Source organism: Peromyscus maniculatus, chromosome 14, assembly GCF_049852395.1.
Source record: "Peromyscus maniculatus bairdii isolate BWxNUB_F1_BW_parent chromosome 14, HU_Pman_BW_mat_3.1, whole genome shotgun sequence".
In the NCBI taxonomy this organism is placed as follows: domain Eukaryota; kingdom Metazoa; phylum Chordata; class Mammalia; order Rodentia; family Cricetidae; genus Peromyscus; species Peromyscus maniculatus.
In genome coordinates this window covers 21260627-21332715 of record NC_134865.1, presented here as the reverse complement: position 1 = coordinate 21332715, position 72089 = coordinate 21260627, and the positions used below count along the sequence as shown (strand labels likewise).

The 72089-nt window shown below is 40.8% G+C and overlaps 2 protein-coding genes across 2 annotated transcripts; one reads left to right on the top strand and one right to left on the bottom strand.

Moving 5' to 3' along the window:
* Positions 1-44046: 44046 nt before the first annotated feature.
* LOC121822341 (uncharacterized) lies at positions 44047-49610 on the bottom strand. The gene is made up of 4 exons (XM_076551641.1): positions 49606-49610; positions 49303-49429; positions 45177-49213; positions 44047-44231 (listed from the first exon to the last, which is right to left on the bottom strand). Exons 1-3 carry the CDS (start codon positions 49608-49610, stop codon positions 48311-48313), a joined length of 1035 nt encoding a protein of 344 aa, XP_076407756.1. The 3' UTR covers positions 44047-44231; positions 45177-48310.
* On the top strand, positions 49146-52223 carry Foxg1 (forkhead box G1). Its single transcript, XM_006975258.4, has one exon. The coding sequence runs from the start codon at positions 49838-49840 to the stop codon at positions 51281-51283; it is 1446 nt and encodes a 481-aa protein (XP_006975320.1). The 5' UTR covers positions 49146-49837; the 3' UTR covers positions 51284-52223.
* The last annotated feature ends 19866 nt before the right edge of the window (positions 52224-72089 follow it).

Here is a 72089-nt window from a genome sequence, read left to right as displayed (position 1 = left end):
TTTCAATCAAGTTCTAGGATGGCATGGTAAACCACCATGCATGGCTTTCAATCTTCATGACAGCATAATATTTATTATCCTGCCAAGTAATAAACTACCCCAAAATTTTGTTTCCTAACAGAAAAATCATTTGTTATATCTCATTATTAATGAAATTGAATTTAAAAAATCAGGTGAGGTCATATGGATTGTACTAATGCTATACATGAATGAAATCCACTGGGCTCCCTAGAGCATGTTCAGGTAGTAGATGACCTATGAAAGTTCCAAGAGGTTGAACCCACGTGTCAGCTGCCTTGGATGAAATATTGGATGAAAGAGCTCAATTGATGCTGAGTTAAGCAGAGCAGCAGTTGTTTGATTCCAATAAAGAATCTCATTCTTCCTTGTCAAACTTGTTAGAAAGTCCCTAAGCAGTCCAAGAGAGTTTTTAAGAAAAACATTTAGAACAGGATAAACAAAACGTGCAGAACTCCAGGTAATACAGCCTCAAAAGACCCAGATACAGGAAAGACCCATTTCTGTTGTAATTTATTGGTTAAGTATAGCAAAGACCAACACATATCCAAAAGGATGAAAAGTAGACTACAATAGAGTATAATTATCTTTAATCCACAGACCTCTATAAGATAAATGTGATTAGAACCATTAGCATTACTATCTATAGATAATAAAATAAAATCCTTCATGCTTAAAAAATTGACAAGACTCCACTGCTAGAAGGTAACTAAGCCAGTATTTAAACACAACAGTTCTAACTAGAATGCCTTAACTTTTAATTACTATTTTTGACATTTTTTGATTATATATCATGTGTGGGAGGCTCTATGTTAATCAACAGCTCCAATATAATTACTAATATTATAAGACTATAAGTTTTTATTATTTAAAATTTTTAAAATATTGTTTGCAAGGAAGACAAATATGACATGTTCTGACATGTTCTCTGCTATGTGTGGATGTTTAAGGAAAACTCAAAGGGAATGTGTAATGTGATTACCAGAAGACAGTAAGCACAAGGAAGAAAGGACAGAGGGAAGCTGGACCAATTAAGAAATGGCTATGGGTTAGAGGCATTAAGTCCTAGTGTTCATCAACACAAAAAAGTGACTATAATTCAGAATAAGTTATTGTGCCTATTACATGTAAACACAGAACAGTAAACAGGTAGAAAACTTCACTGCCCATTTTGGGTGTGTGTGTGTGGGGGGGTCGTTTCGAGACAGGGTTTCTCTTTGTAGCTTTGCGCCTTTCCTGGAACTCACTCCATAGCCCAGGCTGGCTTCAAACTCACAGAGATTCACCTGGCTCTGCCTCCTGAGTGCCAGGAACTGCCCATTTTTTATCAGTACACTGTATTTATGTATCGTAGTTCTACACTGTGCTCCATAAATATGTATAATTATTATGTTAATCACATTCTTTTGATTTAGTGGAGTTGGCCTTACATCCAATCAGAGTGGTTGATTACTACAGTAAAGTTTGTACCATCAGGTCATGCATTCAGGTCACCACATATCTCCAGATTGGTAGTTAGGTTGATGGCTACCTTTGCCCTCAAGTAGTATGCAGAGTACCTTTCAGTACCATGATCACTAGTAGGTAGGAGTGAGTCTTAGTTAGGCACTCTACTTCTCTGTGTTCAGTGAGGTATGTAAGTGTTGTCTTCAGTGATAAAGCCTGACAATTAGTTTGTGAAGAGCAACCAATAGTCGTGGCAATAGCTTGAGATGTCTTGGGGTTTTCATGGAGAATCTTTGAACAATGACTCAATTAGAGTTAACCCATTCCTGACACTGGAGGAATTTTGCTTGGTAATGTAAAATGTAGTAGGAACATGGCCTCCCCCATTATTTGGAGATTTCATTTATATTTTTTATATATGTATATTTTAGGAATCTTCTACAGTAGGTTTCTACATGGTCCTCAGATAACCCTTCGTGTTATTTGTTCTCCTATATTCCCTCCTTACCTCTCTCTTCCAGTTCTCACCACATTTAATACCCCAACTCTAGTCTCTCCATAACTATATGGCCTGATTTTATTTTTTTAAGTATATCTTCCTTGCATGGTATTACAGTACCATTACAGTCTGAACTGCAGGAGAGACAAAGTCTACAGACCTTAATTGAGTGTATACAGGAGACATTTTATTATTGATACCCAGATTATGTCTTATATGTGTCCTGTTATTCCTGAAAGTCCTTATACTTCCTCCTCTAAACTCATATTAGCTATCAGTGAAATAGTTTGACTTCTTGACTCTTCCTATGTTCAAAAAGAAATGAAAATATATATTAAAAAGTCACAGCTAATATAAAGCATAAGAATATAGAGAAGAGATTATCAACAAATTAGATATACCTTCAGAACACAAAATAAAGTAACTCTGAAGTACATAGAGGAAATGCAAAATCACAAAAGAAAAGGGAATGTAAATTTCCAACATGGGAATAATATAAATTCAAAATGAGCAAACACAGAAAGTAGAGAATAGAAAGTTAACAGAAAATAGACTAAATTACTAAGAATTAAATAACATGGGCTGAAAAAATAGCTAAGGGTTAAAAGTACTTATTGCTCTTGCAGAGCACCTGGATTCAGTTCAAAGCACCCAGACGGTGGTTTACAACCATCTGTAAGTTCAGTTCCAGGGGATTCAATGTACTTTCTGCCCTCCATTGGCTCTTGGCACCTATACACTTCATATACATACATGCAGGTAAAACACTAATATTAATTAAGTAAAAATAAATAAATAAAATTTAAAAGATATAACAATTTATAAGGATAAATGACAAGTACATTATATCTAGAAACAAACAAAAATTTCTGAAATTAAAAACAGGTTAGCAAGTAGACTAAAGAGATGAATCAGTGGTTGAGAGCACTGTCTGCTCTTTCAGAGGATCTGGGTTCAATTCCCAGCACCCACATGGCAATTCTCACCTGTCTGTAACTTCCAGCTTCAGGGTTTCAGACATCCTCATACAGATGTACATGCAGGCAAAACACCAATGAGCAAAAACTACAATAAATTATTTTAAGCAAAACAAAATAAAACATTACCACTATTGTATGCTCAGAAAATAGATCATCTTTAAGTTTATAAAGAAGCATTTTGCATTAAAATCATATACTCATCCCAAATATAAAAAGTACATGCACAAACTACACACACACACACACACACACACACACACACACACACACACACTTGCACACACTATGAACAGAATAAAATGCTGCTAATATGATCTATATTTACTGAATGCCCTTTCTTTCTTTGAAAGTTATTTTGCTCTGTTAGAAAAGTAAAAGATGAAACAATGAGAAAAATGGAGTACAGGTATAAAGAAGAGTGGGAAAAGCAGGAAGAGAGATGGAATTTTAAATGGTCAGATCTCCACCCAACCCCATGAAACTGGTCATTGTCCCTATGGCCAGCCCTCCCCCACAACTCCAGAAGACTACATAGGCACAGGTACAACACATACCAGTTGGAAGAAGAGATGAGTAAATGCCAGTGTAAGAACACATTGAACAACAGAAAGGGTAATATGGCACCACCAGAACCCAGTGATCCTACAAAAGCAAGACCTAAACATTCCAAAGGAGCTGAAGCACAAGAAAATGACATTAAAAATAACTTTATGAAGATGATAGAGGTCCTTAAAGAGGAAATGAAAAATTCCCTTGAAGAAATCGAGGAATACACAAACAAAAAATTGGAAGTAATCAACAAATTCCTTAAAGAAAGCCAAAAAAAGTCAAGAAAAAAATCAAATAGGTGAAGAAAATGGTTCAAGACGGAAAAATTGAAATTAAAGCAATAAAGAAAACACAAACCAGGGGAATTTTGGAAATGGAAAATCTGAGTAAGCAAACAAGAATTACAAATGCAAGCTTCACCAACAGAATACAACAGACAGAAGAGAGAAACTCAGGCACTGAAGATATGATAGAGGAAATAAATCCAATGGTCAAAGAAAATGTTAAATCAAATAAATTCCTAACAGAAAACACCCAGGAAATCTGGGACACCATGAAAAGACCGAACCTAAGAATAATAGGGATAGAAGAAGGGGAAGAATTCTAGTTCAAAAGCACAGAAAATATATTCAACACAATTATAGAAGAAAAATTTCCCAACCTAAAGAAGGACAGGCTTATAAAGGTATAAGAAGCTTACAGATAATCAAACAGGCTGTACCAAAAAATGTTCCCCTCACCACATAATAATCAAACCCTTAAACATACAGAAATAAAGAAATAATAGTAAGAGCTACAAAGGGAAAAGTTCAAGTAACATATAAAGGCAGACTTATCAAATTACACCTGACTTCTCAATAGAGACTCTAAAAGTCAGAAGATCCTGGACAGATGCTTTGCACACACTAGGAGACCACAGATGCCAGCCCAGAATACTATACCCAGCAAAACTTTCATTCATCATAGATGAAGAAAATAAGATATTTCATGACAAGACCAGATTTAAACAATACCTGGCCACAAATCCAGCCCTACAGAAAGTACTAGAAGGAAAACTCCAACCCAAAAATGTTAGCTGCACCCACCAAAAAAGAGGCAATAAATAAATCTCACATGAGCAAAACCAAAAAAAGGGACACACACACACACACACACACAAACACACACACACACACACACACACCAAAACTACCAAAACCAAAAACTGACAGGAATCAACAATCACTGGTCATTAATCTCTCTTAATACCTAAGGACTCAATTCACCAATAAAAAGACACAAATTAACAGAATGGATAAAAAAAACAAGATCCATCCTTCTGCTGCATACAAGAAACACACCTCAACTTCAAACACAGACCCTCAGAGTGAGGGTTTGGGAAAAGATTTTCCAATCAAATGGACCTAAGAAACAAGCTGATATAGCTATCCTAATGTCTAACTAATAGACTTCAAACAAAAAAACTTCAAATAGACTTCAAATCAAAAGAGATGGAGGAGGACATTTCATATTCATCACAGGAAAAATACATCAAGATGAAGTCTCCATTCAGAACATCTCTGCCCCAAATATGTGGGCACCCAAATTTGTAAAAGAAACATTACTAAAGGTTGAACCACATCAAACCCCAGACATTAACAGTGGGATACTTCAACACCTCCCTCTCACCCATGGACAAGTCTGCCAGACAGATACTTAAGAGAAAAACAAGGGCACTGACAGATGTGATGACTCAAATGGACTTAATTGACATCTATAGAACATTTCACCCAAACACAAAAGATATACCTTCTTCTCAGCACCTCATGGAACTTTCTCTAAAACTGTCCACATACTTGGTCACAAAGAAAACCTCAAGAGATACAAAGAAAAAAAATGGAATGACTCCTGTGTCTTATCAGATCACCATGGATTAAAGTTAGAGTTCCACAACAATACAAACTACAGAAAACCTTAAAACACGTGGAAACTGAACAACTGTTAACTGAATCACCAATGGGTCAAGAAAGAAATTAAAAACTTCCTAAAATTCAAGGAAAGGAAATCCACATAATACCCAGACTTATGGGATATTATGAAAGCAATGCTAAGAAGAAAAATCACAGCACTAAGTGCCCGCATAAAGAATTTGGAGAAATCTCACACAAGTGACTTAACAGCACACCTGAAAGATCTAGAACAAAAAGAAAGAAACTCACTCAGGAGGAGTAGATGGCGGGAAATAATCAAACTCCTGGCTGAAATCAATAGAACAGAAACAAGAGAATGATACAAAGAATCAATGAAACAAAGAGTTGGTTCCTTGAGAAAATAAACAAGATAGACACACCCTAATCCAAACTAACCAAAAAAGCAGAGAGAGAATATCCAAAGTAACAAAATCAGAAATAAGAAGGGGGACATAACAACAGAAAATGAGAAAATCCAGAGAATCACTAGGTCATACTTCAAAAACCTGTACTCCACAAAATTGGAAAAGGTAAAAGAAATGAACAGTTTTCTGCATAGGTACCACATACAAAAATTAAATCAAGACCAGATTAACAATTTAAATATACCTATTACCCCTAAGGAAATACAAGCAGTCATTAAAAGTCTCCCAAACAAAAAAAAAATGCCCAGGGCCAGATGGTTTTAGTACAAAATTCTACCAGAATTTCAAAGAACAGCTAATACCAATATTCCTTAAAATGTTCCACACAATGCAAACAGAAGAAGCATCGCTACTGGGTTAAGAACCAATGGCAAGACAGGGTATAGGAACTAGAACCTACATCTATTGTTTTACTAAATGGATATAGCATTAAGCTGATCCCTAATAACCCATAGACTAATATATCCCTCAACCTTCATCACAGATGCTTCTATTTACGGTGTATAGTGATTAAAATTATTTTAAGCCATAGTTTATAAGAGACCTCTTGCAAAAAGAGTTTGCCAAATCTGACAACCTGCATAGCTTTCCTCTTTAATTCTTCATTGCTCAGTACACACCTCTAATGTGACATTGACTACATGGTCCAAAAGTAACAGTGTCTTCATCCCTGCCATCAATGTGACATTGACTACATGGTCCAAAAGTAACAGTGTCTTCATCCCTGCCATCAAATTCTGGGTTTCATTGGAGTAGGAGCTAAACTTTAGTCATCAGCTTATACTTACCATCTGATACAGTATTGGTAAAAACACATAATACCATAATGCTTATATAGTATTGATAAAAGTACATAATGCTTAAACATTCTTTTAATAAGTAAACATGAAACCACACTGGCTAATCTATGAAAAGTAATGAGGACACGTCTGAGATACCTACTTCTTTCTTTACTGTATGTATACTTTAGGTACCTAAAAATAGTACAATAAAGTAGAGGTAATATAAAACTGTGTAATTTTTAAATAGTCAGAAATTTATCAAACACTTTAAGGAAATGGAAATGCAATGGGGTATTCAAAATTCTTCACAACTAGAATTTAAAGAAAAATTAAAAATTGTTTCAAATACTAACTGGCTTTAAATTAACAGCCTTCACTTGGTATTATTTCATAGAAATGCTGCAATTACAATTTAGTCTTCATTGGTCAGTAAATGTTTTCTTCCAAAATAATATTTTTATTAATTATTTGAGAATTTCACACAATGCATCCTGATCACACTTGCTTTCCGTTCCTCCTAGGTCCATCCTCCTACTCTTGTGCCCCACCCCACCCCCCAAAAAAAATAAAAGAAAAAGAAAAATGCACCAAGTCTAATTTGTGTTTCCCGTATCCTCACTGGAGCATGAACAAACTCCCAGTGGCCATCCTTAAATGAAAATTGAGTCCTTCCCCACCACCATCCCTGCCAGAAACCATCAACTGTGAAGAGCTATACTTCAACATCTTTATCACAATTTTTAAGGACACTCTTCAATAGCTTCCTGTCTGGACTGTTTCTTTTTTGGGGGGAGGGGTCACAGAAGCCTTTCATGTCTCTCATTCTTGGGTATGAGTCTGCAGTCACTGATATCACTGCAAAAGAAGCTTCCTTGTCCATGCAGCTGATGACAGCACAGATCATGGACTTTCACTGTAGCAGCATGGAACACCGACATCCACACAGCCTCTTGCTGCAGCACAAAACACAGACCTCAACATGGCTTTTGGCAGAAGCATGGACCATGCTAGTCAGCATGGTCTACAGTGACAGCACAGTCCATGAATATCAACATGACCTCTGATGGCAGCACAGACCATGGACATTAGCATGGTTTCCATCAGCAGCATGGATCCTGGACTCACAAACATGTCCTTTGGCAGCAGCATGGGTCATCGACATCAACATGGATTCCATTAGCAGCACAAACTACAGACATCGACATGGCCTATGGTGCCAGTAAGGATGACAGATACTAACATGGCAGCATGGAGGTCTTTCAAGAAGGCTTAATGCAGAAAATGAACCATTCTTCACTTCTGGTATCCTGTTGTTGTCCAAAGTTGGGGTAATCATGCTGCTGGGCAGTGTGAGCTCCAGGCCACTACGCACCTCTGTGCCCAGCTTACATCCCTTAGGAATCAACATGGCCCAACCCTTCTAGGCAACAACATGCTCCTCTGTCCCCTGTGGCTGCACTCCCATACCTGTTACCACCACTGCATCTCTAGTTCAGCCCCTCTCCACCGTGTGTCCTGCCTCACTCATTCTGCCAATCCTCTTCTTTCCAATTCCACGAAACTACTTTGTAAAAGCATCTTCCCACAAGTCCTCCCTTTTTTTAAGTTGTTCCAGAGATATCATATGCTCTGCAGACTCAGCCTTTGCTGCTGTGCCTCCCGTGAAGCCTGTGTGAGTCTCTCAGGCTTCTCAGAGCTGCCTACAGCCCTGTGGGTGTCATTGGCTACCACCACCTTGAATCAAGTTCTGATCAGTAAATGTTAAAGGACAAAGTTAATTAATTGAAATAGTAAAAAAATAATAATAATGACACCTGTATTCATCAGTGCTCTATAGAATGAACACACACACACACACACACACACACACACACACACATGGGTCTTAATTAAAGTAGTTTAGGCATTTCAACAATTTGGTTTATGTCTCAGCAGTCCCATTCTGGTGCTGGAATCACAGGAAATTTCTGGAGAGCCGCTTGTCTTCAGTCTACATTTTAATGCTGAAGAAGTAGTTCTAACATGGGGGAAGGAATGCCTCAACGTGACAGATGAATTTGCCCATGAGAGTGAGGGCAAGCAGGCAAAAAGCAAAAGCTTCCTTCTTCAATGTCCTTTATGTGGGCTGTCACCAGATGGTGTGGCCCAGATTTAGGGTGGATCTTCCTACCTCAAATGATGCAAGCAAGAAAATCCTTCACAGATAACAGGCATGCTCAGCTTCTTGAGTTTTGTGGTTTTTTTGCATATGCATAACACTTTTAATGTCAATTTATATTTTACATATATCAATGTTAAATAAATAAAACAGGCATGGTGATGAGTGTGACACAAATATAGACTAAAGTAGCTTCTTGAGTTTTAATTGATTTCAGATGTAGTTGAGTTGACAAACAGGATTAGCCACACAACACATCTAAAATGCTTAAAATGTACAGGGTGTTGCTGATTTGATATTATCTATGTTGGTTTGCAAAGTAACAGGAAACATAATGCTAAATTTCAGCACACTAAATTGGATGTAAACATTTTAAAAGTAATTACTAAAATGACAACCACAAGTAAGTCTCCATATAGATATGAAACTTCTGACTAATCTATCTAATGGTAACTAATGACATGATGAAAATTCTGTGAAGCAAACACATAGCAACTGTATTAAAACTGTGCCTTCTGAGTTTATCAAAGAGTCTACTAAAACCATTTTTAAAACCTACACATTTTCACTGAAATTTATGGAAAAGTTTTAAACACTTTATCTACTAGATACAGCCTTTTGAGTAAATAAGATTGCCTGGTAAATTTAATCTTGAATACATAAGGAATAATATAATTACACAAGGCAGTATACTTGAAGAATAAATGAGAAATTAAAATCAAGGTAAAAAGCCAATGACAGTTAATGTTCTAATCTTTTCAAAGGTTTGTGTGAATCCCAACAAAAACCAAATTCATAAACAAAATTAGAATCTTACATTTTCTATTTATACACTTCCATCACTTACATTTCATTTGCTCCTGGGAATAAATTTGATTTTGACTGGAAGATGCTTCATACTTCATGGTTTTAAGCTGGGTACTCGTTATCGTCCTCACACTGGCTGCCAAGTCTTGTGCTCCAAAGGATCCTTCTACCTCTGCCTCCAAAGTAAATGGAATCACAAGTACCCAGCACTATATCCAACTGAACCTGAATTTTAGCTAGAAGGTACACACAAAGATGTTAAAAAAGTGAAGCTCAGCATCAAGTAACTTTTTTTTTTCAACTATGCTCATAGAAGCTTTATTTATAATAGCAGAACCTGGAAACAACCTAGATGCCCCTCAGCTGAAGAATGGATAAAGACAATGTGGTGCATTTACACAATGGAGTATTACTCAGTTGTTAAAAACGACATCAGGAAATTTGAAGGCAAATGGATAGAACTAGAAAATATCATCCTGAGTGAGGTAACCCAGACCCAGAAAGACAAATATGGTATGTATTCATTCATAATTGGATATTAACTGTAAAGTAAAGGATAACCATGCTACAATCTACAGACCCAGAGGGGCCAGATAACAAGGCAGGCCCAAGAAGGGGCTGCATGGATCTCCCTGGGAAGGGGAAATAGAGGAGATTTCCTGGGTGGACTGGGGGCAGGTGGGCATGGGAACTTGAGGGATCAGGTTGGGGTTGGGTGGAGGGGGAGAGTGCTGAGAGAGATGACTGGAAAGGGGGTACTTTATGGCATTGGGTAGAAGCCTGATACAAAGGAAACTCCCAAAAGTGTACAAGGATGGCCCCAGCTAAGACTCCTGGCAGCAGTAGATGCATAGCCTGAACTGGCCATCCCCTGTGGTCAGATTGGTGACTAACCCCGTTTTCATCAGAGAGACATCCAGTGACTGATGGAGGCAGATTCAGAGATCCATGGCTAAACATTGGGCAGAGCTCTGGGAGTCCTGCTGAGCAAAGGGAAGAGGGATTGTAGGAGCCAGGGAGTTCAGGGATACCCACAGAAATGGCTAGCCTGGCTGATGGGAACTCAGCATCTGAACCAACAACTAGGGAGCCTGAGTGGGACCAACCTAGGCCTCCTGTATGTATGTGGCAGTTGTGCAGCATGGTCTATTTGTGGGACTCTTAGCAATGGGAGTTGGGGCTGTCCCTGGTGCTCTTGGGAACCTCTTCCTTATGTTGGATTGCCTTGCCCAGCCTGAATACAGGGGGAGGTGCTTGGTCTTACAGCAGCTTGATATGCCATGTTTTGCTGATGCCCATGGGAAGCCTCCCCTTTTCTGAGAGAATATGGAGGAGGGGTGGATTGGGGGGAGTAGAGAGAGGAGAGGCTGTGGTTGGGATGTGAAATAATAAGTAAGTTAAATTAAAAGGAGATGGGTATAGTTTACTTTAGCTTTGAACAAGTTGGCTAAGTAATAAACATTGCTCTGAAAAAAACTTTAAACTTTATTTGTTTCTTTATAAAATTAACATAAAATTCAAACAGAACAAGACTTAACAAAGAATACCATACGTCTTGAGTCTGTTTTTCAGTGTCTGGGTTTTGTTCATTCTTCTGTTTTGTTAGCTGTACATGGCAGGCTTATGTTAACTTAAAATTATTATTATTATTATTATTATTATTACTATTATTTTGCTTTTTCGAGACAGGGTGTCTAGCTGTCATGGAATTCACTTTGTAGACCAGGCTGGCTTTGAACTTATATAGGTCCACCTGCCTCTGTCTTCTGAGTGCTGGGATTAAAGGTGTATACCACTTACTGCCTGGTTAAAATTATATATTTTGTGTTAATGACTTCCTACTATGGGGATGGGGCTTTAGCTTTTGCTACCATCTATTCTGTCCATCTGTGACTGTGCCCGTCACAGTTTTTGTTAAACTGATATTTAGACAAGATACTTTTGATGTGTGGTGCTGGAGACGAAGCCTGTGGTATCATGTATGCTAGGCAAGCACTGGACTCCCAAGTGACATCTCTAGTCCTTATGTTAACATTTAGAAGTCCTTTAAATTTGTTTTGTGTTGTTCTACTTTTTGTCTTAAGTGTATCGCTGGGATTTTGTTGAGAGACTATAGAGGTGTACAGTATGTTTATATGCACAGATTCTTCTTACAGTCTATGAGTTATCATAGAAACATAGACCGGCATTAAAAATTCAGCACTGAAAGATTTTTTGTTGTTAACGATCTAGCCAGGTGTTCTGCCAGCTACTCAGGAGGTGGATGTGGGGGGAATGAGAGAGCCCAGGTGTGTAAGGCCAGCCTGGGCAACATAGCAAGACTCTGTCCTCAAACCCAGTCCAAACCAACCCAAACCCAAATCTATTACCTGTTCATACTTTAAACCATTAAAAATGGTGTTTTTGAAGAGTGATGATAATATAAGTAAAAGTTGTTGGTAGAGACAGCTTAAAAATTAATAGAACAGTAAACCATGGACTTAGTTTGATTCAAGTTGCACTGCAAAAAGAGAAGGAAATTAAGCATGAACATAGTAAGAGAGAATGGAAATGTTGAGGGTGGCTTTCTCTAGACATCCAGATTGAAGAGTAATTTTCTTTTCCTTTCCATGTTTTTCTGTTTCCTAAATAAATCATGTCAGGAGAGTGTTTTTTTGTGATATATATTTTTTATTTTACAATACCATTCAGTTCTACATATCAGCCATGGGTTCCCCTATTCTCCCCCCTCCCACGCCCTCCCCTTACCCCCAGCCCACCCTCCATTCCCACCTCCTCCAGGACAAGTCCTCCCCCGAGGACTGTGATCAACTTGGTAGACTCAGTCCAGGGAGGTCCAGTCCCTTCCTCCCAGACTAAGCCAAGTGTCCCTGCATAAGTTCCTGGTTTCAAACAGCCAACTCATGGAATGAGCACAGGACTTGGTCCCACTGCCTAGATGCCTCCCAAACTGATCAAGCCAATCAACTGTCTCACCTATTCAGAGGGCCTGATCCAGCTGGGAGCCCCTCAGCCTTTGGTTCATAGTTCATGTGTTTCCATTCATTTGGCTATTTTTTTTCAATAATTGAGTAAAACTGAAATTGATTATATGCCACAGTCATCCTAGGGACCTCCATGCTATATATATAGCTCTATGGTTCTATGGGTTGTGGTCTGATTGTTCATTTTATATCTAGAATCCACCAATGAGTGAGTACATACCATAACTGTCTTTCTGGGTTTGGGTTACCTCACTCAGGATGATTTTTTCTAGTTCCATCCATTTGCCTGCAAATTTCATGCTTTCATTGTTTTTCTCTGCTGAGTAGTACTCCATTGTGTATATGCACCACATTTTTTTCATCCATTCTTCCGTTGATGGGCATCTAGGTTGTTTCCAGGTTCTGGCTATTACAAATAGTGCTGCTATGAACATAGCTGAGCATGTATCTTTATGGTATGTATATCAAGTAACTTTTAAGTAATAAAATGAAGTATGATGTTGGGGCCTTCTGATGCTCCAGAAGTTTCCACACTATATGCTGGTCTCTAGGCCTTTTTAGCTACAGAAATTGACATACACTGTTAGGTCTAGATTGGAAGTGACTTATAAATCAGTTAAGTCTGTGATGAGTTGTATCAGAACCAGGCAACTTCTAGTCGGTCAAATTTACCGATCTGAAGAAGGGACTGAGAAGAGTGAACAGAGAAATTAGAGAACCCTCAGGTGAAATCTCCAGCAGCCTCCTGCCAGTATCAAGAAAGCAACGACACAAGCACCAACAGTAATAAAAGACTCTCTCTAATTTGGAAGAGGAACAGCAATGTCAATAGGCTTAAAATGATTCATTTGAATAACTTGATAGAAAAGAGAAAACGAATTTATTTTAAAACCTAGAAAGAGTGTATATCTTTGTGGATTTGTTTTACTTACTCATAATTATACATCTTAGAATCCTTCAAAAAAAACATACAGACGTGAATCATGACTTAATAATGAGGTTGTATTCTGAGATGCATCATGAAGCTATTTCATCATATGGTTGGTATACTTACATGAATCTAGATGTTATGGCCTATTATGCACCTAAGCTATACAGTATTTACTTATTGCTCTTGGGCTGTAAACTTGTATAGCACGTTACTTTACTGATTAACCATCATACAATAGTAGGTGGTTATAAATGTATTTAAATCTGAATATATATATATATATGTGTGTGTGTGTGTGTGTGTGTATATATATATATATATATATATATATATATATATATATATATATATATTGCAGAGTAGAAGTATGGTATGTGTCTTAATTAGGGTTTTTATATTGCTATGAAAAGACCCCATGAGCATGGCAACTCTTATAAAGAAAAACATTTAATTGGCGTGGCTTACTTACAGTTCAGAGGTTTAGTCCATTATCAATATGGTGGGAAGCAAGGCAGCATGTAGGCAGACATGGTTCTGGAGCTGAGAGTCCTTACATTTTGGTCCAAAGACAACAGGAAGTGAACTGTAACACTTGGCATGGCTTGAGCATATATAAGACCTCAAAGCTTGCCTCCATAGTGACACACTTCCTCCAATAAAGCCACAGCTTACAATAGTGCCACTCCCTCTAGGGGTCATTTTCTTTCAAACTATGACAGTATGAAAGACTTCTTTTAGCCCCTAACTCCGGTGGAAGCACCCTGTTCAACCATAGGCCACACAGACCACCAGAACTCTAGTTAGGCTACAAGCCTACAGACACCACACACACACACACACACACACACACACCCTCAGTGCTCTGCCACCTTGACTCTGATTTTCCAATATGTCCTCATCACTGTGTTCTGTTTTCTTCCAGATATCAGTATTTTACATTTGTATACAACATATAGATTTCAAACTAGTAGCTAATATACTTTCCAATTTGATGATTGAGTTATATGTGTGTGTGTAAATGTCTGTAAACGTGAGTGTATACATGTATGTGTGTGAATGTGTATGTATGTGCATGCAGATCTGAGAGTAAGATTTATAGATTGATCATAGTCTGTATTGTTTAGCATCCCTGACACAACACTATAAGTAAACCTATACATTTCACCGTAGAAAAATTTAATCATAATTTTAAAAACCAACTCTTGTAGATTTACCAGTTCTTTATTCCTACTGAAAATTTGACATAGAAGAATATGAAGTCAAAATTTACAAATACTACTTTTTACTTGTTTTCATTGCCTACTTTCAAAGGATGATTTGATTCCCTTTTAATTTGTGTCATTTTGAAATAATATGTTGAGACATTTACTCATAAAATAGCAATTACTGAAATTATTTTCATGGATTTCATGGAGAGATTCAGAAATAGATAGTCCCTGATGAAGTAGCACTTAATACCTGAATCCTTCTTTTTTATTCTTTATTCCTTTTTGGTTCCCTGTTACCAAAATGTATTTTCAAGTTGCTGAGGAGAGGTGGTGGGATTAGGGATAGGTTGGAGTAAACCAAGAGTGAGGGTGGGGGAAAGGGCTGCAGGTGGGCAGCATACCCAGAGTCCCAGTGGCCTGGGTAGCCTCTGGTCACGTAGGGTGCCTCTGAAAGAGTTGGGGGCCAGAACACAGAAGAGCAGGCCCCAGCTTGGGCAGGGAACTCCTGCTCAACCACAGACCACACAGGCCAGAAGACCAGAGAGGAAACAGAAACCAAGGAACAAAACACCCCTTCAACAAAGACAAACGCAGAAATCAGCAACCAGACTTATAATTACCCCCAAACCCAGATGCCTAGAGGCCAGCATGAGAACACAATAAACAGTATGTCACCCCCAAAACCTAACTATGCTACTACAGCAAGCCCTAGATCGTCTAGCACAGTTGAAGTACAAGAAAATGGCCTTAAAACTAGCTTTATTAAGATGATAGAAGTCCTTAAAGAGGAAGTGAATAAAGCCCTTCGGAAAGCCCTGATGAAATAAACTGTTGAATATTGGTGAAATTATTATGGCCACTCCACGTAGTTAAAAGGATATTTATTTAATGGCTTAACTCACAAATTAAGGGATAGGTAGGTCGCAGGGTCTGGGGAAGGTGTATCACAATCCAGCGGTGTTCTCTGGAGCTCTGTTCAGTCCACCTCCACCGTTCAGGATCCCGACACAGAGAGAGCGCTCGCCCATCCAGCTCTCAGGTCTCCAGGCACCTCCCCTGGCCCTGCCTTGTAGGCATGACAGTTGCCAAAGTCTCAGTGGGGGTTGGAACTTCCAGATCCAAGCTGGAATGGCTACCCACTACATCTCCCCCTTTTGTGTAAATAAGAAGGTTCTAAACTAATACAAGACTATATACAAAGGAATGGTTATCAAATATTGTCCAGGAATAATGAGGGATAATGACCTAGATAAAATGGAACTACAACTGATGCAAACAATATCAAGCAAGAAACACATACTAAAATCCAGAGAAGTATAGAGCATAGGTAAATGGCATGTTATAAAGATCATTCCAAAAAGTGTCCTATCCTAAAGAACCTGAATCTAATACTTAATATGTTCTATCTAAAATATTATATATACTAAGTTGTAACTATAACTGCTAGTCTTCAATCCCATCAAAGACCTGAGAAGGAACATAATGGTACCTGAGAAATTGCTCTATATAAATAAAACACTGATGGCCAGTGACTAGACAGGAAGTATAGGCTGGACAAGAAGAGAGGAGAATTGGGGAAACAGGAAGAAAGAGGGGGAGACACTGCAGCCACCGCCAGGACAAGCAACTTGTAAAGATGCCGGTAAGCCACGTGGCAAGGTATAGATTTATAGAAATGGGTTAATTTAAGATATAAGAACAGTTAGCAAGAAGCCTGCTACGGCCATACAGTTTATAAGTAATATAAGCGTCTGAGTGATTATTTTATACTTGGATTGTGGGACTGCGGGGCTTGGTGGAACATGGAGAGAAGCTCTCCAGCAACAGTTGAAAGAAATGAATAATAATATTCAAGACTTGCAAATGGAAATAGAAGTAACAATGAAAACACAAATGGAGGAAGTTCTGGAAGTGGAAAATCTGGGCAAGTGAACAGGAACTAGAGGCACAAGCATCACCAACAGAATACACGTGATAGGAGAAAAAACCTCAAGAATTGACAATATGGTGGAAGAAATAGATACATCTGTCAGAAAAAAAGTTAAATCTGAACAATTCCTGACACAAAATATCCAAGAAGAGTTCAAACCTAGCAATAATAGGAATAGAAGAACAATCTAAGCTCAAAGGCCCAGAAAACATTTTCAACAAAATCATAGACAAAAAAAATTTCCTAACCTAAAGAAGGAGATGACTGTATAAATACAAGAAACATACAGAACACCAAATAGATTGGACCAGCAAAGAAAATCTCCTCACCACATAAAAATCAAAACACTAAACACACGGAACAAAGAAAGACTATTAAAAGTTGCAAGGAGAAAAGATCCATAACATATAAAGGCAGACTTATTATAATTACATCCTACTTCTCAATGGAGATTCTAAGAGGCACAAAGGCCCAGAGAAATGTCCTGTATACTCTAAGAGACCACAGAACCCAGCCCAGACTACTATATTCAGCAAAATTTTCAATCAACATAGATGGACAAAACAAGATATTCCATGATAAAGTCAAATTTAAACAATATCTGTCCACAAATCCTGCCCTACAGAAGGTAAAAAGGAAAACTCCAACCTAAGAAGGTTAACTACATCCATGAAAATACAGAAAATAATCTCACACAAGTGTAGTCAGAACTTTCTCCAGCCCCACCCGGCCCCATGGTCCTTTAATTGCTTATAAAATAATCATTCAGAGGCTTATATTAATTACCAATTGTATGGCCCATGGCAGGGTTCTTGCTTGCTAACTCTTATAATTTAACCAGTTCCTATTAATCTATAAGTTACCACGTTGCTGTGGCATTACCGGTCTGATGGCATCTTGCTCCTCCTTTCACAGTGGCTGGCATCTCTCCAGACTCTGCCCTTCTTCTATCTGTCCCTCCACTTGGATTTCCCTCCTGGCTGTAAGCTTTCTTGCCATTGGCCAAAACAGCTTTATGCACTAACCAATGGAAATAGCATATATTCAAAGCATACAGAAAGACATCCCACAGACTTCCCCTTTTCTGTCTAATCAAAAAGGAAGATTTTAATTTTAATATAGTAAAATTACATAAAAGAAAGCAGTTATTAAGCAAGAATTACAATTACAATATCTAGTTTATTTATATTTGGAAAAATTAGAAAATATTCTACCATCTACCCTATTTTGTGTGTCTAAATGTTATATCTAATTTATCTTTTATCATGACTACAGAAAGCTATAATTATAACTATCTAGTCTTCAACTCCATCAAAGATCCCAGAAGGATATAATATTACCTAGGCAAACAGGAAGTGCACTGTAAGCAACTTCCAACAATCTAGAATGACAGAGCCATCTGGCTGCCTGGACAGTCACCCAAAGTTCCTCTGTAATTTCAGGGCATCCATCCTCAGCCTATAGGCCTAGAGACTCTCCCTGTGTCTTGTAGAATGTCCAGTACTCTTCTCTGCAAAGCAAGAAACTGAAGGACCATTTCACTTTGTTTTGGCAAAATTTAGTGGTCATTTTCCTATGGGTCCTGTATGTACAGTTTTTACAACATGTTATCAAGCAATCCAGGCCTGAGCAGTTTCTTGCCCAAATGGCCAGTTTGCCAAGAAGAGATAAACTCCACACAGTGTCTTTGATGCCCATATTCCTCTTTGAAGTAAATCAGTACTGCCAGGAGCAGACGTGTCTCACTGTCCAGAAAGTCTAGGTTTTTAAAACATTTTAAATGATATATTCTGTAAGCCTTTGAAGTGTTTGAAGATTACCTACTTTAACTAACTTAACTAATATGACTGTAAGTTTGATTATCATAGATGATTAACTATTGTATCTGTATTTCTGAATGATACATTATAATTTAAATGAGTTACATAAACACAATACCTTAAACAAGTAAAAATATACATACCATATAACAAAATTAACTTTAAATTTGTATCAATAAACTAAAATCCATAGCAATTTAAAATATTTCAAACAAGTTGTTGCTTTTTAAAAGTAGATTCAATAATCTACCCTTTCATCCTATCATATCTATATCCTACATCTCTATATCATATGCCCCTTTCTTCTTTTAGAAAGATATTGACTATGACCAATAACAATTTGTAACCAACAACCTAAACAAAGACAAATATCCATAATCCATTTTTTTGAGAATGTAGGCATAGTGTTCCAGGCTACTTCCTGCTGATTGGGGACTCTAGCAATCTTATGGTGATCCTGAGAAAACTCAAGATAATAGTCAAGTCCTGGGAAGACTGGCTATAATCATTGTTGATAGGTACCATCTGTTAAGATTCAGGAGATCTCACTTGATCAAACTTGAGCCATCTTAACCTAGAACAAATCCATAGCCTCTTACTTCCTGTGGAAACAAAAGCAGAGCCTCCTTTCCAAAGCAACATAAACTCAGATTCAAGTTTTGAAGTCAAGAGATCTTTAAATTTATATATAACTTAGCAGCCTTTAGAATCAAATGTCTTCTGTAGTTAAAAATCCCAAAGACAATATAACCCAGACTCTCTGTGTTAGATATTTACATGGCTTGTTTTTTTTGTATATATTATTTTTTGTTTTTAAGATTTTATTTTATTTTTATGACTGTATACTTTCTCTTTTCTCTCTGAAGCCTATGTATCTCATATATATATATATATATATATATATATATATATATATATATTATAAACCATTTAGAGGTTTATTCCATCTGAAACTGTCCTTCGTGCATCTATAATCCTTTTCTGATCATTGCTTTAAATTCTAATGTGGTTAGGACTGAAGTGGTGGCTTTGGCTGCTGACTCTGCCCATCTTAGCTTTTCAGCATGGCACAGACCCCCAGTCATGCTTACCTCCTCAATTTTGGGAAGCAGTATTAAGCAGTATGACTGTGTTTTTAAGTCCATGGCTGTGATCCCAAGCCCACAGGTAGCGACTGAGTGAAGCCTTTTTGTATCACAGCCTGGCCTGTCAGACCACAGGAGAGGAGCCCTCCATGTTGCCACTGAATCCCACTGTGGCCAGGAGATGCATCTCTGTACTGCAGCCTGCCATGAGGGACATGAATTAGGAAGCTTCTCTTGGCTCCATTTTAGAACCTTTTTTTAAAGCTTTCTCAGATTTTTGGGTGGAAGTTCTTGATACCACATTGGGTGCCAAAATGGCCAGAAGTTTCTCTGGTCCCACCTGGTCCTATGGTCCCCCAGCTGCTTATGAAATAATCATTCAGAGGCTTATACTAATTAACAATTGTAAGGCCTATGGCAGGCTTTTTTCAAGTTAACTCTTATAATTTAACCCATTTCTATTACTCTATAAGTTGCCACATTGCAGTGGTATTACTGGTCTGCTAGCATCTTGCTGCTCCTTTGGCAATGGCTGGCATCCCTCCAGACTCCACCCTTCTTCTTTCTGTCCCTCTGCATGGATTTCCCACCTGGCTATAAGTTTTCTTGCCATAGGCCAAAGCAGCTTTATTTGCTAACCGTTGTGAAATAGTATATATTCACAGCATACAGAAAGACATTCCACAGCACACAAGCAAAGTCATAGACTAACAGATTGAATGCAAAAACAGGATCCATGCTTCTCCTGCATAGAAGAAATACACTTCAACATCAAAGATAGGCATTCTCTCAGAGCAAAGGCTTGGAAAAAGATTTTCCAAGCAAATGGGCCTAAGAAACAAGCTGTTGTGGTTATTCTAATATCTAACAAAATCTATTTCAAACCAAAATTATTCAAAAGAGATGTGGAAGAATACTTCACACTCATCAAAGGGAAACTCCACCAAGATAATATTTTAATTCTTAACATCTATGCCCCAAATATAGGGGCACCCAGGTTTGTAAAAGAAACATTACTGAATCTTAAGTTACACATTGAACCTCACACATAAATAGTGGGGGACTTCGATCCCCCACTCTCACCAAATGGACAGGTCATGCAGCTAAAAAATAAACACAGAAGTACAGGAGCTAACATATGTTATACAGCAAATAGATCTAACAGATATTTACAAAACATTTCACCCAAGCACAAAAGAGTATACCTTCTTCACAGCACCTCATGGGACTTTCTCTAAAATTGACCACATACTCAATCACAAAGCAAGTCTCAGTAGATACAAGAAAACTGAAATAATTCCCTAAACTCTATCAGACCACAGATTAAAGCTGGAGTTTAACAATAATACAAACCAGGAAACTTACAAACTCATGGAAACTGAACAACTTTTTACTGAATGACTTCTAGTTCAAGGCAGAAATAAAGAAGATATTAAAGACTTCCTAGAATTCAATGAAAATGAATGTACAACATGCCCAAACTCATGAGACAAAATCAAAGTGGTGCTAAAAGTAAAGTTAATAGCACTAAGTGCCTATATAAAATAAAAGTTTGGAGATACCTAATACTAGCAACTTAAAAGAACACATAAAAGCTCTAGGACAAAAAGAAGCAAGCACACATAAGGGGAGTAGACAGCAGGAAATAATCAAACTGGGGACTGAAATCAATAAAATAGAAACAAAGAGAATCAAAGAAATCAAATACAAATAATTGAAAAAACATAGAATTGGTTCTTTGAGAAAATCAATAAGATAGACAAACCCTCATACTAACATAAAAGACAAAGAATATCCAATGGACAAAATCAGAAATAAAAATGGGTATATAACAAAAGATATCAATAAAATCCAAAGAATCATTAGGTCATACCTTAAAAAAAACCTGTGCTCCACCTAAAAGAAATAGATAAATTTCTTGATAGATACTGCTCTTGCAAAATTAAATCAAGAACAGATAAACAAGTTAAATAAACATATAACCCTTAGTAAAACAGGAGCAGTCATTAAAAGTCTCCCAACCAAAATAAACCCAGGGCCAGACAATTTTAACACAGAATTCTATGAGATTTTCAAAAAAGAGTTAACATTGATACTCCTCAAATAGTTCCACAAAATAAAAACAGAAGGAGCATTATCAAATTTATTTTATCAGGTCATAGTCACCCTGGTACCCAAATAACACAAAGATTCAACAAAGAAAGAGAACTATAATTTCCCTTATGAACATACATGCAAAAATATTCAAAATAAATACTTGGAAGCTGAATCCAAAAACACAACAAAAAGATCATCCACCATGATCTAGTAGGCTTCATCCCAGAGATTCAAGGATGGTTCAACATATTAAAATGAATCAATGTAATCCACCATATAAACAAGGTGATTGAAAAAAACACATGATCATCTCATTAGGGGATGAAAAAGCATTTGATACCATCCAACACCCCTTCATGACAGAAGTCTTGGATGGATTAGTGATACAAGGAACATATCTAACCATATTAAAGGCAATTTACAGCAAGCCTATAGCCAACATTAAATAAAATTTAGAGAAACTCAAAGCAATTCTACTAAAATCAGGAACAAGAAAAGGCTGTCCACTTTCTGCAAATCTATTCAATATAGTACATGAAGTTCTAGCTACAGCAATAACTACAGGAGATCATGGGAATTAAAATCAGAAAGGAAGAAGTCAAAGTGTCCCTATTCACTGATAAGATAGTACACAAATGAAAGCCGGAAAATTCTACCAAGGAATTCCTACAGTTGGTGAACATCTTCAGTGAAGTTATTAGATACAAACTTAACTCAAAGAAATCAGTAGCCCTCCTATATAAAAATGACAAATGGATTGAAAAAGAAATCAGGGAAACAACATCCTATACAATACCCATGAATAATATAAAATATTTTGGTGTAACTCTAACTAAGCAAGTGAAAATACCTGTAGTATTTAAAAACTTCAAATCATTGAAGAAAGAAATTGGAGATATCAGAAGGTGGAAAGATCTCCCATGCTTGTGGATCAATAAAATTAACATAATAAAATTGGTCACCCTACCAAATCAATGTACAGATTCAATAAAATCCCAGTCAAAAGTCCAACACAATTCTTTTCCAACCTTGAAAGAACAATATACTCAAATTCTTATGGAAAACAAGAAAACCAAGGATATCCAAAGAAGTCCTGAACAATGAAAGAACTGTTGGAGGTAGCATCACCACTGATTTTAAACTGTACTACAGAGCTATATTAATAAAAACCACATAGTATTAGCATAAAAACAGACATGCTGGTCAATGGAATGAATTTAAGACAGAGATAAATCTACATACCTATGGACACCTGTTTTTTTTTAATAAAAACCCAGAAATATACAATGGAAAAAAGAAAATGGTGCTGGTCTAACTGAATGTAAATGGATCCATACTTATCACCCTGCACAAAGATCAAATCCAAGTAGATCAAGACCACAACATAAAACTAGATACACTGAACTTGATAGAAGGGAAATTGGGGAATAGTCTTGAATGCATTCAAGACAGGAGAAAGAATCCTGAATAAAAACCACTGTTAGTACTGGTGCTAAGATCAACAATCAATAAATGGGATCTCATGAAACTAAGAAGCTTCAGTAAGGCAAAGGACACTGTCAATATGACAAAATAGCAGTCTACAGAATGAGAAAGGATTTTCACCAACTCTACATCTGATAGAGGACTGATTTCCAAAATATATGAAGAACTCAAGAAATTAGATATCAACAAATCAAATAAGCCAATTAAAAATGGAGTATAGATCTAAACAGAAAATGTTCAATAAAGGAATCTCAAATGGCTAAGAAACACTTAAAGAAATGAGCAAAACCCTTAGCCATCAGGGAAATGCAAATCAAAACTATTTTGATATTCCATCTTACACCTTTCAGAATGGATGTGATCAACAACACAATTGACAGCTCATGATGGTGAGGATATGGAGCAAGGGGAACACTTGTCTATTGCTGGTGGGAGTACAAACTTGAATAACAACTATGGAAATCAATATGGTTCTTCTTCAGAAAACTGGAAATGGATCTACTTCAAGACCCAGATATATCACTCCTTGGTATATACTCAGAGAATACTCCATCCTACCATAAAGATACTTGGTTGACTATGTTCATAGTGGCTTTTTCATAACAGCTAGAAACTGTAAACAACCTAGAGTCCTTCATCTGAAAAATGGATAAAGAAAATGTGGTCCATTTATACAACAGACTATTACTTAGCTGTCAAAAAAAATGTCATCATGAAATTTGCAGGCAAATGGGGGGAACTATGAAAAAGCATGCTAAGTGAGGTAACCCAGACCCAGAAAGACAAACATGTGCTCACTTCTAAGCAAAATTATCTGTTAAGTATATGATAACCATGGTGAAACCAATAGACCCAGAAAGGCTATGTAACAAGGAAGTCTCTAAGGGGATCTCCCTGGAAAAGGGAAATAGAGTAGAATTTGTGGGTGGACTGGGGGCAGGTGGGGATGATAACAAGGACAATCAGGATAGGAAAAAGTAAGGTAAGAGTTGACTGACATTGGAAGGCAGTGGGGGGCAATGTGTAATCCTAGTGCTGTAGACCCTAGCGATGACTCTTAGTAATAGAGAATGAGGAGCCTGAACCAACCATCTTCTGTAACCAGGCTATGCTCACAGTGGTGGAAATGAGACACCAATCCAGCAACAAAACCTTCAACCTACAATCTATCCTACCCCGTGGGGGCAATGGGAATACAGATTTTTGTGGGAATGGTCACCCTGTGACTGGTCTAATTTGAGGCCCATGCCACAAAAGTGTACTCATGCTCGATACTACCTGGATAACCAGGAATCCGTGTCTGAACAGCCCAGAGATATAGGATAGGAAAAATGATTTCTAATGATATTATGTTATACTCACACCTGTGCCTAGTCCAGTCATCGTCAGAGAGGCTTCCTCCAGCAGATACAAAGACCCACAGCTGAACATTAGGAGGAGCTCCAGGAACCCCATAGAAGAGGGGGAGGGAGGACTGAAGGTGCCAAAGGGGACTAGGATAACATGAGAACATAGCCCACAGAATCAACTAAGCGGGACTCTAGGGGCTCATAGAGACTGAAGTGTCAGCAACAGAACATGCATGGGTCTACTCTAGGCCCTCTGCATACATGCTATAATTGTTTAGCTAGGGGATTTTGTTGGAGTCTTAACAGTGGGAGTAGAGGTGTCTCTGACTCTTTTGCCTGCTCTGGGGACCCTTCTTCTCCTACTGGGTTGCCTCGTCCAGCCTTGATATGAGGGTTTATAAGTAATCTTGTTGCACCTTTTGTTATGCCGTGTTCAGTTGGTATCAGTGGGAGGCCTGCTCTTTTCTGAAGGAAAACACAGGAGCATAGGATCTAGGGTAGCAGGAATGTGGGAGCGAGGGGAGGAGGGGACAGGGGCGGGGGGGGGGGGGGGAGGGAAGGCTAAGGCCAGGATATATTGTATGAGAGAGGAATAAAGAAAAAGAAAAGAGAAAAGGAAGAGAGAATATCAGGCATTGAAGACAAAAACAGAAGAAATGGATACCTCAGTGAAAGAAAATTTTAAATTTTAAAAAATCCCAGCACAGAACATCCAGGAAATCTGAGACACTGTGAAGAGACTAAATCTACAAATAGTAGGAATAGAATAAGGAGAAAAAACCCAGATCAGAGGCACAGAAAATTCTCTCTCTCTCTCTCTCTCTCTCTCTCTATCTATCTCTTTCTGTTCTGTGTGTGTTTTTGTTTTTTTAAGATAGTATTTCACTGTGTAGCCCTAGATGTCCTAGAACTCTCTCTGTAGAACAGGCTGGCCTTGATCTTCTCTAACTTGGCAAGGCTTCCAGTGGTGAGACTGGGACATCAACCCAGCCACAAAATCTTAAACCTACAATTTGTCCTGCCTGCAAAATGTGCTGGGATAATGGTGGCACAGAACTCATGGGAATGGCCAATAAGTGATTGGTCCAAATGCCACAAGAGGGGGAATTCACACCTGAAACTGCCCGGATGGTCAGGAACCAGAGGCTAGATTGCCCAGAAACCTAGGACAGAACCAAACACAATTGGCAAAAAAAAAAGGCAACGAAATGATTCCTAATGATATTCTGCTATACTTATAGATAGGTGCCTAGCCCAATCATCCTCAAAGAGGCTTCATTCAGCAACTGATAGGAGAAGATGCAGAGACACAAAGTCAAACATTAGGCAGAGTTCAGGGAAACCCCACAGGAGAGGGGGAGGAAAGATTGTAGAAGCCCGTGGAGTCAAGGACGCCAAGAGAACACAGCACACAGGGCTCATAGGGGTTCACAGAGACCGAAATGGCAGTCATAGAGCCTGAACGGATCGGAGCTAGGTCCTCTGCATATATGGTATGGTTGTGAGCTTGGTGTTCTTCTTGGACTCATAACAGTGGGGGTGGGAGTGTCTCTGACTCCTTTGCCTGCACTTGGAATGCTTTTCCTCCTATGGGCTAGCTTCATCCAGCCTTAATAGGAGGGTTTGTGCCTAGTCTTATTGTAACTTGTTATGCTGTGTTTGGATGATAGCCCTGTGAGGCCACCTCTTTTCTGAAGGGAAGTGGAAAAGGAGTAGATCTGGGGGAGGGGAAGGGATTGGGAAGAAAGGAGGAAAGAGAAAGTGGTTGGGATGAAATATATGAGAGAAGGATAATTACAAGTGCCACCATGCTTGGCATAGAAAATATTTTCAACAAAATCATAGAAGAAAATGTTTCTAACCTAAAGAAGTACATGCCTATAAAGGTACAAGGAGCTTATAGAACACCAAACAGATTGGACTAGAAAAAAATTCCCTGTGACACATAATAATCAAAACACTAAACATACAGATCAAAGAAAGAACATTTAAAAGCTGCAAAAGGGAAAAGGCCAAGTAACATGTAAAGGTAGATCTGTTCAAATTACACCTGACTTCTCAATAGAGACCCTAAAGCCAGAAGGGCCTGGAGAGATGAGCAGCAGACAACTCAGACTACTATACCCAGAAAAGCTGTCAGTCACAATAGATGGAGAAAGAAAGACGTTTGAAAGGGGAAAAAAAAACAAATTAAACAGCATCAATCTACAAATTCAGCCCCACAGAAAGAACTGGAAAAAAATTAACCTGAGAAGGTTAACCACACCCAAGAAAACACAAGAAATAAATATTCCTATACAACAATTCAAAAGGGGGGGAACCACACATACACACACACACACACAACAACAACAACAACAACAACAAATAACAGGAATCAACAAACACTGCTCAATGATAACACTCAACATCAATAAAAAGACATAGATTAGGAAAGCAGATAAGAAAATAGGATTCATTTTTCTTTTGCATCCAAGAAACACACCTTATCATCAAGGACAGATATCACCTGTAGCAAATGAATCTCAGAAGCAAGCTGGCATAACCACTTTAATGTCCAACAAAACAGACTTCAAACCAAAATTAATCAGAAGAGACAGGGAAGAACATTATACTCTCATCAAAGGAAAATTCCACCAAGAGGACATTGGAATTCTTACATTTATGTACCAAACACAAAGGTAGCCAAGTTCATAAAAGACACACAACTACATTTTAAATCACATGACCCTCTTACACATTGATAAAAGGATATACAATACCATACTCTCACCAATGGACAGGTCACCCAGACAAAACCTAAACAAATGTTAGAATTAACAGACATTATAAACCACATGTCCCTAACAGATTTTACAGAACATTCAAATGCAAAAGAATATATATTCTTCACAGCACCTCATGGAACTTTCTCCAAAACTGATCATGTACTCAGACACAATTCTCAACAGATATAAGAAAACCCAAATAACAATCTGTATCCTATTTGACCATCATGGATTAAAGCTGGATACCAACAATAACAGAAACAACAGAAAGCTTACAAACTCATGGAAACTGAAAAATTCACTACTGAATGAAAAAGATTTTCCAGAATTGAATAAAAATGAACACACATTCCCAAACTTATGGTACACGATGAAGGAGATTCATAGCACTAAGCGCCTACAGGAAAAAAAAAAATTGAAGAGATCTCAACTTAAGGGCACATCTGAAAGCTCTAGGAAAAAAAGAAAAATAAGAAGGAGGAAGAGGAGGGGAGGAGGAGGAAAAAGGAGGAGGAAGAGGAGGAAAAAAGAAGGAGAAATTATGCTGAAAAGTAGTAGACAGCAAGAAATAAGCTGAAATCGTATAAATAGAAAAGAAATACAAAGGATCAACAAAACCAAGAATTGGTTCTTTGATAAAAATTAATAAGGTTGACAAATCCTTATCCAGATTAACTAAAATGTAGAGAGATAATATACAAATTAACAAAATCAGAAAAGAAAGGGAGGCCATGACAACAGACAACTAGGAAATCCAAAGAACCATAAAGACACACTTCAAAAACCTGTATTCCACAAAATTGGAAAAATCTAAAAGAAATGGATAATTTTCTCAATATATACCACTTACTGTAGTAGAATATTATTTTAAGGTGTGTTATTTTTGTTTATAATGCATTTGTTTAACTCTGTGAAGCTGTGTTACTGTGCCTGTCTAAAACACCTGATGGTCTAATAAAGAGCTGAATGGCCAATAGCAAGGCAGGAGAAAGGATAGGTGGGGTGGACAGGCAGAGAGAATATATAGAAGGAGAAAACTGGGAGGAGAAAAAAAACCTAGCAGCCAGAGAAGAAAGAGGACTTCAGGGATCAGCCACCCAGCTACACAACCAGCAATGGAGTAAGAGTAAAATTTACAGACGTAAACAAATGGGAAAAGCCCAAAGGGAAAAGGTAGACATGATAATCTAAAGTATAGAAAAGCTGGCTAGAAACTAAGCCAGGCTAAGGCTAGGCATTCATAATTAAGAATAAGCCTCCATGGCCAGGCTGTAGTGGCACACGCCTTTAATCCCAGCACTCAGGAGGCAGAGGCAGGTGGATCTCTGTGAGTTCAAGGCCAGCCTGGGCTACAGAGTGATTTCCAGGAAAGGTGCAAAGCTACACAGAGAAACCCTGTCTCAAAAAAACGAAAAAAAAGAAGAAGAAGAAGGAGGAGGAGGAGGAGGAGGAGGAGGAGGAGGAGGAGGAGGAGGAGGAGGAGGAGGAGGAGGAGAAGAAGAAGAAGAAGAAGAAGAAGAAGAAGAAGAAGAAGAAGAAGAAGAAGAAGAAGAAGAAGAAGAAGAAGAAGAAGCCTCCATGTGTGATTTATTTTGGAGCTGAGGTAAAAAAGAACAACAACAACTTACCAAATTTAAATCAATATCAGATAAGCAATTTAAACAGACTTGTAACCCCTCGTGAATTAAAGCAGTCATTACAAGTCTCCCAACCAAAATAATAATAATAATAATAACCCCCATAGATTCGTAAGGAGTGGCATCATTGGAGGTATGGCCTTGTTGGAAAAGTTGTGGCCTTGTTTGGTGGAACTGGGAGAAGGCGGGTTTGAGGTTTCAGAAGCTCAAGCCAGGCCTAGTGGCTCACTCTCTCTTCCTACCACCTGCAGATCCAGATGTAGAACCCTCAGCTACCTCTCCAGTACCCTGTCTGCCTACATGCTGCTATACTTTTCAGCATGCTTCCCAGCATGATTATAATGAACTGAACCTCTGAACCATAAGACAGCCCCAAATAAATGTTTTCCTTTATAAGGGTTGCTGTGGTCATGGTGTCTCTTCACAGCAATAGGAATCCCAAGACACCTAATACAGTAGAAGCTTCCTAAAATATATGAAAGTGTTCTAAATGAATTCGCCAAATAATAGAAGCAACAGAGCCCAAACTGGCCATCTCGTGTCACCAAATGAAGCTACCAGTACTGGGATTGGAATATGTCTAATAGAGTTGTTACCCAAATAAGTCCCATGGGAATCCCCAAACAACCCAGGCTGTTGCCAAGACAATAGGTTGCTCTCCACAAACTGAAGGCAAGGCCCCATTGCTGAAGACAATATCCACCGAGGTCATTGAACATGGAGATGTTGAGCTCATGCCTACATAGAGCCTTCACCCCTATGTTCTAGCATCTTTGGTACAGGGAGGCAGGTACTTGCATGCTTAAAAAAAGAGAAAGGTAAACCCACCCAGCTACACTGTCCAGCCTGCAAGATATGCTAGAGCAATGGTGGCACAAACCTTGTGGGAGCAACCAACCAATATTTGCTTTGATTTAAGGCCCACTCCATGAAACGGAACCCATATCTAACACTGCTTGCTTGACCAAGAACCTTACATTAGATAGCCCAGAGACCGAGAGTAAAACCAAATATTATTGGTCTTAATTTTTTTTTTCAAGTAGCAATAAAATTGCTCCAAACGACGTTCTGCTCTACTTGTCAATCAGTGTCTTGCTCAGGGATCATCAGAGCAGCATCTTCCTGTAGCAGGTGGGAACAAATACAGGACCCACAGCCAGATATAAGGAGAGTGAGAGACTTTGGAACCCTCGACCCTAAATGGGATGTCTCCATCAAATACCTTCTCTCAGGGCTCTGGGAAACCTTTGGAAGAGGAGGCAGAAAGAGTGTAAGAGATGGAGGCATGGGGGATCAAGAAAACAAGGCCATCTAAATCAACAAGAGCAATGCACATAGGAACTGACAGAGACTGAGGCAACATGCACAGGGCCTGGACTGGTCTCAGCCAGGTGATCTGCATATATATTGTGACTATCAGTTTAGTGTTTTTATGAGATTCTTGAGTGTGCAAATAAGTGGTTCTCTCTTGTGCCTTTTCTTAGGCTCCTCCTAGCTTTGTTTTATTCAATTCTGATTATCTTATTATATTTTGTATTATTTTATTATTGTCCCTTAGAAGACTGTTCATTATTTTTTTAACAAAAGAGAGAAAGGGAGTGGATCCATATGGAAGAGGAGGTGAGGAATAAAGGAATGGGAACCTGTAATCAGGATATATTATGTGAAAAAGAAAATCTATCTTTAATAAATAAAAAAAATTAAAAAATAAAAGATATCATGTGGCAGGGTCCTGTGCTGTTATTTCCTTTGTGGGAGGGGGCCAAGTAGGCACAGAGTCAAACCACACAGACTCAGGGTTAATGTTGAAACAAGCTCAGAAGGTCTGCTGAATATGCATCTGCTGGTGTGGCATGGCTGCCCCTTATTGGTCCAGGTCATCTCCAGATCATGTCTCAACTGCTCTTGCTAAGGCCCTTAGGCAGACCCAGTTTGGCTCTCAGAAAGTATCTTTTTTTTTACTGGTTTGGGCTGGCTGACCCTCAAGCCTGTTAGGGATGAGTCATCCCACAATATCAAGATAGGGATGGGCTAGAAGGAATTGGCTGAGAGTGTTCACTGGTGGTACCACCAGGATTTGCACAGAACCTCTCTCTATAATAGGTGATCTGCTACTGAGCTGGGGATAAGTCTGGGTGACTGAAATTGGAGAAGCAGGGCTAGAATGAAGATTGCCTAACTGATTCCCTGTCCAGGGTAGCCAGCAGGCTTCCAGTTAATGCTTGCAGGAGTTGGTGGCTGAGACAAAGGGTGTTCACACTTTTTATAGACTCACCTCATTAGGAAAGGATGAGTTGATCCAAATGAATTGACTCCTTTGAAAATTTTCATATTAAGTATGATTTTTTTTAACTCAATAGGAGTTATTTTCTCTGTCAGGCAATAATAATTAGAGATGCATAAAAGGCAACACATAATCCTCTACCATAAAACCTACAACTAATCTGTGGAAATGAAAATAATAGGAAAATAATTTTATTAAAAAGAAATAAGAATTAATAGATTTGTTGATATTTCCATACAAGATGATCAAGAGCTGAATGATTCTATTTCTTTACTTGCTTTTTTTTTCTCATTTGAATGAGAATGGGCCCCATAGACTCATATGTTAGAATAGTTGGTCCCCAATTGGTGAAACTGTTTGGCAAGGATTGGGAGGTGTGGTTTGTTGTATGAGGTATGTCCCTGGAGCCTGGCTTGGGTTTGAAAAGCTTCCTAGGGGTCTCTCTCTACCCACCAACTGTGCATCAAGATGAAAGCTCTCGGGTGTTCTTTGGCTCTGTTATAAATTCTAAGCCTCTAGAGTCATAAGCCAAATAAGTATTTCTTTTATAAAATGAGTAAGTAAATAAATAACTGAAGTCTGAAGTCAACCAAAATGAAAGCTATTTCAAATAGTTTGTCAACAAGAATATATTTCTTGGACTAGAGAGAGGGCTCGGTGGGTTAAAAACACTGACTGCTCTTCCACAGGACATGGGTTTGATCCCCATCACCCATGTGGTGGCCCACAATCATCTGTGATTCCAGTTCCAATACTTCTGGCACCCTCTCCCGGCCTCCACAAGCACCGGGTGTGTACACACATGGTGTATAGACATACCTGTAGGCAAACCAACTGTACATATAAATTAAAAATTAATAATAAAGTGTTTCATTTGCACATTTCTAAGTCGTGTGATATGTAGAGCTGATCTGATATGCACACTCATGTTGTGCCGAAGGTATGGCTTGTTTGTCTACTGGAAGACAACTATATTATCTTCCTAGTTTTGCCTCTGTTGCCTTGATTAAAAAAAAATAACCTGACAAAAAACAACTTATGGGAGGAGAATTCTATTTTCCTTTACAATTCCAGGTTATAGTTGGTCATCCTGGGAGAGTTGAGACAGCAAGAATTTGAAACAGTTACATAATGGGGGGTGGGCTGGGGGGAAGAGGAGGGGGGCAGGAAGGGGGAGAATAAGGGAATCTGTGGCTGTTATGTAGAACTGAATAGTATTGTAAAATAAAATAATAAAAAAGAGCAAAGAAAAAATGAAAGTATGTCTACTTATCAGCTCTCTTTCTCTACTCTTCAGGATCCAAACCCACTGAAATGGTGCTACCCAGTTTTAGGATGTGTCTTGTCACATCAATAAAGCACTCAAGATCCCCCAGCCCCCAGTCCACCAATAAGAGCTATTCGATGTCCCTCTTACAGGGAGATCCATGTGTCTTTTTCCAGTTCCTCCCCCTATACATAACCTTTCTGGGTCTAAGGACTGTAGCTTGCTTATCATTTACTTAATGGCCATTATTCACATATAAGCAAATAAATACCATATTTATCTTTCTGTGTCTGGGTTAACTCACTCAGGATGAATTTTTCTAGTTCCATCCATTTACCTGAAAATTTCGTGATTTCATTTTTTAATGGTTGTGTGATACTCCATTATTTAGATGTGTCACATTTTTCTTACCCATTTTTTCTGTTGAGGGAATATCTAGGTTGTTTCCAATTTCAGGCTATTAAGAATGGGGCAGTGGTGGTGGCACGCGCCTTTAATCCCAGCACTCGGGAGACAGAAGCAGGCAGATCTTTGTGAGTTCAAGGCCAGCCTGGGCTACAGAGCGAGATTCAGGAAAGTCGCAAAGCTACACAGAGAAACCCTGTCTCGAAAAATAAAAAAAGAAAAAGAAAAAGAAAGAGAGAGAGAGAGAGAGAGAGAGAGAGAGAGAGAGAGACAGAAAGAAAGAAAGAAAGAAAGAAAGAAAGAAAGAAAGAAAGAAAGAAAGAAAGAAAGAAAGAAAGAAAGAAAGAAAGAAGCAGCAATGAACATGATTGAGCAAGTACCCTATGGTAGGGTAAATCATCCTTTTGGTCTAAGAGTGGTGTAGCTGAATCTTGGGGAAGATCTTCTCCCATCTTTCTGAGCAACTGCCACACTGATAATGGCTGCAGAGTGTGCATTCCCGTGGGGGTTTATTTTATGGAATCATGTGTAGGTTTAATTAAAGATTCTCCCTGGGTTTGGTGTCATGGGAAAGTGCTTGCTCATTCCTGGAGTAGCCACTACATACATCCGCAAGTTCACTAGTGGAGATACAGGGCAGGGATGCCTATTTCTATATCCCTATTTCTGTATCAGTGGACTTAATGGGAAAGGATGGGTACATCTCCAGATTCAATACTTACTATGTGTCCCAGGGCTTGGAGAATACAGTTTAAGGAGACATTTTCTGGAAGGATGAGAAAGTACTAATGGTCACCGGCTCCTTCCGGAAGGTTTTGTGGTATATTATGTAGCACGCTGTGTCCATGTACTGTTTAATAAAAACTGAAATAAAACAGCGAAAGCATATGGGTTTCTTGCGTCCTGTTACCAGTACTGTATGCTCAGCACTTACAGCGCTGTCTGACATACAGCATATGCACAATATACATTTGTCAAAACAAAGAGAACACTTACCCACAATTTCTGGTCCTTATATAATTCTCTGTTTCTTTATAACATTAGAGATAAAATACTTAATCTCACTTATGGGTAATTACAGAAGTATCTGCTGGATATTACAGCAGCTGAAATTCATCTCGATTTGATAATTAAGTAGTCTTTCCAAATACTCTGTTACAAATATTTGAGAGTGGGAAAAGCCAAATACTTTTCTTCGTGTATCTTAAGCAAATGTGTACGGAGTGAGGAAATGGAGAATAAGAGGTGGACACAAAAAACCTGGGTTCCATTTGTCCTGTGCAAAAAAAAAAATCTTCTATAATATGATTAATAATCTTCCCATATCTCCTCTGGAGTCAAAAAAATGCTGTGGGTTAACATGAAGGCAGATAGCGCGTCTGCATTGGTGGCTAACTACCAGTTGAGGGCAGCAGAGAGCAATTTGGAAGAAAATGAATCCAAAATATCATTCACAATTCTCTCTGCCATTGCATGCAACTAAAGATATAACCCATTTGTAAAACAAGTCAACAAGACAGCCAGCAAGAAAAGAGTAACCAAATACATCAATAAAAGACATTAAGTATCCATAGAGACAGACAAGAAACAATGGCAGGAAACTCAGAATATTCTGGACTCAATTTAGCATAGTTCTAAGAAGTCCTTGATTCAGTCACCTCTCTCCTGAGGTGCTAAATTGAATGATGTCTAAGATTCCTTTCATCTCCAAACCTTTACCTCCCAAGTTGACTAGCAAAGACGTTGTGGGGACAATCTCTCTGCAATGGTGATACCTCCTGTAGATAGAGCATTCAATCATTAGCCTGAAAGGAAGAAAATCTACATACAAGTATCATTATACAGACTGGGCTAGTTGTCTTCATATATTAGGAATACACATACACATAACAATAAAAATTAAAAAGAAAGAGGCCATAAATTTGAAAGACAAGAAGGTTCAGGGGTGTGGGAGGGAGGAAAGGGAAGAAGAAAATGATTGTTAATATTATCTGAAAAAAATAAAAAAATTGAAGTAAAGGAGGAGGAAAACCATAGCGCAGAGTCTATCACATTGCAAGGGTTCCCAACACTTTAAAAATTGAGTCCTCAGATATATAAGGAAGAATCCTACTGAGGGGCACATCAGGAAGGACTCCCCACGGTGAAATGTTCCCACTTCCTAATGTGCTGGCTCCAAGCACAAGGTGGGTAAGTGAAGGCAGTAGTGTGGACACCAAAGCCAGGAATTACCAACCTTCTTTTGTGTCTTCCAAGCTGAATGGCCTAAGGTAAGAGGTTCAGTCTCTTGGTCTGTTTTACCTAAAATTTCCCAGGAGAAAACATGCCTTGTTAATCTTATACAGCACCAGCACCTCTAAACCCCAAGTCCTAAATCTGAAACACTCTCAAGCCCAAAAACTTTTCATTAATGCCAACATGCCATTTTATGTTTTGGACTTTAGAGCATTGGGGATTTCTGATTTTTCAGATTAGTGATCTTCAACCAGTAAGGTCTATGTAAATTTTCCAAAGATGTATAACATTTCATGTCCCAAGCATTTGGGATAAAAAAAAAAAAAAAAAAAAAAAAAAAAAACACCACCCTGTACAAGCCCAGGGGCACAAGGTATTTTAGTTGTCATTCCCAGGACTAGAGGCGCAGAAGGATATCTACAGAACAGAACAGCACCTGAGAAAGAAACCTTTGAAAGACCCCAAGTTTTCTTCCTAATTTTTTTTTTGTAATTTCTTCATAAAACCCTGTGCTTTCTATCAACCCCGGGCAGTGTGGAAATGACACTCCTGTGTCTGTGTGCAGCCTCCATGCGAGAGCATATGTATATCCTGAGTGATGTGTGCCTTCTGCGAACAGTCCTCTCCTTGTTAAATTTGTTCAGTAACCTTCCTAGTCAGATGGAAGCTGGAAACATCTGACTGTCAGTTCCTGAAGGAATTTATTCAAAGGGCCATAGAAGCCAGGAGAGATGTAAGCTGTTTACGGTCAGACTACTTTGGATCTGTTATCTAAGAATATTAATATTAATTTATCATCATGACGACGATATGTTAGAGGAACTCAGATACAGCTGCCTCAGCTGTATGTTCAGTGGCATCAGCATCCTCACATGAGTTTTATGATGGACAGCATGATGGAGTCCAGTGCATGTCAATGAATTTGTAAATGTTGATTGGGGAAGTAGAAAAATTGTTTTTGTTATTTAAAAGAGAAAGAAAGAAAAGGAGGATATGGTATAAACAGGCAGAAAAGTGGGGGCTTATCAATTCTTATTCTTGGTTAAAAAAAAAATGCTTGCTGGATGAATTCAGAATTAATACTGAATCTCCATGTTCCCATCTCAAGGAAAGAGGGGTTACAAGCAACATTGCTGGCATCAGAAAAGCATCTTGAAAAGATTTTCAACATTGCTGGTTGAAGATTCCTAATCTGAAAAATCAGAAATCCCCAATGCTCTATAGTCCAAAATATAAAATGGCATGTTGGCATTTAAAAGTTTTAGGCTTGAGAGTATTTCAGATTTAGGACTTGGGATTTAAAGGTGCTGATGCTGTGTAAGATTAACAAGGAATCCCCCCCTCCCCCCGCAGGAAATAGCAGGTAAAACAGACCAAGAGATTGAACCTCTTACCTTAGGCCATTCAGCTTGGAAGACACAAAAAAAAAGTCGGTAAAATCTTGAATTTATGGCTCATAAATTCATGGATCTTCTGAGCTATGTGGAGCAGTAAAGAGGCTCACCCTTTTCACTTTATGTGTAAAGAAATAAGGGTCAGGAAAAGCAACATTGGCTAGCTGACATTCTCCGTTATGCTAGCAAGTGTTCTAGCTATCATGTTTAGGACAGTCCACTTGTTCTTAAGCCAGTGGGTAGACACATTCTACAGGAGAATTGTGGGAAGTATTGGCAAAAGTGAAATGTGATACAAACCTAATAACCATAAAACACGGGTCCTTATACTCCAGAAGTCATCAGCTGCCTTGCTGATATGAAACACACTTCAGCGGGTACATGCACAAACCACACCCACACATATGGCCGGCTTACAAAGTCACGGGAATGAGATGAATTCTCCTACTACCTCAGTCTAAAGTGTTAAATGCCAAGCAAATGCTAAAGTTGTTATTCTGAAAATTCTTGGACTCTCTAGCTTGCCATCGCTAAGACTGCACCTGTGCCCACCAAGTCCATTTATAATCTTTTCTACAAAAAAAAAGTGGAGCCCATCCAGGCATAAGAATTCTTTTACTTTGAATTTCAAAACATTTGATCAATGGTGGTACAGAGAAAGCACAGAGGTGGTTATTTAAAATATGGTCCGATATTTAATGTGTTCCTGATACTGACTAAATTACCTTACATAATAATAAATGACTTCCAGAAAGAAATATCAGACATGTCTACTTGTTTTGATTTTAATTATATGTTTGTAACTTGTTATCAATTCTTGGTGATAATTTGTAAGATTAATTTAGTAAAGCACAAACTGACTTGGATGAAAACTTAACATGGTAAAACATAGTTTCATTTATCTGTGTTTATGTTATAGTGTAAATTTTAATATTATAGAGTTCTCTTTGCAAGACAGACAATTAAAAGTGTATCAAAAAAGAAAAAAAAACCCACTATGCCCTTAAAAAAATAGTAAACTCTCCCACCTTCCTTACTGTTATTTAGCCACATGGCCACTAGATGGCACTGCTGTTATTTGAATGGGATTTCATTTCCAACTTTTAAAAAAATGTGGTTTGGAAATGATTTGGGGTGTCATTTCTCGGGAGTTTGTACAAACAGAATATACCTGGCACTTCATATATTAACAACTACGATTTTTTTCAGATGAAGAAGAAACCCTACAAAGGTGATATAACTTCCTAAGGATTCTTGGGGAAAGAACGGTAAAGCCAGAATTGGGAAACAGTTCTTGTGTCTGTGCGTCACCAACTTCTAAGTGGCAAGAACATTTCATCTGTGAATCATAAACCCATCACCAAACACACTATATAACATTTATTACACATCTAATTTTACTTGGCTTTTTGCTGATGATCTTCTCCTTGGAAACTAGATACATGAATCATGTGGACTCATGACTTTGTCCAGCATTACATGAGAGAGTAAGGTGTAACAGGGTGATTTCTATCTCCGGGGTGCACCTCTTCATGGAGGGGATACCTGCAAGCCCCCAAAAAGTATCCCTAAGAAGTTCTTTAAACGAGAGAATCGTGCCCTACACGCGAGAGGTGCAGAGCATCTCTGTGGCAATTTCTAGTGGCATTTTCTTCAGAGTATTGGAGTGGAGAATACTGTAGAGTTTCAGTGGGGACCATCTTGACCTTTGGTAACAGACTTAGGTAATGAGAGAGAGGAAAAGCAGGACTGAAGAAAAGATGAAGTCAGGTTTACTGTTAGATGCAACTAGGGGCTAGACCTTCGATACTCCTGCTTTCCAGAGAGCACCAAAGCTGCCCTGTCCATCCCAGGGTAATTGACAAGCGGCAGAAATGGGAGGGAGCTTTACACACTCACTGAAAGTTGTTGGACCCCCTTTCCAGACCCCATCTCAAGAAAAGAAGAAGAGGGAGGGAGGGATGAACGTGCCCTGAAAAGAAAACAAGAAGAAGAAAAAGAAAAAAAAAAGAGCCAACATTGCAACCAGCCTTGGGAAAATCTCCACAGATGAGCATTAAGTGGCTCGCATTAGCAGCCAACACACGTAGAGGAAGGCTAGCACGCCATTAATATAATGCAGGAGAGGGATGATAGACCTGGGAGTGGAGAGTGGAAGAGCTGGTTTTGCATAACACACACACACACACACACACACACACACACACACACATTTCTGGGGACTTGAGATTTTTAGGGCTCTTGGGCAGAATGAGTTTAGGACACTCAGGCCTCGGGCCACAGGGCAGCCTTCCAATGGAGCATCAATTTAGACTCTGTGGTTTTAAAAAATGCTATTTAGCTACTTTAAAAATAACTTATACATGAACATGGTTTCTTGGTTCATGACTCTGAGGTTGCATTGGGCCAGAAGAAAAGGAAGAATAGTCTCTTAGAGGTATCGAAACTCCAGAGTGGACCATCTGAGACCCCGAATTTTAAAAAAACAAAAACAAAAAAGAAAAACAAAAAAGTCCCTGCACCACCTTCACACTGTTCCTTCATCTTCCTCTTGGGCAATCTTCAGTAGATATAGACTAGGAAAGAGAGAGAAAAGGGGAGGGTGAATGAAAGGCGAGAAATCTAAGAGAGAAGAAGAAGAAATGGCGAGAAGGAGCCAGGGACATGGGAGAGATGAAACCCAGCTGAAATTCGAGTGTTTATTACAGTTATTTTTCAAAATGAATTCAATCGCCCTGCTCCTTTCTCGCCCTGCTCGTGAACTGTAGCTTGAACAGTATTCAAGGTAACTTGGGGCAGATGAAATCAAACTTTGGGGTGAAGCGGAGACAACTGAATGAATGGCTGTCCTGGATCACCACGGGGACAGCAGAGGCGGCTGCGGCGGCCGCTAACTGAAAATGCACCGCACACAAGGGAATTCTCCATCTACCCTCCTTCGCCCTGATTTAGCGCGTCCTTGCCCAAAGCTTAAATTAAAGTAGATGAGAAGGAAGAGTGGCTTTCCCTCCCCCGGCCCTTGAAGATCTGGGAGATCTAACAAGACCAAAAGGCTAAAGGTTCATAGTCCCACCAAGCCGAGCCCCAAATTCTCCCGCGCACTCCAGACGTTTCTTGAAACTCCACCACTGCGCAGAAATCTAGATTTTTCTCTTGGGTGGGTCTGACTTGAGGCGCACAACCGAAGTCTGCATTATAGGTATTTCCAACAGCCTAGCTAGGTCGATGAAGGGCTTACTGGGCTAATCAGATAAAGGCAGGAGCTCAGATCTTTGTGTGCTGGCGGAGCCGGGTGCGGTGAAGTCGGACCGTGGTTCTGGCTGCTTTCTCCACGCAAAACCGGAGAAAGCGGGCATGTGGTGATTCCCTCTTAAGCTGCTCCTGTAAGGGACCTGAAATCAGGTTGCTCTAGATGAACCCCGGGTGAAATCGGATCATCTCTCCAGAATTCCCCCAGCCCTGACCCGCTTCCCCGGCGCACTCCCTGACACTTCCCCGGGAGTTCTTACTCTAACCGAGAAAGTCTGTGCTTTTGTCAACTGAGCATAACAATTACTAAGAAAATATTGTGACGATGTTGCAGGGCGTAAGGGGATATGAGGGGGTGGAGTGGGGGAGTTAGTTTGGACAGCAATTTGCAAAGGAATATTAACTTTAATTCTCCGGGTCACCGCGGGGGTAAAAAGGTTGGCATTGCGCTACACAGCTGTTCCTCTAGATGGCGGACTTTAGTACCAAACAACCACTAGGCGAAGTGTTGACTTCACATAGGATTAAGCTTCTTGGTGGTTAAAAATAATAGTAGTAATAATATAGAGGTGTGGGGCTGTTTTTCCCCTTTGGGGTATTTATTTATTGCAGGGAAAAGTCATTGATTTTCCTAAGCAAACTGTGTTTCTCCTTCGCTTGGTGGAAAATAAAAAACTGTTTGAATAAATAAGTTATTTCTGAACATTTTGTTGTCAAAGTGTTAAATGTTCCCGTCATTTTTATTCAAACACTAACATGATTACAGCCAATTATATATTCACCAGTGTTCTTTATTTTAGCGTGATTGTACTTGTCACTAATAAAACAGAGGCATAATGGATCGCTACTGTTCTGGATTTTCAAGCAATTTTGTGTAATTTGATTGAATTATACATCTTATCTGCTACTTTTTTTATTTTTATATTTGGAGATCCTATTTTCTTGAAAATTGCAGTTCTATGCTTGTTTTACTGTTTTTTCCGGTAACGTACATTTCGGTAATGCCGAGAAATAGAAAGAATCTCTTTGAAATGTCGGAAATCAGTTGGTTACACACACACACACACACACACACACACACACACACACACACACACACCCCTACTTCAGCATCGGGAAGACTTGAACTCTATCAAGGGAGTCCGGGCAGTGGCTGTGCTTTCCTGACAAGTTCAATGCCAAGGAAACTCCCCTTTCGCCCCAAAGGCAGTCACCTCCTTGCCTGATGGAGTCTTTGGGGCTTTATCTCTTTCCGGTAATGATACTGTTGGATGTCTGGGGCTTCAAACATGCCGAGGCAAGCCGACCATGGATTCTGTTCATATGCAGTATGTATCAAGGGGATGGGATATACACAGCACAGCTGAAAGATAAACTGTATACACCACTGTAATTACACAACCCTCAAGTGCCCTACCTACCAACTCATCCTCCATCTCCCCACAATTACAACCATTATGTATTTGGGCTTTTCTTTGGGCTTCAGACATACTTAAAGGAGTAGCATCAATTTACACCCCGCTTTAAATCATTACATTTTTTTTAAATGGGTGAAACACACCCTTCTACTCAGTGTCCGTATTTTGGAGCAAATTAAGGAACAAACCCGAGAGCACATGGGCAGGACTATAATCTTATAGGGCCGTCTCCAAAACTGTAGGAGCAGAGAATGTGTAGTTCTCTTCCCAGGAAATCTTTTCAGCTTCTAGGACACGACTCCAACGCCCCGCTAGGAGCTGCCGCTGTGAGATGGAGCCAAAGGCTCTGACAAGTGGCTTGTGTATGACCCAATATTTATCAATAACAACAACAACAAAATCAAGTGAAACCGAGGCTTGGGGTTTTGAACTGACTACGAAGCCCTGGCGGATACACACGGGCGAATAAAGTCTCTGGAGACCAGTTGGCTCCAATTGTCCGCCCTGGGGAGCAATCCCGGGGCAAAATCCAGTGCTAATTGATCTCAACCAGCCGCAAGATCAGCTGTAAATGTTAGAGGGGACAAAGAAAGAGCAGTGTGCTCTAAAGATACTCTGAGCACTTTTTCAAGCAAATAGGGGCGTGTAATCAATAGCATGTACATGAATATAAAGAGAGAAGGAGAATTACTTTAATTAATTAGGAAATAATGTTTCATGCACAATTCCAGACCTCCTCAATACCCAGATTCTCTCACTCGCGAGTTATTTTGTGATCTGGACCTAGAACTCCCTCTATGAAACCCTTCAGGCCCAGTTTTGTGATGTGAGACAGTTAGTAGCGTATACTTAGCTTAATTGGGGGCCTTTCTCTCTTCTTTGGGGGTGTTTATTCTAAGGCCAAAGGGTGGGTTGCTTGGGCAGAAATCCGAGCGAGCGGAGCGCCTGGCCCTGCAGGCGGCCGGAAAGCCTTAGGCCGAGAAAGCACTGGGGTGAACCTTTCTACCGCGCTGTGCTCGCTCGGAGACCACGCGGCCGCCCTCAGCCAGCCGCAGCGCCTGCTCTGACAAGAGCTGGGCTTCCTCTGAGTTTCCGTTTCCTAGGGGTCTCTCTTCTTTCTTATCTAACAAGTTCGCGTTCTAGGAGAAAAGAAGAGATGGTGGAAAGAAGGAAGGAGAGAGGGAGGGAGGAGGAGAGAGAAATGGAAGGAGGGAGAGAGAGAGAGGAGGAGGAGGAGGAGGTAGAAAGAAAGGAAGACAGAGACAGCGAGCCCCTTTGCTGTGACGGTTTGTCACTAGCTCAGAGCCAAACTTGCCCGACTGAGCTTTCATCCCAGACATGGCTTTCTTTCCCCCTGCATGTCTCGGGACAAACCCAGGAGGGAGACACCGAATTTGGCGAAATAGATCCACCCGGGATTGTTTAATGTACAAATGCCCCACCACCTCCGCTGTCAGTTCTGAAAAGGAATTGGGCTGGTTTAGTTTTCATTTGGTGACGGCAGCAGCTTGCTTCTGTGCCCTGCTGCATCTAGCTTGCTCTGTCGGATGTCTCCTTCCTGCATGTGGCTTCTTGGGAAGATCCGGAGAGAAGTGGTGTGTAACTGCGCTCCCCCACTGGGTTCAATACTCCTTAGTTGTTATTGAATATTCGAATTAACTTCAGCACCACGCACTGGTATTTCAGCTCAGAATTGTGCACTCTATCAATACAAGCTCACAACCTTTAACTGGTTTCCTCCCCGCACCACCACCACCATCCCCCCCGCCCCCCGCCCGCGTTCACCATGGCAGATGACCTATAAAGTCCAAAAATATTGATCTGTTGGTGCGTACTTCCAGTCTGATGTGCAAAAACCAGACATCTAAGCTGAAAGTTGCCTTTTCAGAAGGGGAGGGGGGATCTGGAGATGAAACCTAAAAGCAAGGCCTCTCTCCGGCTGGATTGCACTTGGCAGGCGTGGACGACAAAGGAGCTCAGGGTGAGCGCGGAGGGAGGAGAGGAGAGCAGAGGCGTGCTGACTAGCGAGTCCGCCGGCGAAGCTCGGTCGCCAGGAACCGCGGCCCCAGAGCCATTGCCACCCCAAGAGGGTGGGCAGACGGGACCTTTGGCAAACACTGGTGCCACAGGTTTTGTTCCGCTTTGGGTTGGGTAGGGTGGGGCGTGGGACGGACCTAGAAGAACCAGCACTAGAGAAGGAAGAGGCAGGTGGGTATGAACTGTGCGCATTGGTTTGTCCTGGAAGTTTTTGTGTTTGGTTGGTTGGATTTTTGTTTGTCTTGTTTTGGGGGCTTGGTTTTAATTTTTGGTAAGAAAGCAGACATTTTATTAGTACTTTCTCTCCTGGACTAAGGGAGCCTTTGGGACCGAGGTTCTCCTAGTACCCTTAAGCATGCAGTTTTCCATCTCCTTATTCCTCTCCAGACTTACAATGGGCATTAGTTGTCCCTGTATTATATATCCGTCTCTCACACAGCCCTTGGGTACCCTACACATTCTGTGTGCGTTTACTGTTGAGGGCTGACCGTTTCTGAGCTGACCACCTAATAGTTGCAACTTAGTCACACATCCCCCCCCCCCCAGTTTTCTTTCACAAATGCAGTTTGGGGGACCTTCTGAAAGGGTGCTTCAAAACACGGGGGATTTTATGTTTGTGTTCTCAGGAAGGTGATTCAGGCTCCCACTGAAAATCACACTGATGCTCCGAAAAACTAAGACCAGTGATGGGATAGTTAAGGCCCCTGGGTCATAGGAGCCCTGCACTTTTCCAGCCTGCAAGCTTTTGTTTCACTGTGTGTGTGTGTGTGTGTGTTTATGAAATCATTTTCTTTCTTTTCCTTTCAAGATGCATTGATGGACAAACCAGGAAAGACAGCATAGTCATACATGCTGGATTGTGTAAGTCTATTTGCTTCCTTTTCAGAAAGACTAGGATGGGGTGGGGAAGAACTAGGAAACATAGCCTTATCTTCCAGTTCCAGTTCTGGGACCATACGACTTCCCTTCTCTCTCTTCTCTCTTCATTCTTTCCTGTCCTCTTGGGAAAGTAGACTGCACTGATTCCTTGGGCAACTAGGAGAAAATACAGACACTCACTTTTCAGGGCTGGCTTGCCCAGCTGGCCTGTGAGAGGATTTCTCCGAATTGGATCTGATCTGCAAGTGGAGCCAAGCCTCCCTTCTTACTTACCAGGGGCTCCAACTTCTTAAACTACCCACTCTCAAAAGTCCCAAGCTGCTGGCAAATAGCAGAAAACACAAAAAAAAAGGGCAGCAGGCCTTCCTATTCACCAGAGATGCTCGGGGTATTCTACAGAGAAGTTGTTCAGAGAAACTCAAGGGGTCTTGGCTTTAGGGTGATGGCATTATGCTGTGAGTCTCTCTGGGGTTGGTGGCACCAGGAGTGTTGGGGAGCCAGTGGATCTGGCTTCACTGCACATGGGACACATGGCTATGTCAAAGAGGCGTGCCCAGAGAACTCCATGGGTTTCCATGAAGACTACTTCCCCCCTCTTCTTCCTCCTCCTTTAACTTTCTGTTTTCTGAGGTGGTTCCCTAGCTTATAGAAGTTAAACATTTCGACTCTCGGATATGAGGCTCTCCCATAGAATTTTTTTTTCTCAAGGTTCTCAAGCAAAATTGCCGGTGCCACAATGTTATGATGGAAGGATGCTGAAATGACAGCCCTAGTAGACGCTTGTCTTAATCATCGGCTTCTTAATTTAGTTTTAGAGCCGTGTGTGTGTGTGTGTGTGTGTGTGTGTGTGTGTGTGTGTGTACCCACTCCCCGCATGAGCCTGCAGAGAGCAGCCTCTGACAACCTGCGGCTCCCTAATGAGTGACGAGGCAGGGCTGCTGAGGAAAAGTAACACTTCCCTGGTGTGAAGACCTCTTACTGAGAAGTTTAGTTCACTACTGTTCTCGCAAACCTAATCGTATAACCTGTAACCAAAACCCACAGAACAAGGCTACAACAGCTAAAGAGTAACTTCTAATCACTAAATGTTAGCACCATTACCTGCTGTTAGGGAGCGATTACAGACAAGTTGGCTCTAGGGAGGGCGGACTTCATTTGTTACAGACTCTCTTGGAAAATACCTGGATGTCTCAGCATGGTATCTGCTGACTCCCACGTGTCAAGGGGTCACAAACGGTCCTGTGCATTTGTAAGAAGAGAACTTTAGCTAGAGTTTGTCCCTGCTCCCAAGGGAAAGGTGGAGATAGATAATATGGCCCACCCTTGTTACTAGGAGGCAAGGAAGGCCCCAAGCAAAGAATTGTCCCCAAGGAAGACAATGTAACATCCACCCTCAGAAAGGAAATGAAAATGAGCTGCTCCCTGCTCAGATGAAGTATGCTGTGGAGTCTTGGAGGTTAATTAAAAAATCTAAAAGAAATAATCTAATTCATTTCCCAAGACACTCTTCCATTGGAATTGCTCACCATACAATTCTTGTCCTCTTTTGGGGGTGGGTGGGTGGTGAATGAAAACTGAGGCCTACAAGTTCACCACTATGTAAAACAACAAGTCGCATTTGCTCTGATATGCTGTTATATCTACTACTTCACGAACACTACACATTTGCAGATTCACAAGTGTGAGGTTAAATTGATTAGAAGGGAAACTTGTCCTGATTGGGGGGGGGGGACACTGTTTCCGGTCTGAGACCACTGGCTGCCTGCCCTGTCTTCTGAAGGTAATCACAGAGGCTGAGGAGGCCTTTATGTGCTGAGAGAAGAGGTCCATGGTGGACGTGGGCAGGACTTCAAATCCAATTTGCACCCAAATTGGTTGGTAGGATATACAGAGCCCCATCCAGAGACTTTCAGCTTCACCATACTTTGTCCAGAAGCCCCTTCCCCCGTTACAGCTAACAGCAGATCTAAAAAGAAACCATTGCTGATACAAATATAAGCCGCTGAGTAAACAGTGCATGTTTTGTTAAAGAAGGCTGATATAAATATATCTGTGTGCATTCTGATATATAGTCCCATCTCATCATAAAGAGCAATTAAAATTATTTAAAGGGATTCAAACTTACTTTTTTTGGAAATTACAAATAACCTTTGCATCAGGAAACTAGTTTTAATATTATATCAAACTGTATTCTATATTTTTACTGTAAAACGCCCTATTTTGAGAGATTTGCATTCATGCAACCTTAAAATAACACAGCACATCCTTAATTTGCATGCAAAAACATTTTCCAGGCCACTATAAGCATTGACATATAAAATCAGATTATGGCAGCTCTTACTTCACAAAACCCAGTTTTTGCCTTTTGAAAGTAAACGGCAGAAAACCTTACTTCGCCTGCTAATTTCTTCTACAGGGTAACAAAACAATGCACACTTAGCTTTAACCTAAGAAGCACCTCAAAACATTAAAAATTCATCAGTCAGAGCTGGTGTTGTATTCAAGGAACACTCCTCCAGTTCACTGCTGAGCTCAGATTGGAATAAAATGTCCAATGTTAACAAACAATACCCACGTTTGGCACTTTGTGTATTAAATTGATCAAACAGATTTTAGGAGACACAATGCACAATTTGTACAGACCTGATTGAGTTAATATAATATCAGCAAATTTTACATCGAAATGATTCTGTTTCTTTTCTTTGTGTTTAAAACCAGCACAGATTACAAATTTTAATGATCTGAAAATGTTTGGTATACAAAATCATGCTTATTTCAGTATTAGCAAAAACACAAGAAATTTTTCAACACAAACACCCAGCTGTGTCTATTTTAAAAGCAGTTCAATGACAGCTTGCACTTATGAGCATGCAATCAGCTAATTTCGCTTTTTTTTTCTTCTGTGTTAATCAACACTTTCCTTCCTGCATATCAGAGTACAAATAGTATAGTTACTCCACATCAGTAAATGTTTACGTAACCTGTCCTTTCCCAAGAATCCGGTTACACCGAATCATTTCACGCTAGACCGACTACGAAAAACGTACCGGGCCGTCCACCTCAGAGGGAGCCCCGAGAGCCATTATAAGCGGTGGTGAGAAGGGGGGCTGGGGGGATGGGGAGGAGTAGGTGGAGGAGTGGAGGGGAGAGGAAAGGAGGGAGGGAGGAGGGGGTGGGTGAGCGAAAAGGGAAGACGGAAGAGGGGAGGAGGAAGGAAAGCCAGCCAGTTGAGGAACCACTGTGAAGAATGGGCCTGAGGAGGAGAAAGGGTGGCAGGGGAAGTGAACCGGACGACTCAGGCTCACAGATCTCTAGCTGGGTTGGCAAAGCCCACTGCCTCGCCAGGCTTCTGTGAGAAACCCCAAGCTTAGAAATCAACCTTTGGCGCCGCAGATGTGGCTTGCTAAGTTGATTGCTAGAACCCTGGAATTTTTCTTCATGCATAGCTTGTTTTAAAGTAAGCGGATATGTAGGAAGAGATCCAACCAGTGAAAGGATATTCGGGGACAAATGTTCAAAGATCCCTTACAACATTCCTGTTTATAATTGTGTATATTATTCTCTCCAAAGTTTCTCTCTCTTTTCTTCCCCTCTCCCCGCGCCCCATTTCAAAGTCGGGGGTGGGAACAGTGGAATAGCTCCCTATTATTTTGAGTATCATTATTATTATTATTACATTTTTATGCTAGATTTTAACGTCACACATAGGCCCTGCTTTTTCTCCCTCCATTTTTTAAAAAAATATCAAGTCTGCCAGATCATTTAGCTAAGAGCTCATCAAAGTGAAGAATGCTTGCATGGCTGGGGTGTTTTACCTTAAAGAGGAGGGGAAAGGTACTCGTGACCTATGCGTCTCCACCTCCCTCTTCTCTTGGGCTAACACCTCCTTACAACGTGGCGTGCTTCGAGCCTGTGAGAGCTGAGAAGCTTCTGGTCTGTGTGCTCCGCGCTAAATTCCAATCCCTGGGAAATGCTGGGCCTTAGCCCTGGCCCTGGCCGCGCGACCCTTTTAAAGCCCTTGAATCCCAAGCTATCCACTCATTTCAACCTCCTCACCAAACCATCCCTAATCCCCAGAAGCCGGGACTGTCTAATCCATGTTCCCCAGGCTCCCAGGAGCATTCCAGCGGCATCCAGGAAGGGCAAGAGCGTATTTCGACATACTGACGTTTCAAGATTGAGGTTTTAAAGACATAAACCATTTGTAACATGGGGGTAAAGGAGCAAACATAGGATTAAAAAAAAGAAGAAGAAGAAAGGAAGTAGACGCCCACTGTTATCTTTTCTTCCATGTTAAGCAAAATGAAAATATTTCCAGGGTGATCGATCGCGGCTACCAGCTTCCAGTACTGCCTAGAAGCTGAAGAGGAGGTGGGGTGCCGAGGAGAAAACGCCACCCGGTCACCCGCGCGTGAGCGCGAATCTTGGAGTGAAGAGAGACATACGGAGCGCGCACGTGTTACCTGCTTTATTTCGGGACTGTTTGGTACTGTGTTCGCGCTGGGCAGCGCTCGGCCCGGAAGGCCGCCCCCGCACGCCGCCCTCAGCCAGCCCCGCTTCGCGGCCGAGCTCGCCGCCGAGGGCCTCGGAAACCAGTAAGTACCGGCCTGGCCGCGGCCGCCCCCGCCCCATTTCCCAGGCCAGGCTCCCCCTCCCCGAGAAAGCCGGCTCTCCCCGGCCGCTGGCCCATCCGCTCCGAGGGCGCTTCCCCGGCTGCTGCGTCTCTTAAGGTTCACGCCCTCTTCCCGCACCCTCACGGCTCGCCCCTCCGCCGCGCCCCCCGCTCTTAAGAGACAAAATTGGATACAAACTTTAATCAATAAGGATAAATATTGACGCGCGAAAGGAAAATAATCCCATACAGGGAGGAGGCCGCAGGCGAGCGGCCGGGGCCCGGGGCGCACGCCCCGCGCTAATCCTGGCCGGGTGGGCGAGCTCCCGCCGATCCCCGCGCGGCTCCGGGGTCCGGGCCCCGCCACCCGGAGGGGGGCAGGCACCGGGGGCGGGGCCGGGGCGGGGCCGGGGTGGGCGGGCCCTGGGCCGCCGATTGGTCGACGGCCAGCCAGACGCTCCCGCACACCGCCGGCTCTGATTGGTGCAGCGGTAGGAAAGGTTAAACCAAAAATTTTTTTACAGCCCTAGTGTGCGCCTGTAGCTCGGAAAATTAATTGTGGCTATAGCCGCCTCGATCGCTGTCTCCCCAGCCTCGCCGCGGCCGCTCCGGGACGCGCCCGCCCGCCGCCCGGCTCTCCCCCCCTTCGGGCTGCCGCTGCTGCTGCTGTGACTGCTGCGGCGCGAGGAGGAGGAGGAGGCAGCGGGGGAGGGGGAGGCCGGGCGCGGAACGGAGCGGGGCGCTGCACCCCGGGCGGCGGGTTGCTTCTGCCTCTTGCTTTTTTTCTTCTCTCTCTCTCTCTCTCTCTCTCTCTCTCTCTCTCTCTCTCTCTCTCTCTCTCTCTCTCTCTCTCTCATCTCTCTCTTTTTCTCGCTCTCTCTCTCTCTCTAATTCTTGAGGGGTGGTTGCAGCTTTTGCTACATGCCTTGCCAGCGCCGGAGCCTGCGGTCCAACTGCGCTGCTGCCGGAGCGCTCAGTGCCGCCGCCGCCGCCGCCAACGCCGCCAACGCCGCCGCCACCCGCTCCCCCCGCGCCCCGCTTCGAACCTACCGGCCGCCCGCCGCGCCGCTACCCGGCTACCGCGCCGCTGCCGCCGCCGCCGCCGCCGCTGCCGCCAGTGCCGCTGCCGCCGCCCCCCGACGCCTGGGTGATGCTGGACATGGGAGATAGGAAAGAGGTGAAAATGATTCCCAAGTCCTCGTTCAGCATCAACAGCCTGGTCCCCGAGGCCGTCCAGAACGACAACCACCACGCGAGCCACGGCCACCACAACAGCCACCACCCCCAGCACCACCACCACCACCATCACCACCACCACCCGCCGCCGCCCGCGCCCCAGCCGCCCCCGCCGCCCCAGCAGCAGCAGCAGCAGCCACCCCCGGCCCCGCAGCCCCCGCAGGCACGAGGAGCCCCGGCCGCCGACGACGACAAGGGCCCGCAACCGCTTCTGCTCCCGCCACCCGCCGCCCTGGACGGGGCCAAGGCCGACGCGCTGGGAGCCAAAGGCGAGCCGGGCGGTGGGCCGGCCGAGCTGGCGCCCGTCGGGCCGGACGAGAAGGAGAAAGGCGCGGGTGCCGCCGGGGGGGAGGAGAAGAAGGGGGCGGGCGAGGGCGGCAAGGACGGGGAGGGGGGCAAGGAGGGCGACAAGAAGAACGGCAAGTACGAGAAGCCGCCGTTCAGCTACAACGCGCTCATCATGATGGCCATCCGGCAGAGCCCGGAGAAGCGCCTGACGCTCAACGGCATCTACGAGTTCATCATGAAGAACTTCCCCTACTACCGCGAGAACAAGCAGGGCTGGCAGAACTCCATCCGCCACAACCTGTCCCTCAACAAGTGCTTCGTGAAGGTGCCCCGCCACTACGACGACCCGGGCAAGGGCAACTACTGGATGCTGGACCCGTCCAGCGACGACGTGTTCATCGGCGGCACGACCGGCAAGCTGCGGCGCCGCTCCACCACGTCCCGGGCCAAGCTGGCCTTCAAGCGCGGGGCTCGCCTCACCTCCACCGGCCTCACCTTCATGGACCGCGCCGGCTCCCTCTACTGGCCCATGTCGCCCTTCTTGTCCCTGCACCACCCCCGCGCCAGCAGCACTTTGAGTTACAACGGCACCACGTCGGCCTACCCCAGCCACCCCATGCCCTACAGCTCCGTGTTGACTCAGAACTCGCTGGGCAACAACCACTCCTTCTCCACCGCCAACGGGCTGAGCGTGGACCGGCTGGTCAACGGGGAGATCCCGTATGCCACACACCACCTCACGGCCGCTGCGCTCGCCGCCTCGGTGCCCTGCGGCCTGTCGGTGCCCTGCTCCGGGACCTACTCCCTCAACCCCTGCTCCGTCAACCTGCTCGCGGGCCAGACGAGTTACTTTTTCCCCCACGTCCCGCACCCGTCAATGACTTCGCAGACCAGCACGTCCATGAGCGCCCGGGCCGCATCCTCCTCTACGTCGCCGCAGGCCCCCTCGACCCTGCCCTGTGAGTCCTTAAGACCCTCTTTGCCAAGTTTTACGACAGGACTGTCCGGGGGACTGTCTGATTATTTCACACATCAAAATCAGGGGTCTTCTTCCAACCCTTTAATACATTAACATCCCGGGGACCAGACTGTAAGTGAACGTTTTACACACATTTGCATTGTAAATGATAATTAAAAAAAATAAGTCCAGGTATTTTTTATTAAGCCCCCTCCCCCATTTCTGTACGTTTGTTCAGTCTTTAGGGTTGTTTACTATTCTAACAAGGTGTGGAGTGTCAGCGAGGTGCAATGTGGGAGAATACATTGTAGAATATAAGGTTTGGACGTCAAATTATAGTAGAATGTGTATCTAAATAGTGACTGCTTCGCCATTTCATTCAAACCTGACAAGCCTATCTCAAAAGGCTGCCAGATTTCCATGTGTGCAGTATTATAAGTTATCATGGAGCTATCTGGTGGACGCAGGCCTTGAGATCAACCTAAATTATGGAGAGAGTTTAAAAAAAAATGTTAAACTGTAATTTGTATTTAAGAATTTGTAGTAAAGGTGCCCAAGAAATTATATTGGCCATTTATTGTTTTGTCCTTTTTCTTTAAAGAACTGTTTTTACCTTTTGTTTACTTTTAGACCAAAGATTGGATTTTAGCAAATGCACTTGGTATACTAAGTATTAAAACAAACAAACAAACAAACAAACAAACAAACGAAAAAGCAAAGTTGTTTAGTTGGCAACACTGCCCATTCAATTGAATCGGAAGGGGACAAAATTAAGGATTGCCTTCAGTTTGTGTTGTGTATATTTCGATGTATGTGGTCACTAACAGGTCACTTTTATTTTTTCTAAATGTAGTGAAATGTTAATGCCTATTGTACTTATAGGTAAACCTTGCAAATATGTAACCTGTGTTGCGCAAACGCCGCATCAATTTGAGTGATTGTTAATGTTGTCTTAAAATTTCTTGATTGTGATGCTGTGGTCGTATGCCCGTGTTTGTCACTTACAAAAATGTTTACTATGAACACACAGAAATAAAAAAATAGGCTAAATTCATATAGATCTTGATATTTTTGTCTCTTTTATTAAGTAGAGCTAATTTGCCAGATACCATTCAATTTATAGGTAATTCGAAAGCTTTTTCAGTCAAGTTGGAGTTTAAGCTGCTCCTTTAATTTCAACTGAGACCAAAATTGAGAATAGTATCCTTTTTTTCCCCCTTTGTGAAACAATTTTACCAGGAGCAGGTTACTTAATTAATGCTAGCTTTAAATGAAATATAGGCTTTTCAGCTGATATCTTTGTTTTTGTAGATATACAGCAAAAAAAGACATTCAGTTTTATGTGTATAGCTGTTTATTCTGTGCTTATTTTAAATTCAGTTGATAGAATGCCCTTTATATATATTGTTCCAGGTATCTTGTTCATGGAACTTGGCAAATTATAAATAAATATATGTATATAGTTAGAAGTGAATAATGAACACATTATATATGTGTGTATATATACACATATATACATATATGCGTATGTATATATATGTGTGTATATATATATATCCCTTCAGTTCAGGTACAATTTGCGCTATGAATGCTGCAAACATTTTTGTTAAATATTTGTATTTATACTTTCTAAGTCAGCATTTATTTTTGTGGCTGTTTACCCACAATGAACGAATTCTAATAAAGATGTGCTGAGTTGCAATGTAGAGCTTGCTGAAGTGATCACCTGTTGTAATGACTCACAGACGGATATTGATATTTAAATTTTTAATTACAACAATTTAAAATTCTAGTTACTCAGAGTAAAATACTCCATGTTCCCTCTCCATTTTTACAACACAGAGGTATTTGTTTGATTCTCTTTTCAATATATTTGTATAATTTAATTTACAGACATGTTTCTTTTGCTTAAATTGAATCATTTTTTGCTTTAAGTGCAGTATGCATATATATGAGATACATTGCATGTGTATATATATGCATATATATGAAACAAAATGAAAACTTTTTCAATTGTTTCAGACAGCCCACTTGCTATAATTCCAGAAAATAATTAGAAAACCCGAGTTAAAGGTTTAGTAATTAATTGGATCCTGTGGTGATTCTGTGGAAGACAAGTTGTTCATTTGTTACATTTGTATAGTCTGAAATGTGTTCTGCAGTATTGCAATAAGCTGGCCACTTCTTACAATGGGCCCAGTGAAAAATAATCTGTCCCTAAGATGTTATCAGCAAACACTTAGAGAGTTGCTCAGGGAAGTGGGGGGGGGGGGTGACTAGTAGAGAAGCAGGTTGGCTAAAATTGATTTGAAATTCAGAATAGCTGATGTTGGAAAATGGGGGTGGCTGGGTTGTGAATGGAGAGAGGAAGAAAGGGAGCAAGGGGAAGAGGGAGAAGGGGGGGAGAGAGAGGGAGGGAGAAAGAAATCTGGAAATTTTGAAAAGCTGCAATCAAATTTAGAAAAATTTAGAAGAGAGGGATAGGCAAAAATAGACTGAGATGACTAGTTTGAGTATCTCCTTTAGGGAGACAAGATTGTTCTTAATGTGAGACTAGATTCACCTTAGATATAAGTTTCTTGAAATCTAACAGTTGTATAAAGTGAATCACAAAAGAAAGTACCACAAATTACTGTTTAAAAAAAAAAAAAAAAAAGGAGAAGGCCAGTGTGGGCTTAGGCACAGGAAATGTTCATCGAGAGGCAAACTAGCTTGGAGAAAGGCCTACATTTAGGCTGGGGGAAAAGATGATATATTGCTTGCTTCTGTTATGGGTTTTATGTGTGGAATGACTATATACTATCACAGAGGAAATGCAGTATTGCAAAAACTGAAACGAAACTGAATTCACATAGTAAAACTAAAAGACAGATACTGAAGAAACATTTTTATGTGTATTTTCCCTCTGGCCAAAGTAAATTAACTATCTATACTTATTGGTGATTTTATGAAATGTTTATCTAGAAGATAGAGAAATATAATTTCAATGGCAACTTTTTGTACTTTCAAGTCTTCATAAAGACTTCTTAAATTCATGGAACTAAGGACTGGAGTAGTGCTTTAGCACATGTCTAATTTACATATGTAGTGGATGTGGTTGGAAATTAATTTATTAGGCTTCCTAGACATGAAAAAGAATATATAGAAAGAGAAGTTGGTAACGGCTTTCTGAAGCCCAGTGTGTGAACACTTATTTCATTTATCCTGATCTAGCCTCCCCTCCCTCTTGATACCCTCTTTTAAAAACCACAATCTGGTATGTCATTGGTACATTTAGTTTTGCTTCAGACTGGTGGTTACAATGTTTTACTGTGTTGTCACCAATGGCTGCAGGTTACAGTTAGTTCATTCCAGACCAACATTGCTAAAACTTTTTGGTGATTATTTTCTTTAAAACTTATAATTGCTTAAGATGAAATGGAGGCTGCCCTTTTTGAAATTCTTTTGGAAAAGAAAATGATCACAATTTAAACACTGAAACTACAAATGATAATATTACAGATTTAGTGTTTTACTTTGACATAATTGAAAGTTAACACAATTGTTACTACATAAACACAGAAGAATGATAAAAAAAAAAACAGCGGTGAAAGAGTTTCTTCATCTAGTTGCAAAATTGGAAATCAGGTAAATCTGAAACTGTTCAACATAAGTGTCCTTCTAGTCAAAGTACTCTTCCAGAGGCTTCTATGTCTGGAATCACAGCAGGGGGGGGGATGTCTTGAAGTGTATTGACTATAATATGTATTCAAGTTGGTCCATATTTTACTCCAATAGACGGGTAAATCAAATATATTAGAATTCTATATGAAAGGATGATTTTTTTTTACAACGTGTATTTTCTACTTTCTCACTGAGGAATTTGCATGCATTGAAATACTTTTAATTTTGATGAATTAGTTTTGTCAACAGCTAATGTAGTTGGTTGTTTTTAAGGCTGAACGCCTGCTGGAGAGTGAGGTTAACAAAGGGTGAAGGTGATGATCACTAGAGCTTTTAGGGCTGGCTGAGACCCGGCTGCTGAGGTTGTGTAACTGTGCCTAGAGGGCGGGGTTCCTGTACGTTCCTACTTCAGCAGACAACCTGCCCCCAGCACCGCTCCAATTTCTGCCAGACAGATGGAAAGCTCCAAAGGAAAAATCTGCGCAGCCCTTCCAAGAAGCAGGGTAGGTGAACATTGAATTTTACATTCCCCTCGCATTAGGCTTCTACTCCAGGCCGGATCCTGGAGTTACAAAAAGAATAAGGGTCATCTAGATTCTCTTTCCCAAAAATGTGCCCGAATTCTTCCTACCTGTAAGAGTTAAAAGGCGTTTGAGACCTTCCAGTTAGCTGAAAATTCCATTTTCGATTTTTTTTTTTTGCTTCCCATTTCCCGCTTTTTTTCTCACCCCAATTGTCCTGCCTTATCATTCCTCCACGAACCCCTCCCCCAACCCCAATAGTTAAAAATAAGCCATCTTTTAGTTTTCGGCTCCTCAGCTGACCCTTTTCCTCACTCCATCGGCGGGTTCTTGGAGACCTTGTCCTGGGAAGGTAGGCCCAGGGGCTCTGGGCTGCGAATATATGACGTAGTGTTATGTTTTGTCTTCCTCCCTCCCGATTTGGTGCCCCCCACCCCACCCCCACCCCCACCCCCAATCCAAGGTTCTGCTTGATGCTGTCTGGAAGGCTGTGGAGGCGAAGGACTTGAGAACCCTGAACACTCTCACCCGGCGGCGATCGGTAAGTCAGATTCCTCTTTGCCTCACGTGGTGGTGGTGGGTGGTTAGTGTGTCCCACAGGCTGCTGTGGATGGACCCTTAGATCCAGACTCTTGTACACTTAAGTGCTCTATTTTTTTTTCCTTCCTCACTTGGAAATTGTTCTTGGTGAGTGGATTCCAACAGCCATAGGTGGAAGAATGCATGATTTGTCCACGTGAGCAGAAATCATGGTGGATGCCTAGGTAAAAAGGATTTAGATATTTCAAAGGAGGAAGAAAAGAAGATAAATGTATGTGGAAAAGGCAACGGGAGACTGTAACAGGTTCAGAAGTTGTAAGGTTATTCGTTTAATGGAAATAGGATTTCTGAATGTCGTGGCTGCTTCAGAGAACGAGGGAATTTAATGTTCAAACCCGGGATTATTTACCCTCGGCAACAAGATGAAGCTCTTTATAATCAGAAACATCTCTCTCTCTCTCTCTCTCTCTCTCTCTCTCTCTCTCTCTCTCTCTCTCTCTCTCTCTCTCTCTCTCTCTCTCTCTCTCTCTCTCTCTGTCCGCGCTCTATTTTCACACTGGCATTGCCGGCCTCACTCCGGTACGGCCCTCTCTCACCAGCTCCTTGGCCTCGGTCAAGCCAGGGTAGGCAGGACTAAGAGGATCTATCTATCTGCTCCAGGTCGAGTTCAGCGGCCGGTTTAAGGGCAAGAGACTTCCTGGTCTCTTGGAAAAACTAGGGAAATGAGCACCGTTCTGGGCTTGACTTTGTCCCTGCTGGGAATAGCTCAGTTCCCGGCTTTGGAAATCTCAGGCAAATAATTGATTTTTAATACACACTTAGGAGCCGGCGCTCTAGGCTCCAGAGTCTGGCTGTCCCAGGGTGGCTGCGAGCGCGCCAGACTCTGGCTGGCTCCTCCCGAAGCTCCCGAGAGGCCGGGCTGCGGTGTAGGGATGGCCTGCCCGGTGCCTCGGGGCTCCGACTGACTTTGGAGGGGGAGCCGGGGCTGGACTCCTAGTAGAGAGGCCGGGGTCTGCCGGCGGCGTTGTGGTCTCAGGTTTGGGACTAACAGCAGAACGTGAACGGGTGCTGTAGAGCTGGCTGGGGCCGCTCGGCAGCTAGGCTTCTGGGTGTGGGTCCCCGCTCGGATCTCCGCCGCCTGCCTCCCTGCCCAGGGAGCCGCGCTGCCGGCGAGCCGCAACGCGAGGGCGCTCTAGCCCAGCGCACGGTCGCCGCGGGGGGGAACCGGCCTCCAGAGCCGAGGCCGCGTGCGTCCCAAACCTTTCCCTTCTTTCTTAGACTTCTTTGATCGCTCCCCGTCTCCCTAGAAGTTGTTAGTCTTTGTTTGCCAGGTGCGGTTTCAGATCTCAGCACTCACCCGGTGGTTGGTAAAAACTGATTTTACAATAGCCCTCGATCACTTCTGTCTGGTTCTCCGTTTCTGCCCACGCCTCCGGGTGTTTTGGAAAGAGCCTCCGGGTAGGAATTTCCTGAACGCTAGGAGCACCCTGGAGTTGGGGGAGACAAAAACCGGGTTGGGGAGCAGATTCCCGCAGAAACACGGAGATTTGCTAGGAATTACCTTCCTTTCGGAAGAACTGGACCGAAAAGATAAGGGGGGGATGCAGAAGGATGCTTCCACCTGCACCTCCCACCTCCCTCTTCCAACAGTCACGTTTAGTGGTTAAGCCTTCACACCGCTACATCCTGGCCCTTTAGCAAAACTTAAAATAGGCAGAAATTCCAAGACTGATCAGAGGAGTTACTTGAGATCATAACAAATAACTGATAATTCTGTATGTGAAGCTGTCTGGAGAGACGATGGAATGCTCCACACCTCTCCGGGGCCTGTGGCCTACAGCGTTTAACCGTCTTTGGCACTGCGGGAAAGCCGCACAGGAGGAAAGAGCCTGTAGCTTTTGGCGAGATTTGTAACTTCTGGTGGGTATGAAAGAGCATGTTCAATAACTAACTACACGTTTGGATATTCATTTTCGGCTAGAGCTGAATTTTCCTATTTGCTAGTTTCTCGTGGTTGAAATAGCTTTCCTTCGTCGTCTCCTCTCACTGCTTCACTCTTTGTGTGCTTTAAGGAGCAATGGTATCTCCCTGCATAGGCGGATTTTGTTTATTTGCTTGTTTGTTTTAATTCCTTTGATTGAAGAGGAAGACTGAAAACTGTAATGGGGTTAGAGAGAATTGTGTCTCGGTTGGTTCTTTCATTTTCTCATGACTCTGAAATTTAATGACCTAATCATTGTTGTTTGAAGTTAAATTATCTGTTAAATTAGCCCTAAACAATAACTGATGATATTTTCCTTTTGGGTCTGGTTGCCCCTGAGTTCTTGGCCATAGGTGGATATAACAGGAGTCAAGGAAAATTCTTGATTGTGCACTATTATAAAAATAATCAGACTCAATCTTTATGTATGGCGATGTTAGAGATAAAAAAAAATTTTCAAGATTAATTGGGCTTTATAAATTGGAAATTCTTTTTAGAACATGTGCTTGAGAAAGCTAGACTTAAGCATGAATGTGGATGAGCATTTCTGTAGATAAAAGATATAAACACAATTCCCATTACTGTCTAGAGGCAAAATCTGAAAGGGATTACATACCCATGGCGGCTTATAATTTCTCACAAAAAGAAAAATTGACTGTAGGAAAACCTGCAATATTGTTTTGATGGAAATTCTAGGAATCTGAAATATAGCTATTTCTTTGAGTCTGACATATGTTCACTCTACATTTATGGTAAGAAACAATCTCGAAATAGTGCAGATCCCCCCCCCCCTGCCCTTTTCTATAAAGCTTATGTAGGCTTAGGCTCAGGAGAGAGGGTTTTCATGACATTGAGAGAGCAACACCTTTCTCCTTTACTATAAGAGGTAGCTAAAGCATCTTTAAACCCAATAGTATCCGAGTATCTGAGAAAACTTTGAAAATAAGAAGTACTATTGTGTTTGTCCTATTAAAATGTTCTGAATGAATAATTAGAGACTGGGATGAATGTTGAGAAATTCAGAGCAAGAATAAGGTGGTAATTTTATTATTTAATACTTTGATAATTTCTATAATTAATGATGTGATTTTAAAGGTTGGCAAAGCTTACTTATATAAAAAAAAAGAGTACTCTGCTGACCTTATCAAAAATATTCTGGGAATAATTAAGTAGAATCAGATAGAATTGACAGTAGGTATTGTTTGTTTCTTTATTTATCTGTTTTTTTTTTCTGAGACTAAATACTGTTAATTAAACATGGTGAACTCTGATTGCAGGTTGGAAGACTAAAATCGATCGTTTCTGCATCAATAGTGTTATGTATTACTACATTGATTTGTGTTTATTTATGCAGAGGTTTCAGCTCTTTGCTTCCATATTTCAGCGTGTCCCTCTTTATTTTTATCACACATTACTTTTAATGAAAGAGTTTATTGTAGGAAGCAAAACACACGTAACGGGTCCATTTTTAAGTGCACCTAAAAGTATACTTCAATTCTGGGAGTGTGACCAGTTTACAAAATTGTTTATTCATACTTGACTGTTAGCAATTAGAAACCTGCTTCTGCTTACAAAACCTCATGCTGCTTAAAAGCTTCCATTCCTTTCTTCACACATTGTATTGATGTGTTTCGATAAAGGTAGAAAACATGATTTGGTGATCTTGGGTTTAATAGAACGAAACTCGTGAATAAGATATCATTTTCAATTGGCATGGCTGGGTTAGCCTTACAAAAATAAGCTAGCCATGAGGTTTCAGCAGTGCTTTTTATGAAAAATCAAGGAGGAATCATTTAAATATAGATATTGGACATTAATTTTAAAACAAGTGCTAACTCCAAATAGGCCAGGGATCCTCATGCAGAAGATACCATTATGAATCCTTATATATTAAATACGTGTACACACACATATTCTATTAGTGTGCATGTGTTATTACCTCCTTTGAAGATAGCCATGTCCCTTACACTATTACAGCACATGGATAGTATGTACCAGAATTCATCTCGAAACAAAATAGGAAAACTTGGCTCAGTGTGTTCATTATAAGTACAAGGCAAGAGGAGGAGTTGAGATGTACCCATGTTTGTGGTCCCCTGTAGCCATTCCAAAACACTGAAAAGTTTTGCTTGAAAATTAAAAAACAAAAACGAAAAGTGGCCTGCCTTATTGAGGGCTATTTAATATTTAATCTGCAGGACTTTTCTCAGTATGGAGGACCAGTCCTTCCTCTTTAACAGTTGGGAGTACAACTACCAAAAGCATACAGGGATCTTATTTTTTCTTATTCATTGGCTATACCCTACATCCCTCCTAGTGAATGCAAGGTATACAGAAAACAAATGTATTCCAAATTCCTTTTGAGATCAAAGGGACCTTGGGAGCTGGAAAGGGAATTCCTTTTTCCTCAGTAGTTAGTTGTCCATGGATCGAAGAGGGACCACAGGCAGAAAGAAGGTGGGCCATCCTAGGATCTAAAGTTTTGCAGAAGGTTGAAAGGGAGAGAGAGCAGGGAGGGAGGGCTACCTTTGTTTGTTTCCTTTTCCTGCTCCTGGTCAAGTCTTTGAAGCTAGGTAGTGATGTGGCTGTGGTGGAAGCCAGTGCTCCAAGCTTTCCCAGGAGGTTGGGATTCCCGAGTACCCTGTGTTGAGCAGGCCTCACCAGCCAAGGCACTCCTCACCAACCCCTCCCCTAGTCTTTCACGCAGGCACCAGCTAGTCCTCACGTGCGTGGTGTAGTGGACAGTGTTGACTTGAATTGCTCTCTGGATGCAAGCCTTTCCTGTGAATGAACCCGAAAACACTCGACAGGTCGTGAATAATCGTTTTAATGAGTGTGCAAAGTGTGCGACGGGGTGCACCGAGTTGTCGGGTTAAACAAACAACTTGTACTCTGACCAAATCGGATTGTTAAAGTGCAAAGTGATGTCAGTAGCATTCCCACTGCCTTTCGGAAATCCACAGATCTGACACGCGGGAGTCCAATTTTCCCCATTAAAGAAAAATAACAATATTTTTCGACCGTGTGTGATCTTCTTTAATATTAACCAGAGCCAAACAAAACCTCATTTGAGAATCACAGTCTTTTCTGACTGAAAAAACAAAACAAAAAGGAGATACAAAGGGAAAAATAAGGGCACATCAGGAATTCTGGGGAGGTGGGGGAGAACTGGTGCTTCATATTTCGCACGTCTGTGGTGATCAGTAGCGTAGAAACTCTTCCTTCTGTTACCTATACCCAAACAACTGGGATGGTAGTTTATTCACATACCAATATTGAGTCTGTACACCTGTGAGGGCTTTTCTGTTGGAAAATTAACTAATAGTTAATGTCCGCATGTTAGTCAGTGTGAAGGAGTGTCAATCCCACATCTATGTTTGGGGGGAAAGTGATAAAAAGGAAATCCTAATGGGTCCCATCGAGAGCAACGACAAAGATTAGGGGTTCTCAAGAATACACTCCAGTCAAAACCAGTTTTGTTTCTCTCCAGTTCTTGAAAAGATCCACTTAAAATTGCCTTCATAGACTCCCTTGTTCCTTTTATCTTCTTTCATAATTTAGGATATTAAATAAGAAAGTAAGCTTCAAGATGTTTATGAAAAGCAGAGTCCTTGGCACCTTCCTTCTAAAAAGTTAGCAGAACAGAGAAATGTATAAGGTGTTTCTTTCCCTTGCCAGTACCTTAGATATATTCAGATATCATATCTAATTTCTCTTCTCCATGATGTTGTAGGGAGATGAGCTTTGATATTTGTATTGGATTCGATGTTATGTTTTTCTCTGTTGAAGATGGCAAGCTTGTCATAGCCCACAGTCTGTACAGTTATCAGTTCTTAACATTTCAATAAGTATGTAAAAATGAAATGTGAAAAGTATAGTAGTAAGAAGACATAAATATGGAAGCTCAGGTTTGTTCACTTACCCCCATGTTGTTAGTCACATTTCTATATGTCTGTTTTTCTGACCATCCATGTCACATATGTTTATTTATAACTAATAGCAACTGTGTGAACTACTTGACCTAAAACAAAGTAAACAGTTCTTAGCTAAGTCACTATACTTTTGTTATTATAGCTACTAGTTTTTACACATATGTGTCAATTTAGCCTCACCTGGATAAAATAAAGGGACTGTAATGCTGCTTCTATATATTTTTTTTCAAAAGATAAACAAGAGTTTGGCGATTTTGCCTTGTACATAGTAAACTTCTGTACCAGACTACCAATTCAGAATATCCCTGTTTTTAAATGGAATTTAACAAAAATCGACAATATTTGGACTGTAGTTATCATCTCTGTGTGCTGACATACTGAAATAATTTTAGGAGCCACTGAAAGAATGCATCCATTTTGGTTTTAGATGTACAAACAGCAAAGCTAGAGGGTGCGTCTGTTTTTATGTGTATATATGTGGTTAAAGAACTATACTATCAAAACATTAATTATATTTGAAAGAGCAGGAGCTTGTTGTAGAGAGAATTGTAATGCTGAGTTTATGTTCCAGAATGTGTCTGAGAAGGATGAAGTCATCTCCTCATCTTATATGATGCTTCCTTTTCAGAAAGCCTCATAGGAAGAGCAAAAAGATGAAAAGGGCAGATTTGGAGTAGAGAAATCTTATATGCTAGGATGGTCCTGAGCACAGAGATGCCATGTGAAAAATCTGATGATATGAGGGTCATTCGTGGGAATCTTTGTTCTCTGATTAATTTTTTTCTTAAAAAAAAAGTCTAACAAACAGATCACAGATGAATTTAGGGGAGAGAGAGTGGTTGGGTGGGTGACTAAAAAATATCAGTTATCATATTCTTAATTCCCAAGTCCTACTTATTTCACAGCTGAAAAATTTAGTATCCAAAATTGAGATTATCTTCCTTCCAAATCCTACATCGGTATGAATCATCCCTGATCATTTATAGTTTTTGGCTTATTTACTCATTTTCAGCTTTAAATTACCAATAAACTAATTAATCTGACTAATCTTCCTAAACTTCTGGTGAATAGTATAACAGCTACAACAACAACAAAAATAACAAAACTGCAACAATAACGCTAAATAAACTATCAATAACAACAATGTAAGTAACAGTAGCAGAAATAACCTTAAAATATTTTTAAGGCCAACAGGAAGAAAACAGAACCTATTTTAGACTGCAATTTGAGTTTCATGGCTGCAGTTGGACATTCCTCCAATTTCATGTTTTACTGGTTAACTAAATGATTCCTGTCCTGCTATGCTCAGGTTTCTGAAGAAGACTCCCTTGGTCTACTGTAGTAGAACCTTGTAAATGTCATTGAGTACTTTCGTATTCATGTTCAATTGGGGGCTATAGGTATGTCCTCCTGAAGATGTCATTCTTAAAGCAGTCAGTGCAGGAGAGAAACTGGAACAGAGGTAGACATGTAAAGGGTTCTTGATTAGAAAACTGGGGTACCTGCTTCCTAGATTGCTTCTGCTTTGTAGGCAACTCACCATATTAAGAACAAAAAGCTAAGGAAGTTGAGAATGGCCGTTTTTGAGTTTCCAGTGAATCTAGGAGCAGGCAGATGTAAAGACAGTCTAGCCAAGGAAGTAGATTTAGTGGTGGTGGCCTTCAGGGGTGGTAGTCTAACTAGGAAAGCAAAACCCTTTTCTTCAGGTACAAGAGATGCTTCTGTGAAGTGTATACATGCTAGGTGAGCAAATGGCTACTAGGTACTGGGTCTAGATGGGAAGAGTCTGTCAGTAGGTCTCTACCTGTAGTACTCTAACATCTTCTCAGTCCAGCATTCTACTTGTCTCCTGAACACCTAGCCCCAGTTTCACACCCCCCCAAAAGGGAAATGAAATAAAATGAAAAGAATTAAAAGGTATGGAGTTAGACTTAATGTTTATCAGGCAGATGTTAGCCCTGAAGCAGGTGGTTTATAATTGCCTCCTTTTGTGAGGAAGATAGAGAAGCTGGTTAGGAAAGGGAAGGCAGTTGTAGGAGAGGAGAAAAGAGACTAAGGTAGAAATTCCTTGTCAGTTCAGCACCTATGGCCACATGAAGAGAGACCTTAGCAACAGGATGGTTTGGGATAAGGGGAGGGTAACCTTACTGCACAGATGTGGCCCTGAGCATGTACAAGAAAGCAGAACGTGGACTCTTGAAGAGGTCAGAAACAAAGACATAAATATCAGTAGCCAGTCTGAGCTCTGGAAACTTTTTTTGTGTGGACTGTTTCCTTCAAACTCAAATGCACCCCAATCCACAACAGAAACATTAACAGAAGGAAGCAAGAGAGGGGGGAAGGCACAACTTCCACTTCTTTTTATGGGAAGGAGCCTGAGCACCTTTTAAAATTTCCTTCCAGCCTTTTCATTTTAATGGAAACACTTCCAGTTTGTAAGAACATTATTTCATTAGAGATCAGCAAATGAAGAGAAGCTTTCATTTCAGAGGAGGATACATTCCCTGAAGAGATGCTCAGGTCTCACCCACCTTCTTAAGTTTGCGGTAGGAGGTAGCTCTGTTGATCTACCCTTCAGTGGCACCTCAGAATTTTTCCATGCTTGAATTTCAATAGCACCCACTAAGTTCACCCCAATTCTTCTCTAAGTGTACTTCTGCAAAACTTAAAATCAAAAAAGAACATCCCATGTTCAACTTAATTATAATCAAAATGATGTTTGAAGGAAGATATTCTGTTACCATGATTCTTGTTTGAATTGTTTCTTTTATTAAGAAACATACTATCATTTGTTTCAGTGAGAAAATTAAGGGTAGTCAGCATCACAGAAAACTTGGCTCTCAATTCTGTTACATGCACTCCCTAAATATGGCTCTGAGGGAACTTTTTTTTCTAATACTTTGTATTTTATTTTATATGACTGAGACCTTCAGAACCAACACAGATATGAGCAACCAAGAGAAATTACATTTACTGATTCTGTAGTGATGATATTTGATGTCAATAAAAACTGAAAGCAATTATTTCACAGAGGTAACAGCTGTGCAGAAACTCTTGCGCCTGTAAAGTTTAAAAACCCATTTAATTAAATAAATAATTTCTATAGCCTAATATTTGAATAAATCTTTATCCAACAGAAACCATATATTTATATGCTTATTCGTGTACTACATATATGTCAAACCAAATGTATTAAGTATTGCTAATTCTATGAAAACTAAAAGTCAAATAAATATTAGCATTGCTTTTTTAGTACCAGTAATTGAGATTTACTTGAAATCTGCAAATACAGAAGGAAATCATTGAAGATGCTTCTTTATATTGTGAGCAAAAATAGATTTTCTTTCCATATTGGGATATAGAGTAGTGAGGAATTAGAGTTGAGTTTCCTGGAATGAAGATTCTCTTTTAGCAGTAAACCAATACATACAAATTACTCCCATCATCCACATATATTAAATAAAAGAAACAAATGTTTTCACAAGCAGAAGTATGCCCATATCAAAAAGAACGAGTTGTTTCAAATGATGCTAACAGTTTTTCCCAACACAGAATTGTTCAAGGAAGATTGCAACCAGATCAGTTGAACTCGTGGTAAAAAGAAGACAATTGGGTTGTGCTGTGGGGATCTGGTGGACTCAGGCTGACTTTGTGAAGAACGAACAGCTTTACTCTGAGTAAGGTTGTACAATTCCCTTTCACTCTTGAAGATGACTGTTTCTCAGGGGTGTGTCTATGTGCAAACATCTTAGTTACTGCTACCTAGAGTAGACTAGGAAAGATTTTCATGACACAAAAGTATGTGGAATCATCCACCTATTCTCACATGTTTATTGTCTTGTATGCACATTTCTGAAACAGACTTTCCATTAGGCTGTAGCTTGCAGACCTGGCTTCACAGCCGGCAGCTAGCGTTCAGAGAAGTGTGGTTCCGTGTATCAGTGCAGTTAAAGACAAAAGGATGGCCAGGAAAACCCAACTTATAAACCCTATCAATGGAATTATCATTGGCATACAGAATACAGGAAAAGCGTAGCTCCAAAATAGGGTCGTGGGGAGACGGTAATTTTCTTTAGGTGAGTTCTGGAAAGATGCAAAGTGAAATACTGTTTAGGCGTTGGTATTAATCGCGCAGCTTACATACGAATGTGCCGGAAATCATGCTCTGTGCAAATGAAAATGAAGGAATTTTATGCATATTCTAATTCTCCCTCTTTGGCTGCTATTTTGGAGGAAAAGACTTCTTTTGCTGATGGTGGGACTTTTTTGTTCTGCACAGGAAATGTGTAAATGAACACATCCCCCCACACACCATTTTTCCTTTCCATTTCCCTCCTCCACTCCCCCTCCCTTTGTCAACAACCACGCATAGTTAGGGTACTCAGTTCAGCCTCCGATCCCCCGACCACTTCCCATTTCCAGGATGGATGGGAGGGAGCAGATTCATAGTCAGGGTCCTGATTTAGGGCTCCTCTAGGTCACGAGGCCTTTGGGAATGAGAGTCAAGTTTTTGTGGCACGGAGGTAGATGGTCAGGAGGCTCAACTTTGTCTGGACTCTGCCCGCTTTAGACCTACCAGAGCTTAGTTAGAAGTGATCTTACAAACAATGAGGTGGGGATGTCCTGACCATCCGGAACAAACAAGGACTAGGAAGGGTGGTGAATTTGCATTATACTGAGACTAGCAGTATAATTAAAAGCACACACACATATATAATAAATATATATATTTACTTTCTACTTCCATTTTGATAAGCCAGTGTTCTAATGATGCTTAGTGTAAGGGCTCTTGAGGTTTCTCTGGCGGACTTTGTGCTAACTCCAAAACTGGGCTAGGGAAGGGCGTGTGGAGACCTCGCAGGCAGGAGAAAGAGGATAGCGGAGAGGAAAGGGGGTGCTCCTTCCATCCCCTCCTGAGCTGAGGCAGGCTTTTCAGAACTAATTCGAGGTAGGGCGGGGCGAGAGAAGATGCCAACAGACTTGAGTTTCTCCGTTTTCAATCTCTGGATAACAAAATCTTGGAAACAATCTTATTCTTCCCAGTGTAGATTTAAAAGCCTGGCGCGGCCCCGAGCCCGCGCGCTGCTGCGCTCCACCGTGCTTCGGGAAGGAGGGTGCGGATTCCACAGCCAGGGCCCGGCCTCTGCGCTCCCCTCGCGGCATCTGGGTGGCACCCGGACCGGTTGGCGCTACGCTGTCCCAGGTCCGTCGGGCCTGGCCCAGCCAACCTCTAGTCCCCGCTCCCCGAGCTCGGACGCAGCTCGCCAAGCCAGCGCCGCGCTGTCTGGGAAGGAAGTGCCAGGGGATGATCCAGCGCTCGGCCGGCTCGGCACGGGGGAGCCGCTGGGTAGCCGGGAGGAGTCAGTCGGGTGCAGGCCTGCCGCAGCGCCCCGGACCTGGGCCCTCTTCACAATCCCCGAGCGGGTCCCCACCTCCTCCGCAGGCCTTCACCCCACCCTCATCCAGCGCCTCCCCAGGCCTAGGGGGTCGCTCCGGGCTCTCCTCTCACGCCAGTCACGTGGTTGAAGAATGGCTCGGACGCCCGTAGCATCTTCTACCTGACTGGGGATGTCATAACCTTTCCTCTTCAATTCTCTTTATTTTCGTTTCTCTTTAAATGCCTTCGCTTCTTGAATTGGGGAGCGGGAAAAGCTAAAAGCTGAAAGAAAAGGCCCAATGAAAAGAAAATCATTTCTGGTTTTTCAGATCTTTTTCACTTGCCCCCTTTCTGCACCGTTGACACAGATTCACACCAGCAACTAAGGTTTGGACCTCTCCCTCAAGGGCCTAGACCAGTGTCTTCACGTAGCAGTGGCGCAGTAAATGGCACGGTGGCTGGATAAAGGATGGCTTCCTTAGACTTGGATGCCCTCAGATCAGCTGACTTTAGCACAGGGTATTTTTTTCTCCCTTCTACTGGGCTGAAAGGCAAAAAATCACGTATGTTTTACATTGGTGTTATTTATCTAGCTATGCTCCCCCCCGCCCAGTGTGTGTGTGGGTAAAGTTGTAGAAATATTTTTTGTGGTCTTATTCATATACACGAGGTAAAATGCTGTGACTTTCAGAATGTAGGAGTTAATCTTAAGGCTTTTTCCTTTACATTTCTATTGTCTTTTAAAAACAACTTTATCTCTTTAAGAAGGAAGAGCTTACAAAAATGAAGTTAATCTCTTGTAGAAACTACAAGATTTCTCACGTTCTCCTGCTGCCTTATTAAAATTGAACACTTTTTAAACTGATTCACCGCTTTGTTGTGTCTTCTGCACCGTTCAACAATTCTTATTCTTTACAACAACTTTTATTTTTTGAATGTCATAAACATTTTTTTTATAATCAGGCAAGCCATTTTAGGTTTGTGAGACTGAATTCACTCAGTCTGTATTTATTGAATACATATTCTACTGAGTACCAGTTGTGTATTCCAAGCACTATTCCCTAGAGAATTTTATGCCCCACTCTCATTGATTGTAAAATAGTGAAATTATATAACCAATGAGCTAATAACCATGAAACTAATTTGAAAGGTTATAATTGCTAATCAAATGTAAAGCATATTTATTAGCATCATTATTAAAAGGTGCCAGAGGGATACAGATAAAACCTGTTCCTATCCTCTGGGAACTTACAATCTAGTTGGGCATAAATAATGAAATGTAAATTGATAGAAATAGCTACTAAGCAATGTTCAGTGTCTGGCATATTGAAGACAGTCAGAAAATGATTGCCTCACATTAATTTGTAGTCATGCCATTCTTTTAAGAGAAATGTGATATTGTCCATAAAGGAAGGATTAATTAGGAAAACTTTCATGGGGAAAATGAAATTGTCTTTCATAAATCACTTGTGAAATTGGGAGCATAACAAGCGGTTTGTGTGTAAGGGATAAAGATGGTATTAAGTAGAAGATATCAAAACGCCTGAGGAAAGTCTGGGAAACCTTACAAGACCATTACAACTGATACATTTTTATAAAACTTAAACAATTACGTGTATGTGTGGGAGGGGTACGTGCATGTGACTGGAAGTGTCTGAGGAAGCCAGAGGCATCAGATCCCTCAGAAGTTGGGGTTAGAGGCAGCTGTGAGCCACCTACAAACAACAGGAGTGCTGAGAACCGAACACAGGTTCTCTGGAAGAGCGGCATTTGCTCTTAACTGCTGGGCCGTCTCTTCAACCCCTTGCTACTCACTTGGAAATCGTTCTAGTTAAATATTGAATGCAGAGAAAATGTAAGAATAAGAAAAGATTCGGGTGAAATTCTGAAACAAGATGTTGCTAGAAAAGGTTTATCATTACAATAACCTCTGAGCTTCTTACTCCCGTTTGTATACAATGAAAATTACACTGAAATGATAAACTCAACCATAAGCCTTGAATACATGGAGAGAGCTGTACATCTTAGAGTCACTATTGCATACCTACTTACTCTTCATTACTGGTGGTGATGGAGATGATAGGTATTGATGAGTGGTGATAAATCTTGAGATAGTGCCATCACCAGCGATGCTCAAGATGTATTTTATATTTAGTATTTATAAAAACACTTATTTGAAGTGTTTTTCAACTGTAAATGAGTGGCCCTTCAACTGTATCCACCTCCAGTAATCTTGGTTTTGCCTACAGAAAATTTTAATTACAGCACTATTGGGGTCCACCATTGGCATCTTGTAGGTAGAGTTGTGGGGTGCTACTAAATACCCTAGGATTCATAGCTTAGTTCCCTACAACCTCAAATTCTCCTATCCAACTTTTCAGTGGAACCCAGGTTAAATAATCTTCAGGCATGAAAATACTTTGGACAGCTACATCATGAGTCCTTGGATCTAACTTTTATTATAGTTATATTTTTCAATTGAAAAAAATACTAAGAAAAATTTATTTGAAGAAGGCAACATCTTTGACTTGCCCAGAGGCCTTCAAGGGGGAAACTCAGAAAGAAATCTGCTTGGATTTTCTCCTTTTCATAACAGCAGAGGTAGAAATCATCTTTAGGGACTTGTCATCTGAATGCTATTTGTTAAATTAATAAAATGTGTCTTTGGAGTTGCTTAGCAACTTATGGAAAGCTTTTTAAAAAGTTCATTTGTTTGTTTAAAACCAGGATATGTTGCATATTATTAGCCACATTACATAAATCAACAAAGAAATGTACACCAAAAATGGAAGAAGATGTTTTAGCACATTTTCTGCACGCAGTGTCTGGCAATTAAAACACTCAATTGTCTGGTAGATTTGCATCAAGTACCCCACAAACATCATTTATGTATGGAGTTTCAGTGTAATGTTGAGGCTATTAAGAAAACCAAAGGGGAAAAATTAAACAGCTTTGTCATAAAATATTTGTTTGTCTTAGCCTTTCTTCTTCAGAGATCTTATCTGCCAAGTACTTTTATCGGATACTAATTACACTCTTTCTGAAAAGAATTTCTCCAGCACCTTTCAGTGCTTGCACTCTTTAATCATTCCTCATTGCATCTACCTAATCTATATCTTTTTCACATTGCCAGGGCTCGTTAACAGTTTTAAAAGCTAATCTTGGGCATTATCACTGCTTGTAATCTAAATGAAAATATTGCCACTGACATTTTATTTCTAAAATTTAGCAGACCCTTTAAAAATTTCTATTTACTTATTATTGAAACATGAACTTTCAAGCATGGAACTTTCAGGACAAGTGAAATGTGTCAGAAACTCTTGAATCACCTTTTCTAAAAGTTATTTTTGTAAATTGCTGTAACAGTGGCTCATCAGTCACTTTGAAAGGAAGTGATCCTTGATTAACTGTTGGCTGATACCATGCTCCACAGATGCGTGGCAGGAGTACAGGTGCGACCTATAAAACAAGAAAGGTAATTCTCAGAATCTAAGTTTTTTTTTGCATATTGAAAAATGAGAAAGAACTTGGATGGGTCTTCATCTTTGTGTATTAATCCATATAATTGTTACAGACAAAACAAACTAAATACTCCACTGAAATAATGACCTATAAATACAGCATTTCCGGTAACTTTAAATCAAGACAGTAAGTTTGGTGTACTTCAGTTTCCTTTTTGATTTTCTAGTTTTAGAAAATCACAGTCATAATTTCAGTTACATAACTGATTCAGAATCTGGTTATAACATGTTCATTCTTAGGACTTAGAGGTCAAATCCTTTTTTCTCAGAATTTGACTCCATAGGGCTAATGAGATGATCTCTGAGATGAACACTTCTTGCATAGTTATAATCAAGCTTGAGCTTATCTTTTGAAGTTTATTGTTATTTTTTGAGTGCTAGGAAACTATTAATGGTCTATTGTTTACTTTTTTATATATGCACTACTAAGTTTTGGCGTGTTTTTTTTAATTCACTAGCTAAAAGTTGTCTAAATGTGTGTCATTTGAACTGGTATCACAATCTGTAGGTAGTAGTGGATATATAAGTAAGTTTTTATTCCTTGACTTTTTTCTTTTGGAATGCATATATATATACATACATATATATATAAAATATATATATATATATATATATATATATATATACTCATTTGTATTTCTTCTGATTTCTCTCTATGAGTATGGTTCAATTTGTTACTAATGATCGGAAACTGGAAAAAAAATCGCATGCCAGCTGATGAGTTTGGTTTGCTGACACTTGATCATTTACGGTAGAATAGTTGAATTTTTAGGACCTGTAGCACATTTCATCAAGAATCATTCTCTCACTGTTTCTCAGGGTAGCTACATTATATTTCACAAATACTGTTTCATTCATAGAAATAATTTAATTGATAAGCAATGAGGAAAATTCACTAAGACGTGGAAAAATAAATAAAACCCCAGAACAAATAGGGGCAACTCCTTATGTGTAATTAAACATAAGAAAACTTAATCCTTGTATTTAATGATTAAATAAATTAAAGGGATTTAGTCATCAGATTTAGAGAGTAAGGTTTCTTATGTTTGTTAATCATAATGTAACAACAAAGTTCCATGGGAAATTAATATTTTCCAAATACAATATTACTATACCTTTAAAACCATTTTTGCTTGTGTAACCTTGTTTTTATTAAGAAACTTGGCTTCTTCTGTACTGATCGTCTGTTTTCTTGTTCTTCCTATGCTATTATTTTCAGAGCTTGGTACAAGGAAGGCTGGCGTGATCATCCACTTCACATCAGAGGATGTCTAACCACCAGTGTGCTGACACCAAGCAGAAATTTCCACGTTTAAAGCAGCACTCCCTGTACTCATCATATGTCCCTGGAGAAGATTGCTTCATCATTCTTCAGACCAAAAAAA

Excerpts from the sequence above, each read along its gene's own strand:
- LOC121822341 (XM_076551641.1), bottom strand. Across the intron at positions 49,214-49,302 it reads GCCGGGCGGCGGGCGGGCGC|GGCTGTAAAAAAATTTTTGG; the intron begins GTCCCGGAGCGG and ends GGCGCACACTAG.
- Foxg1 (XM_006975258.4), top strand. The coding sequence starts at position 49,838 with ATGCTGGACATGGGAGATAGGAAAGAGGTGAAAATGATTCCCAAGTCC.